This window comes from Rhipicephalus microplus, chromosome 5, assembly GCF_043290135.1.
Source record: "Rhipicephalus microplus isolate Deutch F79 chromosome 5, USDA_Rmic, whole genome shotgun sequence".
NCBI lineage: Eukaryota > Metazoa > Arthropoda > Arachnida > Ixodida > Ixodidae > Rhipicephalus > Rhipicephalus microplus.
In genome coordinates this window covers 219272838-219344926 of record NC_134704.1, presented here as the reverse complement: position 1 = coordinate 219344926, position 72089 = coordinate 219272838, and the positions used below count along the sequence as shown (strand labels likewise).

The window sequence follows — 72089 nt, the reverse complement described above, 5'->3', positions numbered from 1 at the left end:
CATACACTGAATGTTCGGAAACACGCACTTCGTGTTTTTTTTAATATCCCATTGATGTGCTATACTATCGATCTTTACCTCAACGAACCCTAAATATAGTTTCACGGGGTCATGAATGTGCCTTCCATAAGAATGCTCTCTTTTTACGCGCACCCTATTTTATTTTTACGTGGCACTGCAGGGTACACCATCTCAACGCTAGATGGAGCTACGAGGGCTTGACGACCTCTCAGTTGAGGCTGTCAAGGTGGATGGACGTGTTTTTTGAGCGCTCCGGATCGACTGCGCAGATAAGTGTTTTTGCATGTTTTGAGCTTGTCTCTATAATTATAAGGCAGCGGTTGAAATCTTCGTAGCACTTATTTTATGGTACGGCTTTTTCGGGGGCCAGTCACCAGGTATTTATTAGTTAGTGCGGGTGTGTGTGTTTGAATTTTTTTTTGCCACCCCGTTGGGGAGGTGCGCGTACATTGAACACGCAAATTTTTGTAGTAGAGCTTGGACTTTCTTTTTTTTTTCGTAGTGCAGGGCTCGAGTTTAGTAATTATCGAGTATAGGGACAATTGGTGTCAGAAAGGCATGGTTAAAAAGACGGTAAAGTGTTCAGGATGTGGAGTGGGTTTGAAAGTGGACCCAAGCGTAGAAGCGGATGGAGAAGAGGCTGACGCCAAGTGTAGACAATGTGAGGTCGAGGAAAAAATGGAGAAAATGATGGTTGCCCAGAGTGAACTGCTGATGAGAATCGCCAAACTCGAGACTGCGTTGGCGACAGAGCAAGAAAAAACGAGGGCAATGGGAGAAAGACTGAAGTCCGCCGAGGAAGTGCTAGCGAAGCTGAACAAAGAAGCGACCTACCGAGAGAACAGTAGGGAACCGGCAACCAGAACGGTGGAGAAGGAAAAGCAAGCAAGCTTGGAAAAAACAGGTTTAGCCGGTTCAACTGTCCCAAGGCTCAGCTTCAGCGAGGTAGTGGTGGGGCAGGAAGGGTACAAAGCAGCCAGCGTCACAGGTGCAAGTAGCCCCCAGGTGCAGAACGCTCCAGCGGAAAAGTCACAGCATGTGATAATCGCCGGGGACTCAAATTTAAATCGATGCACAGAAGCCATCAAAGAGAGGGTAAGAGGTGACAAGAGGGTTGCAGTAGGGGCGTTCCCAGGACGCAAGCTGGAAGCAGTCATGAAGCAAGCGAGCGCAAAGCTCAAAACGACAGCTGATAGACGCAACCTCGTGATAATTTCAGGCGGTTTAAACGATGTCCTAAATGAAGATGTTGCAGGACTAGCAGTCACACTGGCGAAAGGCGTCGATGACATGCGCGCCACTTCTCCTAAGGTGCAGGTAGTGATATGCACGATACCGGAGGTACCGGTGTGTGATAGCAACCTGCAAAGAGCGGTGGTCAACGCAAACCAAGAGATATGGCGGATGAGTCGAGAGAAAGGCTTTGAGGTGGTAGAAATAAACAGAGAGGTGCATAGGTGGGGGGGGGGGGGTTTCAACGAGACAGAATTCACTTCGATGGGCGGCTAGGTCATGAGGTGGGTTGGCGACTTGCAGGACGCGCAGTAGCTTTTTTGGGGGGCAAGCGAGCCCTTCGGGGTGCAGGATAGCTAGTAACGAGGAAAACAACCAGGGAGACTCTTCGACAGGTGGTATGGACAGATACGATTCCAAAGTGGCACCAATATCTAAGATACGTAGAGTCCGGGGCATAAATAGACGTAGCCACGAGTGCCGAGCCAATTCAGACATAGGGTATATTAACATGCAGGGTGGTAGGAACCGGCTGAAGTGGGAAGAGATAGAAGAACAGCTAAGGGAAGAGAGGCCGATGGTATACGGTTTTGTAGAAACACATCTCAGGGACATGGAACAACCTCCGAACAATCCGGACTACGCGTGGGAGTATTGTAATAGAACAGAAGGCAGCAGAAAGGGGGGTGGTATTGGGGCATTCATTCATAAAAGTACAGACTGGCAAAGGGTCAAGCAGGAGTGCAGGGAACATTTATGGCTAAAAGGGAAAGTGGCAGGTCAAATGACACTCCTTGGTTTCGTGTACTTGTGGACGGGAGCAAAGGCCAGAGAGGAAAACCAGGCAATGGTAGAGTGTATATCAAAGGACATTCAGGAGTTAGGAAGAGAGTGCAAGATAATTATACTAGGAGACATGAATGCGCACATAGAAGATATAGATGGGTATACCGACCCGACAAGCAAAATTATCATGGATACGTGTGAAAGGCTTGATTTGATCATTTGCAACAGTACCGAGAAGTGTGAAGGGCAAATAACATGGGAGGTAGGAAGACTTCAGTCGACGATAGATTATGCACTGATGTCACATAGGATGTATGATAAGCTCAGGGAAATGCACATAGATGAAGGTGGCTCCAGAAGTCTGGGTAGCGATCACAAACGTATCAAGCTAAGTTTTGGAAGAGCAGTGAAAGTGGGAAGGAGACAAGATGAGCAACAACAGGAAAATTTTTATCCAGAAAGGCAAATTGAAATAGCCACTAAACAAATTGAGAAAGTAATCACGGAGGATAATAAGACAGTGTGGACATACATGAATCTAATTAGACTCTTTGAGATAGAGCTTGCTAAGACGCGTGACAAGTCACCCCGGAAAAAAAGACACAAACCCAAAAGTTGGTGGGATGAGGAAGTTAAGAGAGCCATAGCAAAACGCCAGGAAGCCTCTAGGGAACACAGACATGCTAAGCAGCGGGGTGAACCGACAGATGATGTGGAAAGAAAATGGGCAACCTTTCTAAGCTGTAGAAGGGATGCATCCCTTCTGATCAATGAAAAGATTTGAAGGAAGGGAGCTCAGTGGCTGGCAGAAGTACATAAAAAAGATAGAAAGGCAGCTGCGAAATTTTGGAACCATCTAAACTCCCTAATAAATGAGACGAGCCTAGAACAGAACTTTATAACTACAGCCCAAGGTGCTAGGCTAGAAGGGGACGAAGCTATTGAATATATAAGAACAAGGGTGACAGAAAAATTTCAACGAAGAAGTACTTTATGCACCACAATAGACAAAGACGAATCAAGTGGTGCAATGGCTCTATTTTCACAACAAGAGTGGGAAAGAGCTGAGAAAAGGGTTCCTAGTACTACATCAACATGCCCAGATGGCATTCCAATTAGGCTGATAAAAACATTAGGTCCGAAGTCTAAGCAGGATTTGAGAGAGGCAGTGAGTACAATAATAATCGATGGTGAAGTTCCCGATGGATGGAAACTTAGAAGGATGAGCATGATCTATAAAGGAAAGGGGGACAAAGCTGACATAAACAACTACCGCCCTATAACAGTGACATCAGTGGTCTACAGGCTGGCGATGCAGATTATAAAGGAAAGACTGCAGGCGTGGATAGAGGATGAGGGGGTGCTGGGGGAACTGCAGAATGGGTTTCGGAAACACAGGAGGTTGGAAGACAATCTGTTCTCACTGACGCAGTGCATCGAAATAGCAGAAAAAGAACACAGGCCCCTGTGGCTAGCATTTTTGGATATCAAGGGAGCGTACGATAGCGTGGTTCAAGAGGAATTGTGGGGAATACTGGACACACTAGGCGTGGAACATGTAGTCACTAATCTTTTAATGGGTGTCTATAAAGGTAACAAGGTAGTTATAAAGTGGGAAAAACAGGTATCCAAGCCTGCAGAGGTAAAACGGGGGCTTAGGCAGGGGTGCCCCCTGTCACCCTTATTATTCATGATGTACCTACAAGGATTAGAGGCAAAATTAGAGGGAAGTGGACTGGGCTTCAACCTCTCTTTAGTCAAACAAGGAAAACTTATTGATCAGGCACTACCAGCATTAATGTACGCAGATGATATAGTGCTAATGGCCAACAACAAGGAAGATTTGCAGAGATTGATGGACATCTGCGGAAATGAGGGAGATAGGTTAGATTTTAGATTCAGTAGGGAAAAATCAGCAATCATGATTTTCAATGACAACGAAGGTAGTGAGCTTAGAATACAGGAGGTCACGCTAGAGATAACAGATAAATACAAATATCTGGGCGTATGGATAAGCAATGGGACCGAGTATCTGAGGGAACACGAAATATACGTGACGACTAAAGGTAACAGGAATGCAGCAGTCATGAAAAATAGGGCACTGTGGAATTACAATAGGTATGATGTTGTGAGAGGAATATGGAAAGGGGTCATGGTTCCTGGGCTGACGTTCAGCAATGCGGTCTTGTGCATGAGATCAGAGGTTCAAGCAAGATTAGAATTTAAGCAACGTGGAATTGGTAGGCTTGCTTTAGGAGCTCACGGGAATACACCAAATCAGGGAGTACAAGGTGATATGGGATGGACATCATTTGAGTGCAGGGAAGCCAGCAGCAAGATAAAATTTGAGAAGCGATTGAGAGAAATGGGGGAAGAGCGTTGGGCTAGGAAGGTTTTCAGCTACTTGTACATGAAGAATATCGATACAAAATGGAGGAAGCGAACCAGGAAGTTGACTGGTAAATACTTAGAAAACAGCAGGTGGCCAAACCAAAAAGAACTATCGGTTAAGAAAAAAGTGAAGGAAACGGAGACAGACATGTGGAGGATGGGCATGATTAAGAAGTCCGCACTAGAGATCTATCGAACTTTTAAGCAGGAAATTGCCAAGGAAAGGATCTATGATAATACTCGGGGTAGTTCTCTACTGTTTGAGGCCAGGACGGGAGTACTGCGAACCAAGACATATCGGGCCAAATACGAAGGGGTCGACACAGTATGCAGTGCGTGTGGAGAGGAAGAAGAAACTGCCGAACACTTGATAATGTTCTGTAAAGGGCTTCACCCTATAGTTCAGGATGATGGCGCAGAGTTTTTCAAAGCACTGGGATTTAGGGACAGCGAGGGTAAAATAGACTTTAAGCGGGTAGACTTAACTAGAAGGAGGTTATCTGATTGGTGGCTAAAGTCAAGGCACGAGTGAAAATTAAACCCTTCACTGCGAAGTACGAATCCTCAACTTCATTATTTAAAGGAAAAAAAAAGATAAATGTAATGGTTAGTTCACTAAGTATTATGGCTAGGTGGCGTTAGCCGCCGCCCGATCTAAAGGGTACAGCCACATCCATCCATCCATCGACTGTCGCATCCTGAACAAAACTGGCCAGGGAACTTTTTTTTTACCACGCGATTCAAACACGCTCTATACCATCATAAACTAGACATATGCCAGTACCTAAATCTCAGAAAGAAATTGGATATCTTCAAGCCCGTCTCCGGGGCAGCGATTCAAACGCGGTAAAACAGCCGATATTTCCGAGAGCGCCCATAGCTAGGCGCTGTGCATTATCTTTTAATAAGCTAGGGAACTCGCACTATTGCAACTATGATACTGCAACTCCAGCCGAAGAAAGGTTCATACAGTTGCTACTTTAAACCGTGAAAGCAATGAGAAAATCAGAAAGGGAGAGGAGTTATCATCGTTTTGCTCTCCGGTCCCATAGAGTGACGCGGGGCCCCGCCCCCACCGTGCGGGAAAGCGCGCCTCCTGCTCGTTCATTTAGTTCATTTAGTTCACTTAGTAGTGATTTTTATTGCATAGTATGCAATGAAAATCACTACTAAATGAACTGTTCACTATATTTTTACCCAGATGAGTAAAACAAAAGCTTTTTTAGCAAATTTTGTCGCTAGTTGTCCACACTATTTTGCATTACCTACGTTTGAATTATTTTTCGCCTACAGGAACACTACTTGACAATTCGTTATACAATCTATTTCATTTCACTATTATCTGTCTATGGAAAATATCTCTAATTTGAGCCATATTTCTCTTGCTTAAGGCAGCAATAAACACTTATGAAAGGTTTCGTAAAAATTATTTACGTTAGTAAAATTTAGTAGGAGTGAGTTAGTAGGAGTGAGTTAGTAAAAATTTTATTCAGAATGTAGAACGAATTTTCTGGCATAACATTTCACGAGTCAAGCTTTCCGAAAACAATTCGCATGCGTCTTACGGTACTGAAAATTGTATGTCAAGAAACATTTCAGGGGAAAACCCCTTGCTCTATAAATAAATGATCCTCATTTTTAAAAGCTAATATCTAATGGTCGAGTGCCAAGGTTTGGAGAGATGGCGCGGAATAGCCCAGTGATAACACTTGCCACATAAAGCTGCTTGTTTGCTCTAGATTGAGGTATAAAGTTAATTTTTACTTGGAGCCCCCCGTGGTGTAAATTACGTCTCAATGTTGACCCAAATTACGATTTTCTTAAGCCCGTGTTTTTTTCTCACAAAATTGAAAAAAATAACATTAGTTCTTTAAAAATATAGGCATAATATACCCTCCCAAGAGCAAGCATTTTCTTACTCAGGTATTTATGCATAGCGCAACAGCACAAAGAAATGAATCAGGGGCAGCGTCAGGATTATTTTACTCGGGGGGCACCCATGATAAGTCAGTTCCTTAATGTTGGGCAGGGAGGCAGGAAACTTAGTCATTGTGTTGTAACTATGTTCACTGTTGAGGGGGGCAATGGGGGGCGAGTGAAAATTGAGGGGGAGGGGGTGGGAGCTCCAGCTCCCCTGTGCCTACCCCTTGCACCGCTACCTGGAAGAAATGCAAACAGAACATTTCGGCAAAATTTCTTGATGCTTGTATGACAGAAAAATAGCAGCAATATTGTTCAGCTTTAACACCTGGAACAAACGATTTTGCTTAACATGAAAACTGAATTCGCCATTCAAACAAGCAAGATTATAGTAAATTTCGCAAACAACACTCAGACTACACTCTGCGGAGTACGGAAAGAGTGCACGTACGTCATAGGTTGGCAAAATAAATGGAACTCACTCAGACTAACTCAATAACCACACATAAAAATATTTTGCTTTGGACTCACACGGACTGAGACTAACAAAATTTCTCTCTACTTAAACTCACTCAGACTCACCGATGTTTTTTGTCAGCCGGATCCACTAATACTTTCCTCAAATATACACACTGATACTCAGACTCATCAAAACGTTCCTCCAGCGAACTCACTCGGACCTAAGCTCACCAAAATAAAACGAAAATATAACTCTGACAGACTCATACTCACCAAAATTTCCCAGAAAAGGACTTGCTCGGACTCATAGACTTGCCAAATGTTTCTAAAACAGATGCACTCAGACTAAAAATGAGCGATATTCGACTTGGTCCGGCTCATACAATAAACGTTGAAGGAGTACCATTCAAAAACACATCTGAAGGAATTGCAATTGCCTAGCAACCTAAAAAGTATATATAAAAGCTTTCAACATACAAAAACAAGCTATTTCCCGTGCCTCTACATAATAATATTAAGAGATGCTATTTGAAGGCATTTTTTTTAATATTCACCCAAGAGCAATGAAACTTGAGCTGTTTATGGAACTTTTCATGCTGATTTCAAATATATAATTAGTTTTCTTGCAAGTTGCTCACCTTTAGCTCTGCAACATGATTGATATGTGGGGTTTAACGTCCCAAAACCACCATTTGATTATGAGAGACGCCGTAGTGGAGGGCTCCGGAAATTTCGACCACCTGGGGTTCTTTAACGTGCACCCAAATCTGAGCACACGGGCCTACAACATTTCCGCCTCCATCGGAAATGCAGCCGCCGCAGCCGGGATTCGAACCCGCGACCTGCGGGTCAGCAGCCGAGTACCTTAGCCAATTAGCTCTGCAACATGACAAAGTGAAAACCTTAACCCTTTTGCCCCCCCCCCCCCTCTGTTTAACCCTAAGCTTCTGCAATTTTTTACCATTCATAGTTCATAATGATTCAAATAATGCGTAGAGTGCAAATAACTAGTTAGGAAGCACATATAAAATAAGTTATACGCGTGTAAAATAATAGACTTAAAAAACTCCATATTTCACCTACCCGAGTAAAGGTATACATACAGTTTTTTATTATACAATATAATATTGATTGATTGATATGTGGGGTTTAACGTCCCAAAACCACTATATGATTATGAGAGACGCCGTAGTGGAGGGCTCCGGAAATTTAGACCACCTGGGGATCTTTAACGTGCACCCAAATCTGAGCACACGGGCCTCGAACCCGCGCCCTGCGGGTCAGCAGCCGAGTACCTTAGCCACTAGACCACCGCGGCGGGGCTACAATATAATATTGAAGTTTAAACTAGATAATTGCATTTGCCATACTTTGGAAAAAGTTTGGGCAAAATTTCATGCAGATCCGAGCACTAGAAGTGCCCGGAAAAGGAGGGGCACTTTGAAAAAAATGGCGAAAATTGTGTTTCGAGAAAAAACCAGTTTTAAAGATAAAATAGAGTTTTTATTTATGTAGGATATCATTAAATCAGATGAAATTGGTACACCAAAAAGAATAATCCTTCTTGTAGTGGCCACTGCGACTAAAATACGCCAGCACCATGAGTTTGTCCCTTTCGGGTTTTTCAAGCCGACTCCTCACAGAAAGAGCCATGAAACGCTTGCCAAACTTCCACTCCATCTGGCAGAGTCTTGTGCCAACAGCAAGCTAGGAAGAAGTTCGACAGGACTGCGAAATACAAACTAAGTCCAGTGTCATGCCATTTTGCAGCCATGTTTGTGCCACATACCCTCGTATATAATGGCAATGTCGTCCCTGCTAAGCTCTCTCACAGCGAGCTCTTTCGACCTCTCAAGATTGGCGCTGACGTCATCCATTGCCGCATCACGAACTTTCCGGCTGACTGGTGTGAATGGCTGGATGCGTTGGCTTTTGCAAGCCAACAACTGCCGCAAATCGGACCAGGTGCTCATAGCCTATTCGTATACAGAGCACGCCGCACAACGGCTTTCACTTGCGAGCAATGCCTTTTTTCATTCATAACGGATATAATTACACGAGAGAAGCATTCTTCAGCTACGCTGCTCGACAAGACATGGACCCCGCAAATAAGTTTCACAGCACATACAGGCACGCAGTGGCCAATGGCGGTCCCTCGATTCTTACCACGTGATAAGGCAGTCGCGGCGCTGGAAAAACGCGTAGAGGAGTGCTTCTCTTTATTATTTCTTGCGCTGCATCAGCGAGAGAAACTGTTGTTATTTGAAGAGTGAGGCTTGACTCTTCGACTCATGTGATCAACAATGGCGAGCGGAGACGCATTATCGGCGGCAAGGTGCTCGAAGACTGTACACTTTCAACCTTGTAGCAGGCACTTTGTGCTTTTTAGATGCAATTTTAAAGCATTTCCAGTTAAGCCTCGACCTGCATTATTTTTTTCATAACAGTAGACGTACTAATCTTATCAAAAGGGGCAACAATAAAAAATCGGTAATTTTGAAGAAAAAAAAACTCGCGTTTTTCGACCCGCATGTCCCTTTAAAGAGAAACTTAACATGCAATTTCCGTGACAGGCATATGCGCGCTGATAGCACTAAATACAATAAGTACCACATGAATTGGCTGCGGTAAATACCTGAGCTATTTGAAATTTGGTGACACTATGCTAGTCAATACATACCCCCGCGCTTGTAATTTGGTCATTGTGCGGAAGGCTGTAATATAAATTTTTGTCAGCAGAAAATCTGAGAACCATGACTTGACAGCGTCGTGTTCTTTAAAAAGTCTGTTACCTGTCCCGAGTTTCGAACCAGGTAAGGTGCATTCATGGTTCATCATTCATCAAGACTTCCTGCAAAACACTGCAAGAAAAGCTTGTCTTCATTGTATGCTCTGGTGTTAGTGCACATGTACGTGTTATCCTACATAAGCTGTGTCTTTCGACAATACATCATCAGGTGCAATACAGCGCCTGTGTTTGCGTCTTTTTAGGTGGGCATGATTGTGTTGTATTGTATGCTGCTTCCTCAAAAAGAAAATAATGACTAGGTCATTAGCTACCTGCTGCAAGAACAACAACAAAAAACACAAGATGCAACATTTTTTCCTTCAGTACTCCTCTCTCACCCCCCCCCCCCCCCGCACACAGACACACACGAAAGCTATAAGCGTCCAAGAAGGAAGAGGAGCTGTTCACGGTTGCGCACCTGTTATTCCTTCTCTAAATGTCTCGGGTGAGGGGGTTTGTCGGAAGAGCGAGGACATAATATACGACAGGAATCAAAGGTGAAAATTCGACATAAGTCTGCCTGTTTTGGATAGAAACTGAAGGAATGAGAACTTGAACCAAAATATATTAAAGAAAAAAAAACCGATGTTTCGAAATTGGTCGGGCTTCTTTCTCAGGGGTGAGAGACTGGCTTCAAAACGTCGTTTTTTTTTTAATGTTTTGGTTGGCGTTTTCTAATTACTTCAATGTATGGCTAGAAGTGGGGATGGTGGCAAAGAAAAGAGTTGCTCCAATGGCTTTCGCAATACTCCATTAGGCAAAATATCTTCTCTTTTCATCTTGCCGAGTAATCTCCTTGCCTTCTCATGACTATCGGCTAAGCTTTGTTTTGTGCTCGGCAACTCAGGGTGAGGTGAGTTTCCGCGAACCTTACTTGCTTTCCAAACCAGTTACTGCATGCAAGCTTTCCCTGAATGGATAAATCTGTGGTTGAAGAAAAGGAAAAAAAAGACACTATCTTTTCTTGCGAGACCACGGCTCAGTCGCTTGAAGAGAGAGGGGGGGGGGGAGTGGAGAAAAGAGTTTAGAAGTAGGTAGGAGGAGAATGTTTGGAAGAACGTTGTGACGGCCATGGCTGCTAGAGCAGAAAGAAAATAGGGGCCGTCGGCAGGGCAGTGCGAGTCGTACGACTTTGAAATGTGGAGCTGCAACCACATAGGCACATATGGTCATCCCCACGAGAAAAAACATGTTCTGAATCACCTTTCTTGGGCAAGAATACAGAAAACTAGCTAAACAAGAAAACTAAAATAAATAAAGAAATAACCGATAATCTAACCACCAATTGTCACCACAGCTGCGGAAGGAAAGAAGAAAAAACGTAATCTGTGACCTTGGCACCAGCGGCTAAACAGAGGCATTTATTCGCAGAACACTGTGTATAAGAAAAGACACGGAAACACGACACCAATGGCGCCGGAATGACGCCGCGTGTCGACCCAACTTGAGCTCTGGGAACAGCGAATGGAGTGCAATGGCAGAACACTGCGAGACCACTCGCAACATGTTTGCGCCATGTATACCAGTCCCGACGGCACGGTGTAGAGCTCGTTGCGTTGTTTTGTAGTCTTTCTGCATTCCTTGAAGTGCACAAAGAGCGCGAAAAGAAGGGTACGAGAAACTTGAGCGTGGAAAACGACCTTGCCATCAAGCCCTTTGCAGTGTGGACTGGAAAAACGCGATGATGGGTGAGGGACGACAGGAACTTCTTACGCAATTCAAAGATGACTATGAATGGAAAAGTGTTTAAATGGGAATGAAAAAAAAATCTTCCAAAAAACACGGGTGTTGCTATGTTGTGTCGGTACAACAGAAGTGCAGGCCTGTTAAAAAAAGATGGCAGGAATATCTTATAAAGAGACTCGAGAATTAAAAGCCTCTCTGATTGCCGAGAGGTAAAAGAATTATTCGACCATGTTTCAGCTTGAATAAATTTATTTCCGCGAGTGATGAAGGATAACGTACGGCATGAACGGTGCGTTTCTGCCTCCTTCCTTCTTGAAATATGGCCGCGAGAATTTTCATAGTACCCTAAATTACGCAGCCGCTGTTTAATTGGTAGCAAATGACATGACAAAAGCCCGTGGTCTGTGTCATCGTACATTTTAACAAAACTTGAAATCCAGCCAGATGGCGCATTGCTATCGAGAAATTTTGAGCGCAAACTAATGCTTCCACATGACGTTCACAAGCACCCGTCCTGTCTCTATCGTTCTTGTTAACGTGTTGTTTGGCGTTTACAACTTTCCCAATCGCCACAATTATTCAAGAACAAACTGAAGTGGCATATGAGGGCACAAGCAGTTCAACGCAATAGAGAGAGAGAAGGGGTGCTTGCGAATCGTGATGCTTTCTCGTCTTTGAAGCCACATTAATAATGAATCTGGAGCTTAGCACTTATTCTCCGTTGATTAGGTACATAATCATAGATCAAGCTCAGTGTGGATTCCAATGTCACGTAATAAAGGTGACCTGGAGTGGCACATGCGTCATAACATGCTGCAGAAACCAATTACATGACTTCTTAACATCATGCTCGTTTAATACGAACGTTTGTAGATTGGACTACAGAAACATTTTTAAAAGACCGAAAAATATTTAATTCTTTCTTTCGTTAGCAACGCACTTCGTCATGCATTCTTCTGTTCTCTGGGAGCAGGTCACGTGAGTTTTGTAGCATGAATTAACATAATTTGCTGTTTTATTTCACCACAGTCACCAAACGGTGTACTCTATAAACACATCTTCTACATTAAACTTCGTGCCAGCACAATGCATACAACCGTCAATTACATCACCAAAAAAATACGGGTTTCACAGAAAGAATTCTCTAATGCTTCGTTAGATATTCAAACGTTAAATTTAAAAATAGCACCGCCATGAACGGGATTAACTCCGTGACCAAATTTCATTGCAAAGAGCGCTCAAATAACTGCACCTTGCAGGTATGCAATATACATTGCACGATATGTGTGGTGACATCATTAGTTCAGGTTACATTGTTTTTTGTTAAGGCGTTTATTAGCCGGCACACAGCGAGCATGCAGAATGGCGACAGTAACGGCCAAGCACGGACTCTCAGCGCGAGCGGCATCCTTTTTGGGTAGATACACTAGAAGGCACCTGAGAGTTCGACCAATTTCAGTGTTCGGAAGCTTCTCTACAATTACCCTAGGGTCGAAGAGGGAGCCGCCTGGCGACCTAACAGCTTGTCACTATGAGCGGGTCATAAGAAGCCTTCAGGCGCTCCACGTTGACTATGTCGCGCACGCGACGGCGCATGTCCGAAGTTTGTTCAATTGGTTCAATCAGATAGTTGACCGGAGATGTGCGCTCGATGACATGGTAGGGGCCTTCGTATTTCGGGAGTAGTTTGTAAGAAAGGCCAGCTACAGAGGTCGGGATTGAGAGCCATACAAGAGAACCAGGAAGGAACGTGGGCTCAGAAGTGGCGGAGCCATCACGAATACTCTTCTGCCGTTTTTGCTCATGCGTCGTAAAAGTCTTGGCCAGCTCGCGACACTCTTCAGCAAGCCTGGCTGTCTCAGAAATAGGTGCACACTCAGATGGATTCGTAGTTTACGGGAGTATCGTGCCGATAGTGTGTGACGGGTGCCTTCTGTACAGCAAGAAGAAAGGTGAAAACCCGGTTGTGCTCTGAGGGGCGGTGTTGTAGGCGTATGTGACGATGGGCAGTATAGCATTCCAATTCATGTGGTTGGCGGCGACGTACATCGAAAGCATGTCGCCGAGGGTACAGTTAAAGCGTTCGGTGAGACCATTCGTCTGCGGGTGGTAAGCAGTAGTTTTGCGGTGGACAGAATGGCACTCCGTGAGAATGGCTTCGACGACTTCTGACAAGAAGACACGGCCTCGATCGCTGAGAAGCTCCTGAGGTGGACCGTAGCACAGTATGAATCGATGCAGTAGGAAGAACGCAATATCACGCGCAGTAGCCGCAGGGATAGGGGCGGTTTCGGCGTATCGCGTTAAATGATCTACGGCGACGATGGCCTAACGGTTACCAGCCGACCTCAGTGGAAGTGGTTCATACAAGTCGATACCTATGCACCCAAACGGACGCTCAGGGCAAGGTAACGGTTGCAGACTGGCTGGCGACACGTGTGCTGACGGTTTGCGGCGTTGGCAAGCGAGGCAGGAGCGAACGAACTGCTCCACGTAGCGGTACATCCCGCGCCAGAAGTAGCGTTGTCGAATGCGATAGTAGGTTTTGAATACCGCAGAGTGCGCGCATTGCGGATCAGAATGGAAGGATTCACGTATCTCTGACCGCAGACTGCAGGGTATCACGAGTAACCACTGCCGGCCATCGGCGTCGTAATTGCGTCGATGTAGAAGGTCGTCACAGATGGTGAAATGGCGAGCTTGACGACGCAAGGCACGCGTGGATGGCGTTGCGGATGGATCAGAGAGCAAGTCGATCAGCGGGCCGATCCAATTATCCTTTCGCTGTTGAAACAGTACTGATGGTACGCGAATCGGGACAACGTGAGTCATCAGGTACGTCCAGGACTTGCACGTTATTCACTGGTTCCACTCTGCCGAGACATTCCCCTCGAACCAAGGTAACAGTGTACGGGGATGGGTTGGTCACAAAAATAGCGGCGTTGCCCTGGGTGATTTGCATGGTCGAGAAAGGTACTAGCAACCCTTTCCTTCGGCAAGCACGGTTGGATGGCGAAACGAGTGCAATTGTGTCGAAGAGTCCAGAGCAGTAGACAGATACACTCATCGTCGAGCTGGGAGGCACTATGGTATCGTCTTTCACGAGAATCTTGCTCAGTTTCGAGGGACTGTCTTCCGGCGTCAAATGCGAAAAGGGTGAGAGTTCAATTTCGGCGGCGGCACAATGAATGTTGGCGTTGTTGCGGGAGAGAAAATCCCACCCCAGGATGACGTCATGAGAGCATGCAGAAATGATGATGAATTGGCCGACATACAGAACGTCCTGAACGACAACGCGAGCTGTGCACCCTTGCTGTAGGATGGATACGATGCAAACCGGCAGTACGAAGGGACAACCCAGAAATTGGCATCGTCGCTTTTCGAAGCAAGTGGCAAAAGTTTTCGTCCATAACAGATACTGCAGCTCCAATGTCAATAAAAGCAGATACATGAACACCATCCACAAGCACGTCAATGGCATTATATGGGCGGCTCTGAGGCATTTCACAATGCGATAGCGTCGCAGCCCTTGCCTGAGGGACTGCGACGACTAGTTTTCCCGCTCGTGAGCAGCTGTACTTGGCCGCATGGGGGACGGGGAACGACGTCGTGGAGACGGTGACCTACGAGAAGATGAAGCTAGGCGAGTTGGTGGTGGCATAGACGGCGTTTCGTCGTGATAGGTACGCCTGATCTGGCCAGCAACAGGCGACGAGATATGGGGCGTCTGTACGCGAGTGCAATAACGTGCTACGTGGCCGGCGTAACCACAGGCAAAGCAAATGGGCTGGTTGTCGGGTGTGCGCCATCAGTTCGCCGGGGTAGTTCTTGTCCCTGACGCAAGAGCCGATGGACGGGACGGCGGCTGGAAAGGCTGCAGGGGGTGCTGGAGCTGAGTCTGAGAGGTCACGTCAACATACGTAGCCGGCATACCCGCTGCAAAGGACGGAGGTCGTGCGGCAGCTTCGGCGTAAGTGGGGCGGGCGCTTAAACGACTGGAGGTGGCCTGGCGACCACTTGGGCGTAACTTGGGGGCGCTGGGGCCAGAAGCTGTTGTGGGTGGTACGCAGGCATGACCTCCGCTATTTCCTGCTCAATCACTCGGCGGATGGGTGGAAGAATGGTAGTGGCCGATTGTTGAGCAGCCGGTGGGTGGGCAAAGGGCAGGAGAGAGAACTGCCGCGCGATTTCCTCACGTATGAAGGACTTGAGGTGTGTCAGCAGTGCCACCTGCATTTGATGATTGAAATGCAGGTGGCAATTATATATCTATAGTGTACTCTATGTAAATTACAAAGTTATATTAATCTGTATGCATGTATTATGAAGGTAATCTATATGTACTGAGCTATTTATATTTAGTACATCCGTTGGTGTATATTTTCTTTTGTGTATGGTTTGTACGCAAGACGTGGTTATTTGTAGTGGGCTCACATTTTCCTTCGGGTCCTGTACTAAGTGATTTATCTGTTCAGCACATATATTTTTTTCCTTCTCTTATTGTTGTTATTGTTGTTGTCTGTTTATGCACTGAGAACACCGTTGTACGCTGGTGACGAAACGGGGGCCCGCAGCTTCGTCAAGCTATCCTTGCGATGGCTTTTTCTGCCGGCCTCCGGCATTGTGTACTATATACATGATGCCAATAAAGTTCACTGTTTACTGTTCACTGTTGACTGATCACAGCTCGCCTCCAAGCCAGCAAGCCCTGCATCTAGTGGTGTGGAGCGACGGGTCATTGAACGCTGCCGGCTGAGCTCCTCGTAGCTCTGGCACAGCGTGATGACCTCAGCCACTGTGCCTGGATTTTTGGCAAGCAGCATCGTGAAGGCATCATCGTCAATATATAGGTCACCAAAAATATTTTTCTCTACAAACCATTTTTGCAATAGACTGCTTTCAATGGAGTAAATCAGCCCGACGTTTTTCGAACACACCTGAGATAGTCACCAAAATGCCTTGGACGTTTGGCGTGAAATGACCGATCAAACTTTACGTCGATACCTATCACTTTTCGTCTCCACTGTCTCTTTCCAAGTTCGCGTTCTTCCTTTCTTGACATTCGACTTCACAGTAATTTAACAAATCCGCATCATATTAGTTCTACAGAAGAAAAAAGCTTGTGGTAGAAGAAAAAAGCTTGTGGTATACGCATCTCTAATAAAACTTGGGCGTGCGCTTACGCCCCATCTCACTGTTTTGAATCAATCATTTCAGCGTTCTCATTTCACTTACGGTATTACCACGTGGTTGCGACGTCAAAGAAGGTGGTACGTGGGTTGCTCAAGACGACACTTTTTCTTGAGTGAACATGTGCCTAGGAAAGTGCAAAGTACTAGAAAATCATGATTTACGTAGATAGCGGTAATCAGAGCATTGGTCATCGGTAATATGATCTGCGTGAAGGTACGTCGCCATTTATGCACGTGGTATCGAACATCATCCATATCGTAGGTGTCTCAAGGTTATCAGAAGATTCTAAAATAATCTAGAGTTTTCGCAGACAGCCAAGCGTGCTTTGCGCAAGGCAATTGATTAATATGTGGTATTTAACGTTTCAAAACCACCGCATGATTATGAGAGATGCCGTAGTTGAGGACTCCAGAAATTTTGACAACCTGGGGTTCTTTAACATGCACCCAAATCTCAGTCAGCACATGGGTCTACAGCATTTTTGCCTCTATCGAAAATAAAGCCGCCGCAAGCGGGATTTGATCCCGCGACCTGAGGGTCAGCAGCCGAGTACCTTAGCTACTGAACCAGTTCGATGGTGCCTTTGCGCAAGACACTGACATAAAAAATACAAGCGAGCGTGGCAGTATAATGATGCTGCGATGAAATTTCAGCAGATGCAACATGTTTCACTGTGGATGCCACTTTCATACAAAACCGTCAGCGGGTAGCCATGCGTTGCAAGGTAGATTGACGTCTTTGGGTATTTTGAGCAGGCTAAATTTTTACCTAAAACATACGGCGTGACGACAGCACTCACGTTGACTGTTAATTTTACCGAAATGAAGTGCACGCTACGGTTGCATGATATGCATATCATTAAGAAGCTGTAGTGTATTCCTCAATGGTCTAGATCCTCAATGGTCAAGCAACCCTTCCCTATCACGTGCTGGGTGAAAGGAATAAATACATGTAATGTTTACAGCCAGCCTATAGACCACAACAACTGACGGTGTGGGCCGACATCACTCCTGCAAGTCTATTTAGTGTTGTATCCGTTACAGTAAAAAGTAATTAAACACCTCACTCGTTACTCTAAAAAAAGGAACGTTTTACGGCTCCACGTTATATATATACATAAAAAGGTAATGCATTACCATTACCCGAACCGCAAAAAAACATAAAGAATGTTACCTCTGCCATAACTCCGGAATCATCAGTGTTAATCAATGTGTCTTTGCTGCAGAAACCTACAGTGAGAATTTTTAAATATCAAACTTATGTTTCACACACACTAACCCAAACAAGGATTATACTCAAAATGTTCAATTAACGAGAATTAATTGTACAAATGTACTGAACCTTAGCAATGTTATATAAAAGCTTAATGATGCCTGCACATGTGATGGCTTTGGACTCTGCAGTGACACAGGATGAAAAATTTTTTTTTCATTGAAGCATTATACACAAACTCAAGTTCAATAATCCACGGTATTCACAAAGAAATTATCACTGAACTCTCAAGAAATTTACAACAATCGGCCTTTGATTCTTCAGCACCTTCAATAAAGCTTGTCGAAATCAGCACTGTTGGTCCTAGCCACCGAAATGGCCCACCGCGTGCCACTAGGCAATCGCGGAGGCCTACATTGGTGAATATTTATTAGGGAGAGGGGGGATTAGGGATGTCGTGGGGAAAAGGGGGGACACTTGCATATTTGTGACACCAGATTTGCCTTGCAGAGGCGTCAGTCTAGAAAAATCACGTTTTGCAACACACATCTTGCAACAGCAGCCTTTTTTTAATATGTTGCAGGTTTTATTTTTGTTTATATAAGAATTTAAATAATGCCTAGACATCAAGTATACAAACGAACATAGGTTCCCAGCACTCGTATTTGCATTCTTCTATTGAGTCTTTTCCGGAACCAGTCGAGAGAGGCAGTTGCTATTTCAATTGTCTCACACATCTTATGGGTATTGAGCACGTGTACACGCTACAAAAAAGCATTGAAAAGTTGAATGTTTTATGCGTACTTATCAAACATTTTCATTTGTGACGTTTTTTAATAGAAATTTTAATGGGGCCCACTTGCAAGGGGTGTCCCCCTCTCCTGACCAAACACAAAGGGGTCGGGGAGTCAACGTTCTCTGCAGGCGTGGTCAACGGGCGTCGAGCTCATGACCAGTATGGGCTGTGTATCTGAGCAAATATTGCATTAGCTCTCATCTGCACATATGACCATCGACAGTTTTTGTCTTGGGGGGATGCAAACCCTTCTTTCAACTTGCATCATGACTGAGGGAGCGGGTCGTGTTGGTGTCGCTAGAGTGGGTAGTAAGTGCTGGTGCAGGTTGATGGGGTCAAGTGTCCTTTTTGCACCACCCGCCTCGCCCACGCCCATGTCTACACTTCATTCATTGAACACCGCGCTGAGAACTAGTTGAATAAATGCGCAGATTTGTTTCCTTCCGCATTCTATACCGCTGCATAAAAGATTCTCACATTGTGAAAAGTAGGTATTTTGATTCTTTTGAAGGAAAGTTACATTCAAGGCATGACAGATACTCAAAAAAGCGGTTTCATGCAATCGCAATAATAAAACTCAAAGCAGAGGTGCTTCTTTTTTTGTGCAGCGTACAATGTAAAAGTAAGATCCGATTAGGAAAAAGCGAACTGAGTGACATGCGTCACTCCTTGCTCATTATTCAATGAAAGAAGGTTTCATGAAGTATGACGTAGCTAATAACAGCAACAAACTGCTACATCTTAAATTAAAAAACAAACAAAGCAAAGTGCTGCGCATTCACGAAAGAACATGGACATTGATTGAAATACGCTTCTTTTATGAAAGCGAAAAATAAAAACTATTTTACAAAACGCTTTGCATTCATCGTGATGTCGACACATTTGTGTAGTGGCATTTATGCTATCTGGATGAAAATCCCTGACCTTTAATTATTTCAGTAACCCGTGGCAGAAGAGCGTTTTGAATTTTCAGTTTAGGTTTCTGCGCCGCCGGTGCTGCCACCGCCTACGAAAATTCGCCGCACACCGTGCGCCGCCGCCGACAACGCCGACAGCGGCGTGCGCCGACAACGCCACTGCCGCCGACTCTGGACGACCCCCACGGCGCTGCTGGTCGAAACAATGTTTCTGGACTAGGTAAGCTGCAAAAATGAGCGATGTTGCGCGGCGCCGCCACTGCCAGCTGCATACTCGCTCACAGAACACCTAGCTTGCTCGTGTCACTCCCGTAACCTCCATCGCTGTGCATGTTGCAGTGTGTCGATATCTGTGGAGGCTTCTTTCTGCGTTAAAACTTTTGTGCTTCAGAGCACCCTGTTCTGCTTTGTATGTGTTGCGTGTTTTCATCATGCCCGGATGTGGCGTTCTCGGCTGTAGAGTAGCTGCAGGAAATAAGAGACACCACGACATTTCTTTTGTGTCCACGTGTACCTGAGCAGCGAGAGGTATGAGACCACGCTATTCCTCGTGCAGATAAGAAACTGCCTCAGCACTTCACGTGTGTGTGATATGCACTTTCATGAGAAGGACATCCTGAAGACTTTCACTCACGTCATATGGTAAGAAGGTACAAATCGCAAGAGAAAAGTGGGACCACGTCGGAGGATGCGTTCCACGAATATTCCCGAATGCGCCCGGTTACCTTTGTCGCGGGGCCCGCGACAAAGAAGCGAAAGCTGCCCGATAGGAGTGGGGTATTTTCCAGAATATCATCGCCGAAAAAGAATAGACTATCTTCGAGCACTGAGCTCGAATACAGTGAAACAAGTCTCGACATGCCGTCAACTAGTGGCGTCATTTCGCTTCAAGACATAGAAAACGTTATTTTGCATGCTGGCGGAAAGTTGTTGAGAACGGCGAGACAAGACGTCTTGTGGTGTTTCTACGGCTCAAAGAAAAAAAGAGCGCTATTTGTGGAGAAATGCGTTGTCGTCGCAGAAGACATGACAGTCACCATTAGCAGCCGTCACCATCACTTAGCCAAGTCGCCTGGTAATGCAGATACCATCACCCAATGGGCCGAACTTCTGGAGGACATAGAAAAGCTGCAAGTGTGTTCATGTTGTCCCAATTGATTGACATGTGGGGTTTAACGCCCCAAAACCACCATATGATTATGAGAGACGCCGTAGTGGAGAGCTCCGGAAATTTTGACCACCTGGGGTTCTTCAACGTGCACCCAAATCTGAGCACACGGGCCTACAGCATTTCCACCTCCATCGGAAATGCAGCCGCTGCAGACGGGATACGATCCCACGACCTGCGGGTCAGCAGCCGAGTACCTTAGCCACTAGACCACCGAGGTGGGGCATGTTGTCCCAATGCGCCAGCAGGCAGACTCGTGAGTACTTACTACGAAGTGCTCACCGATACCCCGAAATGCGGTCTCTGCTCGAAGCTTTGGCTGCAGCTGTGTTAACAGGTTTCATTAGAGGAACTCCCGAAGAAGCAGAGGGAAGACATGCTCAAGAAAATGGCCGCACGCGTAGCTTTTTGACGGTCTAAGTTGCTAAAGAATGTGACTGACATGAAAAAAAAAAGCTGACTACATAACCAGACAAAAGCCACAAGATGGCGCCACATTGTTGTACGTTATTTTCAAACCCGAAAAACACAACTACAAAAGAGGATGCCAGACATTGTAATTGGGTTTTTCGCGTCTAAAGATCTATGGCAATGGCTGCTGCGCCGCGCAGCGCTCCAGCCATCCCCACACAGAACTGGCTGCTGCGCCGCACGAAAGTGACGTGACAAAAATTGTCCTGACATACGTCGTTTCCGATTTAGCGCGTTGTTCGAATTTACCGAATCGGAACGTGGCTCAGCTGGCCAGCAGACGCTCACTTGCTGCTGCTGCTGCTGGAGTACGGCTGGTTGCTGCTTCTGCGAGCTGTCTACAGGCCTTGTTCTGCTACATATTCGCAAGCCTCGAACATCATCTTCATCTAAGCTCAACCGCTTATTTTCACTGCTATTTTATATTTACTAACGTTGTTTATATCCATCCCAATACGTATTTTTGTGATTTTTCGCGTATAGGCTGATTTAGCAGTATCTGTGCGTGGCCCTTTCTTTGGTCATCCGTGTTAACGTGCTTCGTATCTGTGTCGTAGTGCATTTGCGTAGTTGACAGCCGTGTTTTAGACTAAATATTCACTTTCTTGTTTCTTTTTTTTTCATGGTGTAATTCTGAATTGAAAGTGTGCGCAACATGACGCGTGTGTTAGTAGCGGGCGATTCAATGGTGAAATACGTCGACCAGTATTTCCCATCGCGCCGTGGCTTGTCTGTTAGCGTTGCCGCACACAGAGGAATAAGGATTGAGCACTTGCTCTCAATGATTGCTGACAAGCTGGCCAGTTTTGATGTTGTCATTGTACATGTTGGCACGAACAACACTGTTGACAGTGTCAACATGTGCATGGACAAATATCGCCAGCTCGCTCAGGGAATCATCGAAAGCAATCCCACGTTGCATGTAGCTTTTTCTGCCATTCTTCCTCGGGGGCAGAATCGGTACCGCCAAGGGGAAGAACAGTTGTGTGATGTTTGTCATTTGAATGACCACTACAGGAATGTGAATGCCGCACTCGCACAGCTTTGCCTGGAGAGGGGCTTCACTATCCTGGATAGTCTTGTGGACAGCTGGCCTGGATTCCTGAGCAGGGATGGTGTCCACCCCAGCCGGCTTGGCAACAAGGTGCTGGCAGACTTCCTGTACCGTGAGGCCTGTGCCTTGTCCACCCAACTAGAGAGGAGACACATCCAACAGTCCTACAAGGAGTCCAAGGCATCTGCATGGAGTGGGTGGGCTCGGCAGGAGCACTTTTCCATCAACTTGGAAGTCGATTTTCCAGCACTTGGTATGCATGCAGTTCAATATTCTCCAGCAGTAGGTGGACCTTCCGCTGCACCAGCTCCTGTCTGGAAAACCAGCAGTGCTCTCATGCAGAGACACGACACTGACCAACTGGCCAGTACCATTCATGGTATTGGCTTTACGCTCGTTGGCGGTGTCCGCGTTCGCTGCAAGGGAAGCAAGCCTTGGTGGACCTGGGACAGCCTGCCTTCCCCCATTTTCCATGGCACAAGTGTACCATGCAAGGGAAACACTGGGGAGAGGCCTATTCAGCCAATGATCCCTAGTCGAGGTGCAAGCACCACTTGTGACAGGAAAATAAGGAGAGCCTCACAGGAGCATGAGAGTGCTCTTGTGCGCTCTTCTGTGGGGGAAGAGGAGGCCAGTGCTGGAAAAGCAGCTGTGCCACAGGCTGTCGGCCAGTGTGGCGACAGTGAGTGGAAACTGGTGCAGTCAAAGAAGAGCCGGCGGAAGGCTGCGGCACTGCACAAGCAAGAACAGAGCTCTAAACTGTGTGCAGACAGTGAAGGCAAAGTTCTTGCTGTGACAGCTGCCAAGTCCATCAGGTCCACTTCACCTATGACAGCAGTTGTGAGCCAGAAACAGATTCAGTCTGCTTCTTCCGCTGTCTGTGGTAGAAAGCCTGAAGGACGAGCCAGTGTCTCGCACAACGTCATTCGTGATAGTTTTAAAAAGGTGCAGCGTGTTCCTAGCAAGCAGTTGAAAGACTGCTCAGTTAGTTCCGCGACTCACTGTGAATCTGTCACGAATGACGCTGTGAACGAGGTTTCTGTCTGCAAAAGCCATCTACCAGCACTGACTCGGGATTGCATGCGAATTGAGCGCGATCCTGGCACAGAGGCTGGTGACCCTATGGAAGCTGGGTGCACTGCAGCTGTGCAGTACAAGTATTGTGAGGCTGCTTTGACATCCAGAAGCAGGCCTGTCAGCCTTGGTGCCCAGGCTATTTGTGTAAACACTGGTGCCAACCCAACCGTCCTCAATAACCCAGTAAATACACTATATGGTGGGGGTAGCAAAGTTTATTTAAATGCAACATTTGATAACTTTCCTTCTTTTAAGAAAAGCTTTGATGAGTGGTGCAGGGAGGGCAGGCATGTAGTCATGATAAATAAGAGTAATAAAAGTCCATTCACATCAGAAGATAAGGACTTCGAGTATATTAGGATTAAATATAGCTGCATTCACGGTCGCACAATAAAGCCCAGGGGGATAGGAAAGCGACCAAAGCAAGCTTACAATGGTACTGGCTGTGAAATGACAGTATCGGTAAGCCTATGTAAATCGCCTACTCTGCACTACAAGATAACTAAACTACAAGCTAAGCATAACCATCCCACAGAATATTATGATTTGTATCCTCAGAAGAGGCTCCTGAGTTGTGGAGAAAAAGAAGAATTCTTTGACTTAGCTAAATGTAATATTGGCGCAAAGGATTTTAAAAACTTGGTCGAGCAAAAAACTGGTAAGAAGTTAACTACAAAGGACATTAATAATTACAAGCAACGATTTTCTATTCCTATCCGCAATGAGCAGGCTCATGGTGAAATGGTTTTAGAGAAGGTAGAGACCTTGCTAAAAAATAATCCAAACTGGGTTATTCACTACGAAATGAATCAAAATAATAACCTGCAATTCATACTTCTTCAAACAACGCACATGCGTGAGATTTTGGAAAAGTATCCAGAGATTCTATTTATTGATGGAACGTATAAAGTGAATATTGAGGGTTATATTCTTTACTCTATATTAGTTCAAGATGGTCGTGGTCGTGGGAGACCTGTGTGTTATGCCTTCTTACGAAATGAGACGACTGAAATTGTTGAGCCCATGTTCACAAAGTTTGTAGATTTCAACCCATTTGTTGTGTCTGCTTGCAAAGTAGTGATGATTGATAAAGATCTCAATGAACTGCGCATTTTAACCAATATTCTTCCTAATTCTAACATACTTTTGTGTACGTGGCTTGTGTTGCATTGTTTCCAGCAAAAGGTTAATGAAAAAGCTAGACAGCAACGTGATCAGTTGGTTCCTCTCTTAAAAAGCTTAGTTTATTCCCCCACTGAGCAAGACTACTTCGATAAGCTTGCTAACCTCCAAGCTATGACTTGCACAGATTTCATTTCTTACTATATGCATAACTGGCACTTGTGTAAGGAAATGTGGGTACATGCATATCGGCAAGCCCTTCCTACATTTGGTAATAACACTAATAATCGCATTGAGTGCCACAATCAAAAGATTAAAAATTATCTCTCTTCAAGCATGCATTTGGTTCAAGCAATAGAAGCATTGGTAGGTTACATTGATAATGATTCTTTATCTCTACAGTTCTCTAAGCTTAAAGAAATGAAGCTGAACCTAAACATAAATGATTTCAATGACCCATTTCAGCTAGAATTGTCCCGTAATTGCACTTCTGAGGCTACAAGTAAAGTACTAGAGCAGTATGAGAAGTTTAAAAATGTAAGTTATCAAGTCACTTCCACTCCTAATTCTTATGTTGTAGTTTCACCAAGATCACAGTACAGTGTTTCATTGTGCTTGGCTTCTTGCACATGTGCTTTTTATAACCAGTACACTCTGCCTTGTGCACATATTTTAGCAGTGCGTGACTTAACTAAGCAAGATCTTTTCGACAAGGCTTGCATACCAGACAGGTGGTGCAAGGATCATTTCCTGAGTGACAGCTGCACAACCACTAGTGCCACACCAGTGGTAACAAGCAGCATTCAGTCACCACCCTGTGTGAAGCTTGACACTGCACAAGAGAAGTATACTTATGCTTATAAGAGTCTTTGCGAAATGTCAAAAACCGTGGCTAACGTATTATCTAATTGTGGTGAGAAGGAGTTAATGGAAAAACTTTCGTCCTGCGAGGCTTTCTTCAGAAATTTAACCACATTTCCTCGTAACCAAACTTCAGCAGCCATAAAGGCTGCACCAGCTCAGTTAGCACAAACTACTGCCACAAGTTATCTTGGGCATTCTAACAGTACAAAACTTGTGGTACCTTTGGTTAAAGCAAGAAGGGGGCGGCCAAAAAAAGTGAGAGCTGTCAAGCGTAAATTTTTCCCAAATCAAGTAAAAAAGGTAGGCCTTGCAACTGTTAAAGTAGACATGCTAAATGTCTACAAACGGTATTCTCTTTCAGATGCAGATTTAAATGTTCTGGTACAGGGCACCTCCATATCAGATAGCGTAATCAATGTCGCACAGTATTTAATTCAGAAAAAGTATCCTACTTGTGTCGGCTTTCAAGATGTCTTACTGGGCCGATGTTTACAATTCACTCAAATCAAAGGCCCTTTCGTTCAAATCTTGCATGTTCAGAACCCCAATCATTGGCTTACAGTAACAAATGTTGGTGCGGACAAAAACACAGTCTTCATATATGATTCAATTGATCAAGATACCCCTCCTGACGCTGTTAGGCAAATCTGTCATATTCTAAAATTACAATCGCCAACATTAACCATTCAAACAATGAAGGCACAAAACCAGTGCAACACACTTGACTGTGGCTTGTTTGCAATTGCCAACATGTATTATATAGCGTCAGGCAGAAAACCAGAAACTTTGAACGTTAACCAAGTTATGCTACGCAAACATTTGCTGCAATGCATACAGAATGGTATGATCGAAGACTTTCCCCTCATAAACTCCATGGCTGCTCGCGTACAGCCAAGAGATAGTATTTACAAGTTACATTGTGTCTGCCAGCAACCACAATATAGTGGGGTAGTATTGGACATTACTTGTGCAGGTTGTTCAAGAGGATTTCACGGAGCTTGTCTCGGCTCTTTAGCAGCTAACTTGGACAAAAAAGTATTCGTCTGTTCTCAGTCATGTTTGCTGGTTGCCAAGGAAAAGATACATTCTTCTAAATAATAATAGCATTCCATTTTGGTGTAGACATATGGCAAAATTTCTAAGCATTCTTCATGTCTCCTCGTCTAATTTTTGCTTTTCTTTAAAGGGCCACTCACCGGGTTTGGCGATTTTGAGCTGACAAGTGCAATGCGTACATCGGGAGTTTATGGTCACGTCTGCCAAACATTGCAACTCTATGCGACGTGGAAATGGGTCAAATTTCAAAACGAACGCTTCTCCCCCTTTTTTTTTTGGGTCGCGCCCCCAGAGAAGGAGGTTATGATGTGCAAGTATGAATCGCCCTACATACACAGCAGTGCAGTGACGTTGGTCCTATATGTATACGACTGTGCTCTGACGCTGCCAACAGTGGCACGTGACATGACGGAAATTATTTAACGTGACATGCGTAGTTAATGTAATTTGTTGCTTGAAGAGATTAATAAAACTTGGGATACATATTGAGACGCAATAGAAGAATGCGTTTGTCTTTTGCATTTTTTCCCCGTGAATTCCAACGAGATGCCGAGCTAATGTGCTGGCGTTTCGCATGCGTTTGTGTCTCCGCGGTTACTGCATCAAGCAGACTCCTGTCCTGGAAAAGAAATTAATGGTCCTGCGCATTCGAGCACTCATTATGCTCATCTTTTCAACCGCATCAAAGCCAGCGTTTCCAAACAATGTCGCAAAAACAGGCAGTAGACACAAAACAATGCTGGTCAACAAAAAACACCGCTCGCGCGCTCGAGGGTTGGGCTTGTTTGAGCACGTCATGTGCACGTGACCTCTTGGTTGGATGCTGGAGAGGGTAGGAAAGAGATTTGGCTTGTGAAGGCTACACGGGGGAGTGGCAAGGGTTTTGAGCTTGCCTCCTTTCATCCTTGTTTCCTGCTGTTAAAAAAAGAAGAAACTGTTTTCTCAGCTCGTAATGAACCGATTGAAAAACTGTTTATGGTATAATGCTCTCCGTTAGATACACAACTTCCACAGTTTGTTATGGGACCTGGTGAGTGGCCCTTTAGGGACTGACTTCAGGGATCGAAAGTATGAAGTTAGGCATGTTGGTAATGCATAACGGATCACATAGCACGAAAATTTGACCCAGGACAAGAGAAGGAACAAACACGAGTGCTCACTTCCAAGAAGATTTATTTTGAAGAGCAAACACATATATACTCCTGAAATGTGAAAATCAGGCAAATCAATCAAGACGCCCACAACTGCCATGCGCAAATAAATATCTTGCATTTTCAAAAAAGACAATTTGACAAAGCCCGAGACATAGTGCTGATGCAGTTCAGCTCTAGTCTACAAATCCTCTTTGCCTCGATAATTTCTCTTGTCATTTTATTTGTTGTTTTTTCTTCCAGCAATAATGATGTCCCGCAAAATCATTTTGCAGCCACACGTGCTGCAATAAACACCCTTGTAACCTCAAGAATGGTCGCAATCGTTTCTTGGCCTTGCACTGTAGCAGGTGTGGCTCCAAACCACTTTTGTGTGACACCATTATCATTGGGAAAAAAAAAACTACAAGAGAAATTGTCGTGGCGAAAAAGATTTGTAGACTAGAGCTGAACTGCATCAGTACTTTCTCTCACTCTGTCTCTAGGGATTTGTCAAAACGAATTGTCTTTGCTGAGGATGTAAGGTTTTCGTGCATGGCAGTTGTGGGCTTTTTGAATGATTTGTCTATTTTTCGCATTTCAAGAGTATATATGTTTGCTCTTCAAGATAAATCTTGTTGGAGGTGAGCACTCGTCTTTGTTCCTTCTCTTGTTCTGGGTCAAATTTTCACATTATGTGATGAGTTAACTTTCTGCATGCACCACCTTATTTTTTTTCCTTGTTGTAAGCTAGTGGTGGAGCGTTAACTAGAAGTACATAAAAACATTGCCAAATGTATGTTACCCCAACGAACCAAATTCCTTTGTTGAGGCAATCCTTTCTGTGGCATTCCTTCTTTATTGACTTCTCATCACGTCAAACCTCACACCTGTCTCTTTCATAAAAGTTCTAGAACTAGTTCTTGCTTTGTTTTGTTTTTTTTTGCCAAAAGTAGAAAACTTCCCTTTGTTGTTGAGCAAATTTTCCTGAACTAAAATATATTCATATCTAATGCACAGAATAAAAAATAAAAAACAAGAAAATTTATAGGCTGATCACTAAATGTCAATTGAATAAGGATTTCGGAAATACTACCATGAATGGCACACAGCAAATACTCATGCATGCAGCCTTTTACCATGTGCAGCTGTAAACTGCAAACAAAAAGTATCAGATATTGTATATGATTTGCTTTTTTTTCTCTTCAGCAACAGTAACTTGCCCTTTAAGAGAAAAATATGAATATAAAATTTTCAAAAATAGTCATTTTTGAAAACCTGTCAATATATCAAAATGGTTTAGTTGATTCATGATTATGCAAGCAGTTCTTGCATGCCTGTGGCACTGGGATTGTTAATGTAGGCAGGCTGAGTTTGTAATGCTCTAAAGCCTCAGCATTTTAGTGTTATATTACAATATAACATTCAAATATTTTATGAATGCAACTATGAAATTTGCTCACAATGAGTTTGCTACAAATTAAGCAACCAAAGTCTGTGTATATATTGCCCACATTAAGGTCACACTGCCACAAGTCTCTAGGCGGAGCCTGACCGCTACAGAGCGCGTTCTCGGGTGGCGGATAGAGAAAAGTCTTGCAATGAAGTGATGCTAAGCAGCTTCTAATAATAAACAAGACTGGCACTTGTGCCCGCGGACCAACAGGCAGAAAATACATATGACAACAGGAGTCTTTTCACTGCTGTGGTGGGCAAGTTGAAAGTTTCAGGTGCCATTTTTTAAACTCTTTGATTTATCTGTTGTTTTTTTCGTCTGTTTTCTTCATCTTGTACAGGTCCAGTACATTGTGGACTCACCCTGTTGTCAAGTCATCAGGAAGTTGGATGATGCTGTCTTCTTCTAGCTAAATTATGCAACTACTAAGAAGGGGATCAGAATTCTATTTTGTAGCAGTTATTTTACAAATAAATGTTGGTAAAATTTTTCTTGGTTGTAGTAGTGTCATTGTGTACTCACGGACCATAACATTACATAAAACAGGAATTCAAGTGCACAGCAAAAAAGTGCTGCTATGAGCACCTGTTATCAACATCAGCTGGTCATTCTTAATTTTGGTCTTTTATTTATCGCACATCGAGTAGCCGCAATTGCTTGGTTTACAGGCTGAGAAAAAAATTAGCTCCCTTTCTTACACGCCAAAGGTTGCTGGCAGTGAAACAGCGTTGTCAGCATTTTGATAGATACTTTGAAAATGAACGTGAAAACGACGGAGGGACAAGACAAAGGCGAAGTACTGAGTCTTTCTAATCTCGTGTCTCCGTCGTGTTCGTGGGCGTTTTCCAAAAATGCATAGTTTCCAACTCGACCTTACTGATATATTGTGAAAACTTTATGAAAACATGAATCCCCGAAGTTAAGTATAAAACTTTCACATAGAATGCATCACTTCTAGCGTCAACAGTTGAGCTATTACAAAACTTTGATAAGTCGCAAGGCACGTAAAAGCAAGTATGGTCAAGCTTCACTGCCTTGTGAAAGCACTGCGGTAAAGCCAGCGTGAGCAGAAGAGCATTACATCATACGAAATAAACGCATGCACAGGCCACTTGTGCATCAAACAAATATAAGCATTTGCGACTGCTCAGGCCAAGTATGCATCTTGGCACGTCCGTTTCAGGCAAACAAAAGGACAAATACCAAACTATGATCAAGCTTCACCGCATAGAAAAAGCACTGCGGTGAAGCCAGCGTGAGCAGAAGAGCATTACATGATACGAAATGAACGCATGCACAGGCCACTTGTGCATCAAACAAAAATAAGCATTTGCGACTGCTCAGGCCAAGTATGCATCTTGGCGAGTCCTTTTCAAACAGACAAAAAGACAATTACGAAAAGATGATTAAGCTTCACTGCATGGAAAAAGCAGTGTGGTAAAGCCAGCGTGAGCAGAAGAGCATTACATGATACGAAATGAACGCACGCACAGGCCACTTGTGCATCAAACAAATATAAGCATTTGCGACTGCTCAGGCCAAATATGCATCTTGGCACGTCCGTTTCAGGCAAACAAAAGGACAAATACCAAACTATGATCAAGCTTCACTGCATGGAAAAAGCACTGCGGTAAAGCCAGCGTGAGCAGAAGAGCATTACATGATACGAAATGAACGCATGCACAGGCCACTTGTGCATCAAACAAATATAAGCATTTGCGACTGCTCAGGCCAAGTATGCATCTTGGCACGTCCGTTTCAGGCAAACAAAAGGACAAATACTAAACTATGATCAAGCTTCACCGCATAGAAAAAGCACTGCGGTGAAGCCAGCGTGAGCAGAAGAGCATTACATGATACGAAATGAACGCATGCACAGGCCACTTGTGCATCAAACAAATATAAGCATTTGCGACTGCTCAGGCCAAATATGCATCTTGGCACGTCCGTTTCAGGCAAACAAAAGGACAAATACCAAACTATGATCAAGCTTCACCGCATGGAAAAAGCACTGCGGTAAAGCCAGCGTGAGCAGAAGAGCATTACATGATACGAAATGAACGCATGCACAGGCCACTTGTGCATCAAACAAAAATAAGCATTTGCGACTGCTCAGGCCAAGTATGCATCTTGGCGAGTCCTTTTCAAACAGACAAAAAGACAATTACCAAAAGCTTCACTGCATTGCGAAAGCGTTGCGGTAAAGCCTATAAGTAAATGATGTGCAGCAAAGGATATATGCCTTATTCGTCGTACGCACCTGTTGGTGTATTAAAGCTGCTCACATTTGACAGGCTATTATGTGAGTGAGAGGCAATACCTGATGTGATAATAGCTGTTACATTTCTTTAATTGCTCACTTTGGGAACTATAGCTGGTTGATCGCAAGTTGAATTTGCTTGAGTCCTTGAGTAACTTAGCCACGTGCCATCTTCGCACATGATGTCTTAGCTGTCACCGAGTTATATAGATACATTGACGTGGCGTGGCTTTGATTGCGCGCGCAGGGCTGTTTAGGTTAACTGCTGCAGATGGGGAATAAATATTTAAAATCTCGTGGTACGCGATGCATTTGGTAAGGCATGCAGGGCTTATTCCTAATGTACGGCTCCTGCTTACGAGCTGCGCAGTCTGCGATCTGCGCCGATAGACAAACTGATGGTGGAAGAAAAATTGCTCTCTCCCACTAAAGGGAACCATGCATACGTGTGAAGCAGCGGGCGCTAACGCTTACACAGGCGGCGCCGTGGACGCTGGCTCTCATCGTGGCGTTGCGCAGGAGATCAACCTGGGGACGAGGCGCTAAGCACGCAGTGATGGACCGGTGTTTCTTTCTGTAACATGCCAATCACTGCTAATGGGTGAGAGACACAAGACTCTTATTAAATGCAGAGACCCTCAGTACATTTTTAACTAAGTATAACGCGCACTCTGCTCATTTTCATTGTTCAACAACGCACAAGAGAAATCTATCACTAGCACTACCTTGGAGGTCAATATCCAGTGCCTAATACGGGGTGGCCAGTGAACGGTTGGGCAGTGCTAGCAGTCATTTTTTTTTTATCAAGGAACTCGCTATCAGATGCTGCTTGCGTCGATGGTGCGAGTCGAGAGAAGTGGGAGTGTAGGCGAAAAGAGAGACGGGGAGGGGACGCGCATGCGCAGCAAGGGTGGTCACGCCGCACACAGCATTGAACTCGACCATAACACGCTTGGCATCTAAAGTGGCCCCAGTGTACGAGAGAAAATTGCTGGATCTGCAGTCGAAGATTTTCCGCCAAGGAAATGTAGGCTGCAGACTCTAGATCACATTACCGGCTGCCATTTGGTTCAGCACATTAAAAGTATCAGTTAATTTACATGGAGCATACTACGAACTATAGCTACATGTACTTTATAAATGTACCCGCAAAATCACCTGTAAATTTACACGGTGGACACTAATCCAGAGTTCCCGCCTGTTTCTGAAGCATTGTTACAGCAGAACACTGAAAAACATTGCTGCAGGTGCATATATATATGTAACGTAAGAAGGTAGCGATAGTTAGGAGTTAGTAGTAGAGGTCGAGAAGGAAGAAGTGAAAATGGAATAAACACGGAGTATGAGCCAGGCCACGTCTCCGATTCATCATAGCGTCACACAAGTCGACAGGATGGAGACCTGCCTGCCCCTTCATCAGTCGCTCAGCATCGACGCAGTTCTACAGAAGACACCCTGCCCATACATTGACTACCGAATCATCGCCTAGAAGGACAACGACCAGCACCATGACAGAACCATCGGCTGACCTCGACATCCCCAAGTACACCGGATCAGCGGACGACGGACCCGTACAGGACTGGTTCAACCTATTCGAGGTCCACGCCGCCGCTGCATCCTGGTCGGAACGGGAGATGGTTACGAACTTCAGCGACTACGTCACTGGTGAGGCATTCAAATTTTACCTGATTCACATTTTCGAGAACGACGAGTCATGGCAAAAAATCAAAGAGGAGATGATTACCCGTTTTAATGATTATGACCAAGACTTACTCATTGGCAACCATCTAGAGACAACTGCACACTATCGTCAATTTCCTAAGCAGTCCTCATGCATTCGAAAGTCCAGCGCGAATCGACAAGTGCCTCAAAACGAAGTGGCACATGCGTTTACTTACAGAAGGCCATGCGTATATTCGGAAAAACCTAACCGTCAAGCGCGCATCCCTTCTGCGCGAAAGTCAGCATTTCCGAAGTCATCGCTTCAACATACGACACGAGACGTCGCTCACCCTACTGATGCCTTTCATGCTTCGTCTGGCATACATGGTCCACCACCTGGTTTTCTACGACGCAGCTCTTCAAAGGCTCCTAACGGTCACTATTCGTGTCATAAGGACGCCTTGTTCATGGTAGACCAGCTGACACATGAGGAAAATGCCGAACAACGCCATGACGACTCAAAGAGTGAAAATCAGTCTTCACACATTGGATCAGCTTATTTTCCATCCAGCACAATTGGGCTACCTCCTGGTTTTCCGCCACTTGGCTCTTTCGTCGCTCACAACGCCCACCTCACATCTAGCACGCTCACAATGGTCGGGATAGAGCTGTGGAGCTCGGAGAATACTCAGCCAAGCCCTGAACCTACCATCCAGATTCAGACGCAAGAACCACTCGCAGCGAACAGTGAAGAAGCCCCTGATGATGTATCTATCAACTCTGAAGCATTACCTTCATTACCCGAAATGCAGCACAACAGCCTAGAGACTACTACCTGCCCACTCGACACCACATTCAATTGCCCAGAAAGTCAGTGTCATGGTAAAAAAGGGCTGTCACCTCAAGTCTTTTCGCAGCAACATCATCAATTCCAGCAAGTCCAAGAACAACAGAGATTCCAAGGGCTATACCAACAAGGACGACGACGAATGGAATCATCTTCGGAAGAACACACGCGGTTTATGGAAAGCCGTTTACAAACGTGTCAACCAAGCCAACGACATATTCAAGATTTCTCACTCGAAACAAAGAAAGCATCAAATCCAAGATATTTTCCCAAGGAACGTCGAGTAAGCTTTCTTCAGTCGAGATCAAGACTCAGGCAACACGACATACAACGTCGAGAAAGGCGCCGAACCCTACCCTGTATTCCGCAAGGACGCAGAAATCACCGCACTAGCCTCGGTCAACAAGCACGCAAACGGGTGGCGATGCATGGGTTCCAATCAAGACAAATAGCACGACACCTGCGCAAATCATCCAGCCAATGCTTCAAAGCCATCACACCACGTTCATTCATCGCAAGAATACCGGCTGTATTTCCATCTGATTTCACGCTCAAAGCATGCTTATGTTGTCCAGAGCGCAACAGCCAGCCTCGCCCTCCAGAGCTGTACTTGATACCCAGGATTGCTGTCCTCTCCTGTGAAGCTATAGTGTGTTAACGGAAACTTCCTCGGACTTGGAATGATCTTCTCTTTTTGACAGTGTTCAGTTCTAAGCCGTGCATGTTCAGTTTTCATTCGTGTTCATCTGACGCGACTTCTTTCGGGGGGAGGGGGAATCCTGTAACGTAAGAAGGTAGCGATAGTTAGGAGTTAGTAGTAGAGGTCGAGAAGGAAGAAGTGAAAATGGAATAAACACGGAGTATGAGCCAGGCCACGTCTCCGATTCATCATAGCGTCCTGTCGACTTGTGTGACGCTTTGATGAATCGGAGACGTGGCCTGGCTCATACTCCGTGTTTATTCCATTTTCACTTCTTCCTTCTCGACCTCTACTACTAACTCCTAACTATCGCTACCTTCTTACGTTACATATATATATATATATATATATATATATATATATATATATATATATATATATATATATATATATATATATATATATTCACACAGCAATTCATACACGCCATTCTAACAACCTGACATATACACATGGCCCCACTCATGGGTTGGCTGCTGTGAGGAGCATGCACAGTAGCTTTCCTTGACACTCGCAGTGCATCTTGTTACTGTAATATAAACAGCGTCATAAGGCTAGACTATATTTTAGTTTTATGACATTCTTTGGCTCCCAAGGAGCAGGATGCTTTTCTTGAAAAGAAAAAGAAAAGGCAGATCCCATGCACAGTATACAGGAATCGATGCATAATGCGAAGCAACCAGGAAGGAGGAAACTATGCTGTACAATTAAGACGTGGATATTATGATTTGCATGTTAGGAAATGTCATTTATGGTCATCATACAGTGGTATGCAATGCAAATTTCACTGTATATTAAGTTAGCGAAATTGCCGCAAGCACACCAAGAGCCCGGCATGTAAATCACGTGGTGCATGATTGTATGTCATAATTTACATGTTACCATTTCCTCTTTATGTTCATCATGCAGTCACGTCCATAGGTTGACGAACTCACCCACGAGTCGACTCAATCAAACTCAGATCAAGCTGTGAGCCTCAGTCTGAATGAGCTGCATAAGTTTTGCTGACCTATGGTCACGTCATATTAATTTTGGTATAAACCAAGCTATAGCAAAATAACCGCAAGCACACCATGAACGTGACATGCATGTGAGCCCATTCGTGACATGCATGTCATGGTTTTTCCATTACCACACCATTAATTTATGTTATTTGCACAAAAATATCTCGTCATATCATATTTGGCATATATCTATGTAATGAAACGGCTGCGAGTGTACCAATCAATGTATAACGGTATGTATACCAATTTTGTTGTGTAAATTCTTTTAATGATATGCTAAGGAGTGCACAAGGTCGTAGGCGGCTAGATAGATAGGTATATATATATATATATATATATATATATTGAGAGAGAGAGAGAGAGATCGTTTGATTGTATGATTGATTGATTCAAAGTCACAGAAGTTCACTAAGAAACGCATTGCACTTGAAGGTAAACAATTGTAAAAGGTCAGCTTTTATTAGTATATTGCGTGAATGGCACCAGTGCTCTATCTGGCTTATTAAATGCATATTATTTAATTTATTGTTATATAAATATAAAAAACACACCTATTTAATTTGCAGAACCCTCTGAAGAAAGTAGCATGTTATGATCGTAAATCTGTAATGGCTGGATGGCTCATTGAGATGTTGTCACTCTCTTACCACATTGCTTGTATTGCCTCTGTTGGCAATAAAACGCCAATGACAACCCCATTTCGTTCATAGACATGCCAAGCTTACTGCCTACATCCGAGATCAGTGGGCTGGGGCTGAAGGCTGCTGTTGCGAACGCGTGTTGCCACTTGCATTACATCGTCAAAAAGTTTACAGTGTTACAAAATTGAAAAAAAATAAAGTATTTCTCGAGTTCAAAAAACAATACTTCCCTGTAACTTCACATATTTTTAGGTAATATATATAACTTTATGAATACTTTTAGTCCACTAAGTGACACTGAGCTTTCTTCTAAAAAAAAGCGAAATTGTAATTTATTTTTCAGTCGATATATCTTGAGCACCTTAATCGTTTTTACTTCATAGCATGTTGAACAGGCTGCTATGACATATTATTTGTGCCGTTTTATTTTGACATGCTTCTACAGTGAATATCGAATTTCACAAATTTATTCAATTTGGCTCGTGCCAAAATCCCTTAATGAGTTTATATACATAAAAAAGTAATTTATTTACAGTTACATTATCTCATTAGCTTGCCATAAACACCATTTTATCGAGTGCATCCTATAGACATCCTTTGAATGAAAATTGTTGTTTGATACTCTCTAGCTGAGTCGGCGAAAAGCTATAAACTAGCACGAACAGGCAAGAAAATTTTCGTCTACAGAAATTAGCAAGCAGAGCAAGTTTTAAACACAAAGAAAAATTTGGTGATTTTTTAGCCAGATTTTGCAAAAAGCTGTTGAAGAGTGAGTATCATTTTAGTGGAGAGTTGTAGATGTTTGTCTGGCTTTTCGCCTGACATGTTACTCCAGATACTGGGTGATAACTATGATATATGCAGTGATAAACACATAACACATACACTCACACGTGTGCACTACACTATTTACAATGTTTCGTTCAGATTTGGGGCCCAAAAGAATGTCAGTAGCACTTTTGTGGCATGTAACGCACTGGAGCTACTTTGCCATGGGCCTAAAATATCTGGTGACTCTCCTTAAAAAGTATAAGTGATTGCTGTCTATATCTAACAAATTCTGGCCTTTTGGATTATATTTATCATACCTTTATCTCGTGTTTGTTTGATACTATTGAGATTTTGCTGTAATTTTAAACAATCAAAAAATATTCCCCTAGAGTTATTCAAACAAAAGACCAAATTGAATGGTACTGCACAATATTACTTGCACTTTTCAAATACTTTCACACCATTAATTCTGACACGTCAACTCTACCATGCTGTGTCCAAACTTTTATTGCATGACTTCATCAGTGTACTGTTATCATTTACGTTAGAGTTTTGCCTCTAAATTTAGGTTACAGACTTTAACAAAGTAGTACGACCTTTTCGAGACAGTGTATTGGAAGGCTCCAGACAATTTGAACCCCATTGGGTTCTTTATTGTGCCCTAGTATTCCACCTGACGTGGTTCTCTAGAATTTCACTTCTACAGAAATGCAACCATGGTGCCTGGATTAATCAAAGCTGCATCTATTGGGTGAGTAGGCGAGTACTGTATGAGCCACTGAAGCGGCACCACCTCTGAAAATATAAGTGCATACATGTGCACCAGCCTATACATGCAAATGCTTCTCTTGAATAAAAAATGATTTTTTTTGTGGCTAAAGTATTTTCTTGCTATTTTTTTCTTCAGGCTTAGAAATGGCTTCAGAAGAATGGTAAAGTTATTAGTCTGCGCTTGTCTGTCCTTTTTCTCTCCTTCTTGTTTCCGTCAGTTTTTTGCGCAGTTACATACCTTATGGATTAGAAATGGCATAAAAAAGACATTCACAAACTTTATTGATAATGACTAACTAGCCTAAAAATTCATAAAGCAGTTTCATTTAAACGGGAAGGAGACTTTGGTACATTAGAATTGTCATTTACTGATTTTCTTGCAAGAAATGCCTCAAGGCCCTTACTTGTATGGATATATTACATAAAGAGGAGGGAAAAACAGATAGGCTGTAGCATCAATAAACAGCAGAACAACAATACTCATCAAACAAACACCTAAAAAAGTGTGACATAACAAACAAAATATACAAAAATGCAATTCTGAAAATAGAAAAGCTCTAGTGAGACAGCCTACAAATGGGTAATACTTTTAATAAGTTTATTAAATTTAAGTGTATTAATTTTAGTTGTAATATAAGGAGGCAGCCAGTTCAACTCGATAATGGTTTTAGGGATGAATGATTTAGCAAAGATGGAAGTACAGCAAGCTATGTGTTTAATTTTGAAAGGACGATGCTGATGTGGAAATATGATTGGAAAAAAAATGAAGTAATGAGTGGCAGTATATTTTATAAAAAAGAGGTAAAGAAACTAGTGTACAATGATGGTAAAGTTTATCAAGACCAGCACAAGCCTTTAGGACTGACACACCAATGAAATGGTAGTAATCAGAAAAAAAAAATCTGTTGCATTTTTTTGGAGAGATCGATGTTGCCTATGATGTAGGCCTAATTCAGGTGCCACATCTATGAAGTATACTCTATATTTTAGGATGAATTGAAGTAAATTGGGTGAGATTAAGCACCTGCGCAGGAGCATGTTGTAGATTACAATTTGAGAGGCAGAGAGGTAGTGGCAACTACAAAGCGAAATTGGTATGACGGCTCCATGTCAGGTCAAACATAGAATGAACATTTAAATAGTTGTCAGTGCAAGCTGAATCAACATTTATGTATTTGGAGTATGTGAAGTTCAGAAAGCAGCATAAAACTTTTTGTAAACGTGACAAGTTGAGCCTTACACTTATTTAGAAATGTAGCCATGATGAGCACCAAGTTGTAATTGAACAGAGGTTGCTTTATAATAACTGATAGCCAGAGTTACTTTTCATGGCTCAGTACACTACAAATGAGGTCATCAGTGAAAAAGTCTAGTTTGAGAAAAAATACATTCAGGCAAATCATTAACAAATATTAGAAAAGAACAGGGGACCAAGGAAACTTCCCTGCGGAGTGCCGAATGTTACTTGAGCTGTCGAAGAGTAAGAGCCATTAACAGAGGTGAATTGACTGCGATATCAGAGGAACCCTTGTATACTAAGATGTGTGTGTGAATGTTCAGTTGTGTTAACTACAGAGTCTATGGCCCGTATTCACAAACCAACCTTGGCCTTTCCTCGAGTTCTCCTCAAGCTTTTGTACCCTCTACTTGTGTTATAAAGGCACAAAAATGGTAAGGAGGTAAAAAACTACAACAAGACTGGTTCACGAATACTGGCCAACTTTGTACATCAAGCGCTATAAAGGCTTACAACCGATAACAAAAACTTGAGGTAACACCGAGGATGGTTAGTGAATACAGGCCTATGGTCGGAGACCCAATTAGTGCACCGAAAAAACTGGGAAACAAGGTTTCAACTTGAAAGCCAGTGTCTATTAATAAGCCATGAGTAAATTATGTCAGCTGATGATCACAAGGAAATTCCTTACAGAAACTGTGCTATTTAAACATGATGTAATCTTTGAAATAATTATTTATTTGAGTTTGAATGATGCCTTCGAGGAGCTTGGAAAAAGTGTAAGTGAAAGGAATGAGTCTGTAGTTTAGAGAATCAGGGCAGGTGCCTGATTAGAACATTGCATAACTTGGCTTCACACCAGTGATGAGGAATGCAGCAAAAGGATAATGATCCATAAAAAAAGTGCAGTAAAGGCTTCAAAAATGCTCCCAAATATATTTTAATATATCGTGGCTAAAAACAAGGAGATCTATACTTGCAGCATTTTTATTGTTTCTAAATAAAGAAAAAATACCATCTTTACTGACGACTACAAATTTATTGCATAGAATAGAGAAATCATGAAATGAACTAAAGATTCGAAAAGGAGTAACCATTTCAAGAGTGAAAACAGATGAGAACGCTTTTATAATAAGATAGGCAGAATAGACGCCATTCAGCTAGTCAATGTTCAGATATAAATGCGGCTTATATTACATTCCAAAATCTCCAGGGTTTATTACATAGCACAGTGGACACGCAGGGGTGTCTGCATAAGCAGGCGTTTAGTGTGTAGTGACACCACGGACCCGAGCTAAGGGGGGGGGGGGGTTCTCACCAGAGATGGATTGGCCACCCGGGTGCAGTATCTGGCCACTACCTCCCACATGCATACGTGAAATAACTCACGGCCCTTAGTCCCCAGCAGCTGCGAAGCAACTGACCCCGGCGGCGGTCAGATCTGCAATACAGCAGAGGGTGCTAAGAATCTCTGGATCCAGACAGGCCACCATTGGAACCTGAACTTGGCAACGTTTAACACTAGAACCTTATCTAGTGAGGGAAGCCTAGCTGTACTACTCGAGGAGCTAGAGGGTGTTAAATGGGATATAATAAAACTCAGTGAGGTTAGGAGGACAGATGAGGCCTATACGGTGCTACAGAATGGGCACCTCCTTTGCTATCGAGGCTTGGTTGACAGAAGAGAACTGGGAGTGGGGTTCCTGATTCACAGAAACATAGCTGGCAACATATAGGAATACTATAGCATTAATGAAAGGGTGGTAGGTATGGTAATTAAACTCAATAAGAGATACAAGATGAAGGATACAACCTTACGCGCCTACATCCAGCCACGATGACGCATCAGTTGAAAGCTTCTATGAAGACGGACGTGGAATCAGCAATGAGTAAGGTAAAACCACACTATACTATACTGATGGCAGACTTTAATGCAAAGATAGGCTGGAGACCAGGCAGTAGGAGATTATGGCATCGGTACTAGAAATGCCGAAGGAGAGCTACTAGTAGAATTTGCAGAACGCAATAATTTACGTATTTTGAATACCTTCTACCAAAAACGAGGAAACCGTAAGTGGACATGGAGGAGCCCTAATGGGGAAAGTAAAAACGGAATAGACTTTATAATCAGTGCACACCCAGGCATCGTGCAGGATCTGGAAGTGGTTGGCAGGGTGTGATGCAGTTACCAATAGAATGGTACGGTCTCGATTTCACCTAGACTTGAAGAAGAAACGACAGAAACTGATACGCAAGAAGCCAATCAATTAGCTAGCACTGTGAGGGAAAGTAGAGGAATTGAGAGTCTCCCTTCAGAACAGGTGCTCGGCTCTTATCGAGGAAACCAGCCTTAGCGTTGACGCAATGAATAATAATCTGAAGAGTATCATTATGGAGTGTGCAGTGGAAGTTGGAGGTACGGTACTTAGACAGGACACTGCCAAGCTGTCCCAGGAGACGAATAACCTCATTAAAGAGCGTCAAAGCATGAAAGTCTCAAGTACAACAGACAAAATAGAACTGGCAGAACTTTCGAAGTTGATTAATAGGCGTAAGGTATTCGATGTAAGAAGGTATAACATGGAGGGAATTGAACATGTTCTGAAAAATGGAGGAAGCGTCAAAACAGTGAAGAGGAAACTTGGAATAGGGAGAAATTGGATATATGCACTAAGGGACAAAGAAGGCAAAATAACTACCAATATGGATAGGATAGTTAAAATAGCGGAGGAGTTTTACAGAGATCTGTACAGTAGCCAGGACAACCTCGACCTTAATACTATAAGAACTTGCAGTAACCCAGATGACACCCCACTAGTAATGATAGAAGGAGTCAGAAAAGCTTTGGAGAGCATGCAAAGAGGCAAAGCTGCTGGTGAGGATTAGGTAACATCAGATCTGCTGAAAGATGGAGAACAAATTGTGTTAGAAAAACTAGCCATCCTATTTACGAGGTGTCTCCTGACGGGAAGGGTATCAGAGTCTTGGAAGAATGCTAACATCATCTTAATACATAAGAAAGGAGATGACAAGGACTGAAAGAATTACAGGCCGACCAGGTTGCTGTCCGTAGTATACAAGTTATTTACAAAGGTACTTGCTAACAGAGTTATTAAAACATTAGAATTCGATCAACCAAAGGAACAAGCAGGATTTCGAACAGGATACTCAACAATCGACCACATTCATACTATCAATCAAATAATAGAGAAATGCTCAGAATATAACCAACCACTATTCATACCCTTCATAGATTACGAGAAGGCGTTTTATTCAGTAGAAATATCATCAGTCATGTAGACACTGCGGAATCAGAGCGTCGATGAAGCATATACAAAGATCCTGGAGTACATCTACAGGGGATCAACTGCTGTCCTAATGCTTCATAAAGAAAGCAACAGAATACAAATCAAGAAGGGTGTAAGGCAGGGGGATAAAATCTCCCCAATGCTATTTACCACGTGCTTACAGGAGGTTTTCAGAGGCCTAGAATGGGAACAGTTAGGGATAAGAGTTAATAGAGAATACCTTAGTAACCTGCGCTTCGCCGATGACATTTCATTGCTGAGTAACTCAGGGGACTAATTCCAACTCATGATTAAAGAATTAGACAAGGAGAGCAGAAAGGTGGGTCTTAGAATTGATCTGCAGAAAACGAAAGTAATGTACAACAACCTCGGAAGAGAGCAGTGCTTCAAGATAGTTAATAGTGCACTTCAAGTTGTTTATTTATTTTTATTTCATAATACCCCTAAAGGCCCCCGAAGGGGTATTACATAGGGGAACAAACACATGAAACAAATTTTTGTACGCTTATACAGTCTAAAAACAAGATTAAACAAAATAATGAAAGCGAGCTAAATACAAAAAGCAACAACAACAACCAAAATCAGATACTATGAAAAAAAGAAAAATTAAGTAGAGATGAAATATTGAATACTGGAAACATAAATTAAGGGCACTAACAAATACAGTATACAAGGAAAAAAAACTAAAATGATGGCATGATCTTAAGATACAAAAGTTCGTAATTAACACATAAATAATACAAATCAAGCGTGTACAATGGTCGTGAAAAACATTAACACATGATAACAAGAAAAATAAACACTGATGTACATATGAAGAAGCTTAATGAGAGTACGCGCGGTGGATATCTAATCGGAAATGTTGAGTAAAAGTTCGTTAAATGTTGGGAAATCTGCTTGAGTGGCAATGTGGGATGGCAAGCTATTCCATGCAACTATTGTTCGGGGAATGAAGGAATTAGCGTAATGAGCTGAGTGACAAGTTATACATTTTATCTTGAAGATATGGTCTGTGCGTGGAAAGATGACTGTTGGTGCTTCGAAAATGCGGTGAAGGTATGGGTGATGATAGAGCTTGTGGAGAAGCGAAAGGCGGGCAGTTCTGCGGCGATGAGTTAAGTCGTCAAGCTGAGCGCGAGTTTTTAGTAAAAGACTATGTCTACTTAGTGCAGGTAATAACCACGGAGCCGAACCAAGAGATTGAAGTAACTAGAAGAATAAGAATGGGGTGGAGCACATTTGGCAAGCACTCTCATGTTATGACAGGTAGATTGCCACTATCCCTCAAGAAGAAGATATATAACAGCTGTAACTTGCTGGTACTTAGCTACGGAGCGGAAACCTGGAGACTTACAAAGAGGGTTCAGCTTGAATAGAGGATGATGCAGCGAGCAATGGAAAGAAAAATGGTAGGTGTAACTTTAAGAGACAAAAAGAGAGCAGAGTGGATCAGGGAACAAAACGGGGTTAAGCATATCATAGTTGAAATCAAGAAGAGGAAATGGACATGGGCTGGGCATGTAGTGCATAGACAGGACAATTGCTGGTCGTTAAGGGTAACTAACTGGATTCCCAGAGAAGGCATGAGAGTTAGGGGGAGACAGAAGGTTAGGTGGGCAGATGAGATCAAGAAGTTTGTGGGTGTAAAGTGGCAGCAGCAAGCACAGGATCGAGTTAACTGGCGAAACATGGGAGAGGCCTTTGTCCTGCAGTGGACGTAGTCAGGCTGATGATGATAGTGCACAGCACCTCAACTGACGGCTTGAGGCTTCGAGCATTTTTCTGTAATCCATATCACTTGCTGTTGAATTCCCAAGGATTAATAGGGTACAGTGTAGACCTACACAGACATTTTTGTTTCTTCTTTTTATTGGCTCTTTGAGGCAAAAATGCACATTTACTACACCGTACTTTTGTAACAGGTATGTGTCATATCATGAGTTCGGGTAGTTTTGAACGGCGTCTAATTTTGTTTAAAAAAATGGGGAGAACATAGAGCTAAAAGGCTCTCAGAAAAAGAAGTTTCAAGGTTTATCTCATCAAAATCAGAACCTACAATTTGTATAGGCTTCGTGATAAACTGAGTTAGGCGAAAGTCTTAACAAGCTTTTATAGTAAGGCATGGGCTACCTTATCACTAGCCAAGATAGATAAAGTGACAAAACTGAAGCCTGGAAGTTTAAAATCGCCGAACGTTTATAACTAACACTAAATTTGGCGTAGGTGAGGAGGCGACAAAATTTGTCAGTAGACCATCATATAAGGTCAGGAGGATTTTGCCCGGTCCTTTAGACCCACATGTTTTTGTCCTGCCACTGTTGAGCTTCAGTTATGAACTAAGTAGCCAAGAAGGGCATCTCTTAATCTGTCTATGTTATGAGAGATTAAAATGCATGTGTCGTATCAGTTTAGGTCATCGTGCACAATGAATGCATGGATCCGATGCAAGCAAATCAACGCAATACAGGCATCACACATGAAGCAAGCACTTCAGCTCCTTAGTCAGACATATGATCGCAGCACTTCCAACCATGCCCTGGTCACCTCAATAGCGAGACGTGAAGACTTCGTAGATCATGTGAGTTTTTCGACAAAATTGTAGTGCTTTTGTAATCTAGCTGCTATAGGCAACATTAAAAGAGGCTCTCGTGCAGTGCCACGATTGCCGGCCTAATGCTGACTGTACTAACATTGTCGTCACAGGTGAAATTAATGAATTAGTGTGGTTTTAATGTTGGGTGTTGCATTAATTAAATTGATGGCAACCTGTACAGTACGGCTGGTAATTCAAGTAGTAATGGGTTAGTCATCTTTATCTCATTTGTGAAGAAAGGTTGGATGAAAACAGCTTGTATACCTTTCTCTTATGTTGATGATAATAACCTTTCTACTTGGAAAAGGTTTCTACATGCATACGAAGCTACAATAGTCAGCCCTGTCCATAGCTGTACAAGGTTTGCAAGTCCTACCTGCGAACCAATCGCTGCACTATAACACGCTAAAAAAGAAAACCGAAGAGCACCTGCAAGTGCTTTATATGGCAGTCTATTTGCGAACATATTCAACTCATACTTAGTGGAAGTGCAGCAGCACATCGTAGCCGCATGAATTAAGAGGTGTAACCCTGGGCATGAGGAAGGTCAAGCTGGTTTGCTTGGTGGTCCAGACACGACTACCTGGTCTAGAGGCACAAGGGACAACATGGCCAACATTCCAGATTTGTTTAAAAGAAATAAGCGGACCATCTCTTCCTCAGAGTGTAAGCATGTAAACATTTTAATATCCAGTGCAAGGGTATAGTTAGCACAGAAGCTTAACGTGGCATGCATAGCACGTACATAAATGACTTTTTGTTAACTTTTTCATATAAGGCGATCAATAATGTGCTGCATGAAAACTGAAAATTGCATACGCAAGTTGGATCGCATTCTTGATTTTAGCAGCGCACCGAAAGATCCTCGTCCCTCAGAGCACTGCTGAAATCAATAACAACAATGTACTGTCTGCGACACAAGTTAACAAGTTTCTCCTAAGCACATATTGGACTGATCTTCCTGAATGCCGCCTCCTTTGATTTCGAATGTTTGATTATCCTCGCAGAATAGGACATTTATACGCTTGTTCAACAATCGATGCACTTTCTTGCCGAGACGTACAAGGACACACAATACTCCAGGCCCGTAAGCGAAAACGATGCAACTGACTGCATCGTTTCCTCCGCCACTGGGTAAGCAATGCTGTTCACGCTATTTATTGAGGCTCTGATGACAGAAAAACGCGCCGCAGTAGACGTGGTACCAGAACAGCGTCACTGGACGCATAGATTTCGCGAACGAAAGGCAAGCATGCCCATTGATTTGACACCAGACCACCGATTTCCTCTCTGTCTACAAAAGAAACACTCTGTCGACAGGCAAGGATGCACATTAATTTGACGCCAGACCACCGATTTCCTCTCGGTCTATCAAAGAAACACTCTGTTGACGTTGCAATGCAGATTTATCACACCCTGTTCGGCGAATGCTGTTGACATGGCACATTGCGATGTAGAACGTACACATGTACTGTACAATATTGTGTGCGATACTGTACGTATGTGTACTGTATGTGTACAATACTGTACACATGTACTGTATTAGGGTAGTCGTAGGATCAAAATACGCTCCAAACCGAAACCAGGGGCAAACCCGCTGCACCCTCGAGCACAGAACAAACAATCAACTTATTTTCCTTTTAATAATACTTATAAACCAACAAATAATTTATTAGGTTGTTAAATTGAGCAATATATACTAATATTACAAAAACAGTATACAAAAACAAATATTTTTATTCAATGCGTTAATAATTAATTTATGCACTATAAAAAACACGTTACACACTTGTTTAATGATAATTTTGTAAGTTTATTGCATTATAAAGTAATTATTTGCACATTTAAATAGCTTTACGTTAATTTTTTTAAAGTGACGTCACTTCCGTGCGGCGCAGCAGCCAGTTCTGTGTGGGGATGGCTGGAGCGCCGCGCGGCGCACGAGACGCTGCCAAGATCTATTGCGAACGTACACCAACTAGCAACTAACCGACAGACTCGTATGTTATGCTATATATATCAAGCATTGTTTATTGTGGGCAGTTCAGAAAACCATAATTATACTGTATTTGCCTTACACCACTAAATATTACTCATTATTAAGTTTCTGCGGCAGCACAGCAAATCTCGATAATATACTGTTGGTAAGCTCTTTCAGAACGGCCGCCACGGCGTCTTGCCATGACGGCTACGTGTTTTCGTCTGCTAGCTGAAGCTTGTTGCGCCGCCAGCGCCACCAAACCAGAAGCTGTCCCGGCGCCGTGTGCCGAGAAGTCTGACACGGCGAGTTTTGCAACTTACCCAGTCTAGAAACGTTGGGTCGAAATGTGTACACACCATAAACTCCTTCCTCCGTGATAAACTCTATGGTTAGGGTGGCTAGAATGAGGAGGTGTGAAAAGCGGCCGCTGATATTGGTCCGCAAAGCGCGCCGATGCCGCTTGGAGCGCTGCACGCATAGGCACGGGTACCCTTGCGCAGGCGACTTACGAATGAGCATGCGCTGCTCTCAGCAGAAATCTCTCTCACGCAGTTAGACGCAGGCCCGTAGCCGGGGGGGGGGGGGGGAGCTAGGGGCCCCTTCGCCCCTAGTTTTTAGCAAGTGCCCCTCCCCCCGAAAAGAATTTCTGGCTACGGGCCTGCTCTCACGCTATAAGGCGGTCACCTATTTTCAGTGAAAACCTTTTTTATTGAGTCAATGTACGACAATACTTAAGATGCGTAAGCCCCGTAATGTGTTACGTGGCTTAAGTATCTCTATATTTTCTCGCCTCTGAAAACAATTCTCGAAAAGGCATATGAGCGAGACCCGACACCAACTTTTGTGGATTTCGTAATATTGCGGCTACTGACGGCAGAACGCAGGTGTGTTACGAGACGTTGCGAATACTGGAAGGCTTCATATTACTTAGAGCATGTTAAGTTCCTTCATCCACGAGCACAAACGTCGGTACAAGAGCCACGTCTTGCTGCTCCGCCGCGAACGCACAATCTTGTGCGAGTCGCAGCTTAAATTCTCCCTTGGCATTCAATTATCGGTTTCCGAACGTAGAAGTTTTAACAGCCTAATATTGCTCATTAATTTAGACGAGTAACGAATTAAGAGTGCTAAAACTTACGTATGTCGCGAAGCCTCTGACTCGAGAATCGTCCCCAGCAGCAGAAATAGAGAAGACACTTTTTTAACAAAAACATAAATTTATTTCCATGCATGCTGAGGTACTCGTGCTCTGCCACTAGAGTACACATAGCTTAACTCTCCGCCCTTTCTTTTCGTCTTCTTTTTGGTTCATGCCTTTCAAAAAAAAAGTGGACACGAGTGAGGCAATAAAATCGCACCCCACTTTTGGTCAAGCGAGCACCATGCTTTGGGCAGCCAATTTTTCCTGTCTCGCCAATTCCCTTCAGCATCTCTATGGCTGACTTGGCGTGAAAACGTACTGAGCTCAATAAACGAGTGATTTTGTCCTCAAGGTTCAGGATGAGGGTATAAAGGAAATTCGACGGATGCAAAAGTCCGCCCAGATCCCACAGCTTGCTTGCCTGGGCTGGGAGATTTCCTGGCACATTTTCTTTCGAGACAAGACAGGCGTTGTTGCACTCATCAAAATTATTGCTAAGTATATGCTTTCTCACATCGTAGCCTGCGACATAATATACAAGGCGGGAGTCACTTCGCTCAGCAGTGTACGATGCATGATCTATCGACACTATCGGCACCCAGGCACAAAGCACCAACGCTGGTTTTTTTTTTACCATTGACATCCTTGGGCATTCCAGAGGGACCTAGCGCAAACACTGACTAATGGCATACTTGCAATGTAGCGACTGATTGCGAAGAAAATCCCAGCGCACCTGCAGCAAACACAGGGAAGTGCACCGCTCCCTACCCCGATGGGTCGATGGATGGATATGGCGGTACCCTTTAGATCGGGCGGTGGCTAGCGCCACCAAGCCGTAATATTAATGAACCAAGAACTAGATTTATTTTTTTCCCTAAAATAGTGAGGTTGAGGATTCGTACTTTGCAGCGAAGGGTTCGATTTTCACTCGTGCCTTGACTTTAGCCACCAATCAGATAACCTCTTTCTAGTTAATTCTACCCGCTTAAAGTCTATTTAGCCCTCACAGCCCCTAAACCCCAGTGCTTTGAAAAACTCTGTGCCATCAACCTGAACTACAGGGTGAAGCCCTTTACAGAACATTATCAAGTGTTCGGCAGTTTCTTCTTCCTCTCCACGCGCACTGCATACCGTGTCTACCCCTTCGTATTTGGCCCGATATGTCTTTGTTCTCAATACTCTTGTCCTGGCCTCAAACAGTAGAGAACTACCCCGAGTATTATCATAGATCCTTTCCTTGGCATTTCCTGCTTAAAAGTTCGATAGATCTCTAGTGCGGACTTCTTAATCATGCCAATTCTCCACATCTCGGTCTCAGCTTCCTTCACCTTTTTCTTAACCGATAATTTTTTTCGTTTGGCCCCCTGCTGTTTTCCAAGTATTTACCAGTGAATTTTCTGGTTCGCTTCCGCCATTTTGTATCGACATTCTTCATGTGCAAGTAGCTGAATACCTTCCTAGTCCAACGCTCCTCCTCCATTTCTCTCAATTGCTTCTCAAATTTTATCTTGCTGCTAGCTTCCCTGCCCTCAAATGATGTCCATCCAATATCACCTTGTACTCCCTGATTTGTTGATTTGGTGTATTCCCGTGAGCTCCTAAGGCAAGCCTACGTATTCCACGTTGCTTAATTTCTAATCTTGCTTGAACTTCTGATCTCATGCACAAGACCGCATTGTCGAACGTCAAAACAGGTGCCACAAAACGAGCGCTCAAAAAGGGCGCGCCGCCGAATTCTCGCGACGAAGCGCCAGAGGGACGCCGCGAGGTCAACGATAAAAAAAAAGAAAACAAACATCCAAAGACTTCCCGGGCGCGCGCCTCTCCCCTCGGAAGCGTGGGTTCACCGACGAACCTCCTCACCCTACATCGGCGGCCCAGCAAGCCCTCAAAATTTCTAGATGGAAAGAGGCGTGGTGATGTCGGGTTGAGTCATCCATCGTGGACGGTTCTCGTACCGTCTCGCGCTTTCCCCCAGCCTTCGCTGCGCATGGCGCCGACGAAATGATGAGAACTTTCTGGAATTTCGCGCGGAAGGTATTTAATCGAGCAGCCGAGATTAGAGATCAGGAGAAGACGGAAGTTAGCGTCAGAGCGCGTAGGGATTCCGCTGTGTAGTCGGCGAAGGTTATGTCCGTAGCGACAAAGCAGAGAGAAGAAGAGGATTTCCACCTGAGGGGTGAAGGCTCCAGCTACAGGCAAGAGCGTGTGTCTACCGCTATCGAGCGAAGACGCGTGGCAACAGCTGCGTGTGTGAAGCCGACGTGTTTCCGGCGAAGAAGTTTGAAGCTTGGAGAGAGGCCAGTTGAAGACGTGGGGTTTCTTGGAAGAGAAACTTCGGCGAGGTTTCCTGGAAGAGAAACTTCAGGGTTAGCGGAACGACAACAACGCTGGACTTTGAGTGAGTGATTCTCGGAAGAGTATCATCCAGACTTTTGTTCCAAGAACTTTGGACTGAATAGGTTTTCTATCTTTTTAGTCTTTAAGTGTCTTGGTTGTTCAATGCATGCGACCACATTGTAGTGCGTATTGTTGTCTGTGTCCGTTGTTTCGAGTGTGGCTGATTGTACTGTGTAGTACGTTGTTTGATTGGAGACATATTGTATGCAACTATTGTGGAGTGTGCATTCTTGTGTGTTGTTTTCGATCTGCCATTATTGAGAATATAATTTTGTTTGTTTATCAACTCTCGGCTCTGACTTGTTCTTTGGGCCACAGCCGACGTCCGCTGGCGCGCCAAAAAGGACCACTTCTAAATTGTCCACGCTTTCGTGGTGCGGTTTGGGGGGCCGATACTTCGGCCCTTGGAATTAGCCCGGCGATCGCCTCCCTAATTAACGGGACCTGTGACAATTAATCTGGCGTCCGCGACGAGGACTTTTTGGTGCACAGTGTGTCCAAAGTAGTGAGAAAGAGCCTCTAGTTGTTGATAGTGCTATCGGAACGATTTTGTGTGTTGTTCAGTGCTCTTGTTAACGAGTGCAGGGGAGTGTTCCGATAGAATGATTTAGGCAGATACTTTTCACACGCGGCAAGACTTCATTTGCGAGACACAATGGATCTCGAAAAGTTCGTAGCTCTTGGTGAGAAGATGGGTCTTTCTAGCGCCGAACTGCGGAAGTGGGTAAGCCAGAAGGAGAAAGAGGCGGTGGAGAGAGAGAGGTTGGCAGCTGAGAGGGCCAAAGGAGAAAAAGCAGCTGAGTTGGAATGAGAGAGGTCGGCAGCTGAGATAGCGAAGGAAGAAAGAGAGCAACAATTGAAGTTGGAGTTGGAGAGAGAGGAGTTGGCAGCCGAAAGGGCGAGAGAAGAAAGAGAAGCGGAGATGGCTGAAAGGGAACGGCAGCACGAGATGGAACTCGAGCGGCTCCGTTTGCAACAGCGAAGTGAAACTCCCGTCCAAGCTAGAGTTGAAAGCAGCGAACGGGAAGATCATGGCTTCCGCTTGAACCCAAGCAAGCTGATCGTCGCGTTTGATGAAAGGAAGGACGACCTTGACGCGTACCTTCACAGATTTGAGACGATTGCAAGGAGCCAGAATTGGCCGGAACATCAATGGGCAACTGCTTTGAGTACTTGCTTGAGTGGTGAAGCGCTCAGTGTGTACGGCAGGCTGACGACGACCGATGCAGCCAACTATGCAAAGGAGAAAGCTGCTTTGCTGAAGCGATTTAGATTTACTGTGGAAGGTTTCCGGTACAGGTTTCGGACAGGAAAGCCAGTTGATGGTGAGACGGCTACGCAGTACGCCGCCCGACTCAGCCATTATTTCGACAGATGGATTGAACTTTCAGGGACAGCGCAGGAGTACGATGAGCTTAGAGAGCTCCTAATTAGAGAACAATTTCTTACTAGTTGCCACCCAAGCCTGTCGCTGTACTTGAAAGAGAGGAAGGCTGAGTCACTTGAAGGAATGCTTGAATTGGCTGATCAATTCTTGGAAGCACAAGGTGGAACTAATTTGGCCAAGGTCAAGAAGGAGTGTCCCGAAGATTCGAAAAATTCGGCACCTGAACAAAAGAAGCGTGCACGGGAGAGTGTTCCGTGATGTTTTCTGTGTAACCGAGTGGGTCATCGCGCGAGCAACTGTCGTACTAACTTTACGAGCCCTACGGTAGTAAAATGTTTCAAGTGTGATCACACTGGGCACAAAGCAGACGCATGTCGAAACGGAGCGAGTAATACTCACCAGGTATCCTGTGTGCAAGCGGCACCGAAATTCGGTAATAATGCCGTCACCGATGGATTCGTAGAGTTGAAAAATGGGGAGAAAATTCCTATTGTGGGTGCTGTAATGACAAAACAGCCAACCGGTGTCACGAAGAGAATGCCAACGCTGCCTGGAAAAGTTGCGGGCAAGAAGGTTACGGTGTTCAGAGATACCGGCAGCTCCACTGTTATCGTGCGGAGAAATTTGGTACGAGAAAGTGAGTTAACAGGCAAAACGAAACCAGTTTGCCTAATTGACAGTACGGTTCGGATGCTTCCCGAAGTAGATATTAAGGTTGAAACCCCGTACTTCAGCGGGAAGGTTAACGCTCTATGCATGACGACCCCACTGTACGACCTCGTCATCGGAAACATCGACGGGGCGCGAGGGCTGAACGAACTAGAACGTTTGGGGGAAGACCCGAAGATGGAGCCCCCTTCGACACAGGGACCGCGAGATACAGCGGAGAAAAATTCCGTGAAGGATCTCACTCGAGCCCAAGGTGAAGCCTGGGCGCAAGAGACAGCGAATGAGAAGATGATCGTGTTGAATGCGTTCACGTGCTGGGCAGCTGGACTTGCGTCGGCACGACCTCAACCGACCGACAGTGTAAAGGTGACAGAGTCGGCCAGCCAGGCCCCGTGTCGTGACATGAACAAGCGGGTGAATAACCGGCCAGGATTGGTTGAGCGTCATGACCCGTTAGCAGTGTCGGAAGTGACAACGATGGCTGAGACGCCGCCTCAGATACCGTCATTGGAAGGGGCTCGCAGGAACAAAATGAGCAAAAACCATAAGAAGAGATCGAGAGAGCACCGCAAGGAAGGGCGCAAGCGCTGCTCGAAATGCACCGGATAAGGGCTCAGGTCGAATCAGGATGTGTTTGGCAGTGCTGAGTGCCATATGTTGTGTTAATGTTGTGTTATCTTGTGTGACAAGTGTCGAAGTGTTTGTGCTGTGACGTGATGTATAGTATTGCATAATTGTTGCAATGACAGATCTTTTGTACGTTTGTATTGCTTGAAGTATGTGATGGAGTATTGTATTCATGTACCTAGCTGTGTCTATATTCTATGTGTTGTGAGATTGAATTGTAATGTACAATTGTATTGAGTGATCTACTGTGAATGTGACGTGTTTTGAGCAATGGACTATGTTCCAGTCTTTAAGTGTGTGGGGACTGTTCGCGCTCATTTGTGTGGTTTTGAATATAATGAGATAATGTTCTTAAAGTGGGGGGCAGTGTCACAAAACGAGCGCTCAAAAAGGGCGCGCCGCCGAATTCTCGCGACGAAGCGCCAGAGTGACGCCACGAGGTCAACGATAAAAAAAAGAAAACAAAGATCCAAAGACTCCCCGGGCGCACGCCTCTCCCCTCGGAAGCGTGGGTTCGCCGACGAACCTCCTCACCCCATATCGGTGGCCGAGGAAGCCCTCGAAATTTCTAGATGGAAAGAGGCGTGGTGATGCCGGGTTAAGTCATCCGTCGCGGACGGCTCTCGTACCGTCTCGCGCTTTCCCCCAGCCTTCGCTGCGTATCGCGCCGACGAAATGATGAGAACTTTGTGGAATCTCGCGCGGAAGGTATTTAATCGAGCAGCCGAGATGAGAGATCAGGAGAAGACGGAAGTTAGCGCCAGAGCGCGTAGGGATTCCGCCGTGTAGTCGGCGAAGGTTTTGTCCGTAGCGACAAAGCAGGAGAAGAAGAGGATTTCCACCTGAGGGGTGAAGGCTCGAGCTACAGGAAAGAGCGCGTGTCTACCGCTATCGAGCGAAGACGCGTGGCTACGGCTGCGTGTGTGAAGCCGACGTGTTTCCGGCGAAGAAGTTTGAAGCTTGGAGAGAGGCCAGTTGAAGACGCGGGGTTTCCTGGAAGAGAAACTTCAGGGGCAGCGGAACGACAACAACGCTGGACTTTGAGTGAGTGATTCTCGGAAGAGTATCATCCAGACTTTTTTTCCAAGAACTTTGGACTGAATAGGTTTTCTATCTCTTTAGTCTTTAAGTGTCTTGGTTGTTCAATGCATGCGACCGCATTGTAGTGCGTATTGTTGTCTGTGTCCGTTGTTTCGAGTGTGGCTGATTGTACTGTGTAGTACGTTGTTTGAGTGGTGACATATTGTATGCAACTATTGTGGAGTGTGCATTCTTGTGTGTTGTTTTCGATCTGCCATTATTAAGAATATAATTTTGTTTGTTTATCAACTCTCGGCTCTGACTTGTTCTTTGGGCCACAGCCGGCGTCCGCTGGCGCGCCAAAAAGGACTACTTCTAAATTGTTCACGCTTTCGTGGTGCGGTTCGGGGGGCCGATACTTCGGCCCTTGGAATTAGCCCGGCGATCGCCTCCCTAATTAACGGGACCTGTGACACCAGGAACAATGACCCCTTTTCATATTCCTCTCACTACATCATACCTATTGTAAATACACAGTGCCCTCTTCTTCATTACCGCTGCATTCCTGTTACCTTTGGTCGACACGTATATTTCGTGTTCCCTTAGGTACTCGGTCCCATTGTTTATCCATACGCCCAGATATTTGTATTTATCTGTTATCTCTAGCGTGACCTCCTGTATTCTAAGCTTACTACCTTCATTGTCATTAAAAATCATGACTGCTGATTTTTCCTAACTGAATCTGAAATCTAACCTATCTCCCTCATTACAGCAGATGTCCACCGATCTCTGCAAATCTGCCGTGTTGTCGGCCATTAGCATTATATCATCTGCGTACATCAATGCTGGTAGTACCTGTTCAATGAGCTTTTCTGGTTTGACGAAAGAGAGGTTGAAGCCCAGCCCACTTCCCTCTAATTTGGTCTCTAATCCTTGTAAGTACATCATGAATAACAAGGTTGACAGAGGACAACCCTGCTTAAGCCCCCTTTTCACCTCTGTGGGCTGAGATACCTGTTTTTCCCACTTTGTTACCACCTTGTTACTTTTATAGATATTCTTTAAAAAATTAGTGACTACATCTTCCATGCCTACTGTTTCCAGTATTCCCCACAATTCCTCTTGGACCATGCTTTCGTACGCTCCCTTGATATCCAAGAATGCCAGCCATAGGGGCCTGTGTTCCTTTTCTGCTATTTCGATGCACTGCGTCTGTGAGAACAGACTGTCTTCCAACCTCCTGTGTTTCCGAAACCCATTCTGCAGTTCCCCCCGCACCCACTCAAATTATATCCATGCCTGCAGTCTTTCCTTTATAATCTGCATCGCCAGCCTGTAGACCACTGATGTCACTGTTATAGGACGGTAGTTGTTTATGTCAGCTTTGTCCCCCTTTTTTTATAGATCATGCTCATCCTGCTAAGTTTCCATCCATCGGGAACTTCTCCATCAATTATTATTTTTCTCACTGCCTGTCTCAAAGCCTGCTTAGACTTCGGGCGTAATGACTTTATCAGCATAATTGGAATGCCATCTGGGCCTGTTGATGTACTACTAGGAACCATTTTCTCAGCCCTTTCCCACTCTTGTTGTGAAAATGAAGCCATTGCGCCACTTGATTCATTCCTGTCTATAGTGGTGCATAAAGCACTTCTGTGTTGAACTTTTTCTGTCACCCTTGTTCTTATATATTCAATAGCTTCGTCCCCTTCTAGCTTAGCACCTTGAGCTGTAGTTATAAACCTCTGCTTTTGGCTCGTATCATTTCTTAGGGAGTTTAGACGGTTCCAAAATTTTGCAGCTGCCTTTCTATCTTTTTTATGTACTTCTGCCAGCCACTGGGCTCCCTTCTAATCTTTTCATTGATCAGAAGACATGCAGCCCTTCTACAGCTTAAAAAAATTTCCCATTTTCTTTCAACATCATCTGTCGGTTCACACCGCTGCTTAGCATGTCTGTGTTCCCTAGAGGCTTCCTGACGTTTTGCTATGGCTCTCTTAACTTCCGCATTCCACCAAGTTTTGGGTTTGTGTCTTCTTTTCCGGGGTGACTTGTCACGTGCCTTAGTAAGTTCTAGCTCAAACAGTCTAATTATATTCGTGTATGTCCACACTGTTTTATTATCCTCAGTGGTTACTTTCTCAATTTGTGTAGTGGCTATTTCAATTTACCTTTCCGAAGAAAAATTTTCCTTTAGTTGCTCATCTTGTCTCCTTCCCACTTTCACTGCTCTTCCAAAACTTAGCTTGATACGTTTGTGATCACTACCCAGACCTCTGGAACCACCTTCATCTATGTGCATTCCTCTGAGCTTATCATACATCATATGTGACATCAGTGCGTAATCTATCGCCGACTGCAGCCTTCCTACCTCCTATGCTATTTGCCCTTCACACTTCTCGTTACTGTCGCATATGATGAAATCGAGCCTTTCACACATATACATGATCATTTTGCCTGTCGTGTTGGTATACCCATCTATATACTCTATGTGTGCATTCATATCTTATAGTATAATCATCTCGCACTCTCCTCTTAACTCCTGAATGCCCTCTGATATACACTCTACCATTGCCTGGTTTTCCTCTCTGGCCTTTGCTCCGTCCACAAGCACACGAAACCAAGGAGTGTCATTTGCCCCGCCACTTCCCCTTTTAGCCATAAATGTTCCTTGCACTCCTTCTTGACCCTTTGCTAGTCTCTACTTTTATGAATGAATGCCACAATATTACCCCCCTTTCTGCTGCCTTCTGTTCTATTAAAATGTTCCCACGCGTTGTCCGCATTGTTAGAAGGTTGTTCCATGTCCCTGAGATGTGTTTCTACAAAACCGTATACCATCGGCCTCTCCTCTTTTAGCTATTCTTCTATCTCTTCCCACTTCACCCTGTTCCTACCGCCATGCATGTTAACATACTCTATGTCTGAAATGGCTCGGCGCTCGTGGCTATGTTTATTTCTGCCCTGGACTCTACCTATCTTAGATACTGACGCCACTTTGGAATCGTATCTGTCCATACCACCTGTCAAAGAGTCTCCCTGGTTGTTTTCCTCATTACTAGCTATTCTGCACCCCGAAGGGCCCGCTTGACCCCCAGAAAAGCTACTGCGCGTCCTGCAAGTCGCCAACCCACCTCATGAACTAGCCGCCCATCGACGTGAATTCTGTCTCGTTGAAAACCACCCTACCTATGCACTTCTCTGTTTATTTCCACCACCTCAAAGCATTTCTCTCTACTCATCTGCCATATCTCTTGGTTTGCGTGGACAACCGCTCTTTGCAGGTGCTATCACGCACCGGTACCTCCGGCATTGTGCATATCACTACCTGTACCTCAGAAGAAGTGGCGCGCATGTCATCTACGCCTTTCGCCAGTGTAGTTTCTAGTCCTGCTGTATCTTCTTTTCAGACTTCGTTTAAACCAACTGAAATTATCACGAGGTTTTGTCTATCAGCTGTAGTTTTGGGTTTTGCACTCGCTTGCTTGATGACTGCTTCCAGCTTGCGTCCTGGTTACGCCCCTACTGCAACCCTCTTGTCACCTCTTACTCTCTCTTTGATGGCTTCTGTGCATCGATTTAAATTCAAGTCCCCGGCGATTATCATATGCTTAGACTTTTCAGCTGGAGCGTGCTGCACCTGGGGGCTACTTGCACCTGTGACGCCGGCTGCTTTCTCCCCTCCCAGCCCCACCACTATTTCGCTGAAGCTGGGCCTTGCAAGAAATGAACCGGTGAACCTGTTTTTTTTTTCAAACTTGCTTGCTCTTTTTTTCTCCGCAGTTCTGGTTCCCGGTTCCCGACTGTTCTCTTCGTAGGCCGCTCCTCTGTTCATCTTGGCTAGTGCTTCATCGGCGGACTTCAGCTTTTCTTTCATAGCCCTCGTTTTTTCTTGCTCTGTCGCCAACGCTGTCCCGAGCTCGGTGATTGTCATCAAGATGTCACTCTGGGTAACCATCATTTTCTCCTTTTTTTCCCCTCGACCTCGCATTGCCTACACTTCGCGTCAGCCTCTTTTCCTTCCGCTTCTACACTTGGGTCCACTTTAAAACCAACCGCACATCCTGAACACTTCACAGTCCTTTTAACCATGTCTTTCCTACACCAATTGTTCTATGACTTGTCTCACTCGATAATTACAAACTTGAAACCCTGCCCTACGAAAAAGAGAAAGTCTAAGCTCTACTACAAAAATTGCGTGTTCAATGTGCGTGCACTTCCCCCACGGGGTGGCAAAAGAAAAAAAAAAGGGCGCCGCTGCCATCAGCGCCCCTGGCGGCATCGGCGTGCCGAGTGACCCTCTCCGAAAAGCGAAGTGCGCCCCGCTGATCACAGCTTCCCATTCCAGCCACCTTACTATGGTAGACACATTCGTCTAATATTCTTACTTCTGGCCTGCTTTTTGGCTGCGTGTGTGTTTGTGTGGCTTCGAGCTGTTTTCTTGCGAAACAAATATTAGCAAACGTTCAGCGGTTGCGCTTCACCATCTAATTCTTTTAGACTTACCTTTCCAAATCGGGTCACGAAGTTCAAAAGGGTTGAACTTTTCTTTCAAAACAAAATCAAAACATAGCAATAAACGAAGTCGCAAGTACGATTCACCGACCGCAAGTACGAAGATTTGGCGAATGTGTGTACTACGGTAGAGTGTACTGGAAGTTTTTGAGTGGCGTGAGCGGCTGCCTGGGAGCGGCCGTTTCGGCGTGGAATGATGCGGTGGCACTGGCGTCGACCAATCTTCCCGTGCGGATGGCTGGCAGGCGTTTGGCGTACGTGTTGGTACCTCTCCGTCACGCGTAGTGTGAAGATGATCTCCCTCTTTTTTTTCTTATTCACATACCTCCCCTTTTTCGCGAAAATAAAGGTTATTTGACATTACTGTTATTGAAGTTGCTGCTGACCGCACTGCAGCCCGAAGTAGCATAGCACATTGTACAATATAACGAGCGCGTTTTTTTTATTTTTAAAGTGTACACATTTTAGACGAGAAACCAGCTAGCCGGTACACACCGGAAGCGCCCCCTCCCCCCCCAAAAGAAAGGAATATGGTGCACACAAAACGAAGAACTCTTGGTCCATTCCACGTAAAACACCAAAGCTGGACTCAAATAAAAGGCTCGTTGCTTGTGGCTGCGTGCACACATGGCAAAAAAGTAGGCTTTATTGATATTATTTGAAGAACAGCAGAGTTTTTCCAAACCTCCCCTTGGTTTTGAAATATGGGAATAGATTCATTGTTGTAGGACCCACAGAAATGCAAATACGTAATACTGCAGAAGAATGTCTTAAGTGAAACACAGTAGTGGAAGATTTAGAGAGTTTAAAAAACGCAACAACACTGCAAAGCAGAGTCGTAACTAATGATAATCATAATTGATAACATAAAAATGCAAGGTTTACATATTTATAAAACAATACATTTGCGATTCGGTAAAATGTAAAAAAAAACGTAAAATATAGAGCCAGGATACAAAAGATAACATAAAACAAAGCAAACAGAACGTCAGAGTTTAGGTTGTCTTTCCAAAATGCATTTAAATAAAAAAAAGATGTTCTGGTCGAAAGATTGTTTTGTAGGGACACTGAAGTGCAGCAATGAATTGGCTTATGTCGATGAATTATGCAACGAGATCCCTAATGCTGCTAAATTTACCATCACAGGTTTAATACAAAAAGATTCAAAATCAAAGATTTATTTCAAGATTTCGCGTCATTATTTGCACGTTCTATCGCTTACACGCCTCTTCTAGAAAAAATTGTTTTTCTTCTTGGTGTACCGTCGAAAAATTAAGAGTGTAAGAAAATATGCACGAAAAATGACATTATTTTTACGCCACTGTAGCAATGTATAGCTTACTCAATTTTAGGTGCTGCTGTGCGCTTCTTCCTTTCTCATCCTGCGACATGTGCAAACCCTTAACATAAAAATGCATACGTGTGACCACATAAAAGCTGATCAGCTTAGCAGTTAATGGCTTGCAATGTTCGTTGCAGCCAATACCCCCAATGCTTCTCCTGTTGATTACTGCCAAGACATCCAAGATGCTGTCTTCGTGCAAGTCACTTTTACTTAAACAACCAGTGAAAATGTCTTCAAGTTCACTAATAAAGAAAAAAAAATTCAGTGAAGGGTACAGAAGACCACCGAAATCACAAGATTTTGTGAAAGTAGTAGCATAGAGGGACCGGCCATCTGATGCAGGCAGCAGAAGCTCATTAATGCATGCACTGCACTTTGTTTGGAGCACACATTTCTTAGCAACATAACCTGCCACATAGTACGTAAGTCTCGAGTCGCTATTCTGGCTGACGTACGGGTGATCTGGTGCAGTCAAAGAGCTGCCATGAAGCGAACCTTCAGCACCTTCCAAGTCTCCTTCATCAAGCAACAAGTCAATCAGTTGCTGCTGCTTATACGCATTAGCAGGCTTGTCTGCGACAGTCAAAAGCGAGCTTACAACCCCCTCTGGAACGTTTGATCCAGGAACACTTTTGTCAAGATTATAATAGCTCAGACAATTAATAGTCGTGAGAAATGAGCATTGCATCCAGATGAGAGCCTGACAATACCGAAGAGGTTTTCAATTTTATCTTGGCTTAAGCGGCTTGTCATCAGGTATGCATAGCCAAGCTCTTCATGTAAGTAGCTTAGAAGATCCAAGGTACTCCTAATAATGACCCTCAGTCCTTCTGTCGTAGATTCACCTAGGAAGTTCTTTTTATCAGCAGTCTGTTCCCATCTTGCGAGGAATTCCAAGAATTCTTCGAGGTCTTGTACTGCCGGAGTGTTGGGCCTCAAAGCTTCCGCCGGATAACGCGTCGTCATAGTTGTGATGAGAGAATTGATCCTCCTGCAGATGCACGAGTGAGAAGGTTACCCTAGCCGCCAAACAGTTACACAGCAAGATAGTCTAATATGTGGTCTTAGTGCAGTCTCTGAATTATGAACGTCATAATGCTCAAGACTTGTCCGAAATATAAAAAAACACTCCACAATACTCAGCAATAGGTGGACTGGAAGTATTGTTGGCATTATGAACTATAGTCACTGCATTACAGTCTGCATCATGTTATATGTACTTCACTTTAAATATGCATTGAAGAATTGCTGTAACAATTTACTGTGAAAATGGGCCACATCAATATTTTAATGCAGCTTCAAAATATATGCTTCGCCACAGTTAAAGTCATGCTTGAGTAAAATGAGTTCTAAAAAATAACACTGACCTGAAAAATTTCGGCGTTGGCTCAATGTTTACACAAGATTTCTCAATCTGTGGTTTGTAAAGCTGAAGGCCTCTCAAAGAATCAGAGCCGAAAATCTGGAAGGCGAGGGACACACGCACTTTTTCAAAATTATTTGGCTCTAAGTGGGTCTTCGTAAGCCGAGGCATGGCTTTCAAGGTGAGGTTATTCTCGTCAAGCTTCAAAGCTTCTCGCAGTGGCCCCATAGAAACCTGGAGTAAGAGAAAAAAAAATGTGGCATGGAGTGCGATTATCCAATGGAAGATACATGAAAAATGTAGCATAAAATGACATTTGGTACCTGGCATTTACTTTGCTTTGAACGCTAAGTCCTGTTACCTTACTATATTTATGCAATGGTTGCCAAATTTTCAGGCAAGAGTTCTGTAGCTCTTCCATACTGCATGCTCGACATTGTTTTCAGAAACCTGTCAAGGTGCAAGCGAGATCGGAAGGGCGTCTCAAGTAACTTTGCAGACTTCTAAAAAAGTAACATATTCACCTTTCCATCTGGTGTGTGGAAGCTTGTTTAAAGAAGTCTGTTGCGAATGTTCTTCACAAGGTGCGGAAAATCCGACAGGAAGTACAGAGACCTCTTGTCGTCAGAAGGATGCACTCTCTTAGCAATAACTTCTTTTGAATTTGCCTGCACACCCATCATGCGCCATATTTTTCTGTTCCATGTCGCGGCACCGCACATGACATAGTTGACGAAAAGCCCTGCTTTCTCTGCCACAATTGTGGGCTCCAGCACTATCTTTGCAAGTAACTCCCCCTTGATGTTGGTGCGTGTGGCAAATGTTTCGAGTATTTGGCTCCAGCTACCGATGAGGGGCACAAAAATTACCACAAGACCGTGGTCACAAGGCAGTTGCTTTTGTTCTTCAGGTGTGTAGGCACCCAAGACGACGAAACGACTGACCTTGCCAGCCGTGTTGACAGACAAGTGCTCAGACAGTTTCATTTCATCTATCACGATACCTCCCTGACACTTGAATCTGTCCATTGTGGCAGTCTTCTTTTTTAGTGTTTGCAGCATGTTTTCATTAAAACCAAAATTAGCCATGTAGCTTGATATATACTTTCTGATAGTTGTTTTTCCTGGAAGCACTAGGATATTTTGTCTCCGGATGTAGTCGTACAGTTTGGGACTGCGCATTTTAAGAAGTATGCACTCCAGCATCCATTCCTTGTTGTACTTCATGCCCCGTGTTCTTTTTCTTTTTGCAGCTTCAAAACACTATCTCACAACTAGCTGTTGCTTCTGCGGCAGACTTTGCAACTTCTGCAGTAAAATGTCCTCAGCTGTTGCTGCTGTTGCATCTTTCATTCTGGAGATGGTGTCACTCAAACAATGCACCTTTGAGGCCAGTCTCTTGACACTCTTGGTAACAGTTTGGAGCCTGTTGACCCTCTTGGAAGTCCTCTTTGCTGCTTTTCTCTTCAGCCGCGATTTCCTCGTCTGCAGAGCTTTACGGAGGTATTCACATGACACGCATGGGGATCCTGAAAGAAACACTTAAAGAGGAATGTAGTCCCATTCTTAGCCACACTGCACACAGCTAAAGATGCCAAGAAAAAAAACACGAAGAGCATTTCGGCAAACATACACAAAATGCATCTCAGCTAGAACACACGGGTTGATTTTCCTCAGTAACTATCACTAAGCTAGGCTAAAGCAATTGAAACTTGTCCCAATAGCAAAAAAACCAGAAATGCTTGTTCACTTAGGACTGTCACGCTTAGTGCTAGGGCTTTATGCTAGACAATTTTCATGTCATACACTCACCTTCCTTTGCTGATTTTCCCATGCATTTGACACTGTAGAAGATTTCTCCTCTTGACTTCATTTGTGCGTGTAGACCGTGGGTAAGGTCCAATGGTGGCAAAAATGAAGTTTCTGCTGCTCCACAACAGAGTGGGACGCTTGCAACAAACTGCAGAGCATCCGAGGCTTCTCGAACAGTTACTATACTGGACTTGCTGATTAGTTTCTCTAGCACGAACGCTTCACATTGTACGCTTCCATTGTCTGCACAGGTGAAGTATACGGCTCGTTGAATGCAAAGTTCACGAGTGCTAGGATTCATTGAGCACGCTACGTACGACACGCCGTCAAATCCAGGAAACTCGTGCAGCGCCCATGACTTTGGTGGTAGGAGAAGACCACGAAGGTCACCGAGAGTGACAACCGCGTCAGACGAGGGACTTGAGCTTGCCTCGTCAGCTTAGTCACCATCTGCAGAAGTTGCAACGTTGGCATTCACAAGGAGCTGTGCAGGAGTGCTAATGCGTCACCGTTTTCTGTTGTCATTCTCAGCCGGCACACACTGATGCCGCCACTTTGTTTGGGTCCGCGGAGCTGGAGTTTTGAGCGTCAAATATGCAGGCAGGTTGGGCAAGATCATCGGGACTGCATCAGGGGCAAGTGTCGGCGTTCCCCTAGGAATTCGAACTTGAACACCATTGATAACATGTACGTAGTCTCTCACAATGAAATGCGGTTCGTAATGTAACTCGCACACAGCACAATCGGCTTCAAGCGGCTTGTCAAGCCGATGGAGGTTCCGCTCCCAAAGAAGTCGTCGTTCTTTGTCTTTCGGGGCCTTAAAAAGTGATAACTTCCGACTTTGTTGCACACGCGGATATCCAGTTGTGCAACCTGGCGAGTAACAATGGTTTAGACGCTGCTTCTTCGTCATTTCGCAACTAAAACCGAGATGCCGGCCATGCCGCCGAGCCAGCCGAGTAAACCAAGTGGGAAGATTCATAGAGTTTCCCACAATACTTACTAGAAGGAACTCTGGCGCAAAAGTCTATGGGAGCTGCAACGCACGGCTAGAGTGTACTAGAATGGTGCTTCAGCGAGCATGGGAATGATGGGTAGTATGGTGGCTAGAGGGGGAGGTGGCGTGAGCGGCATCGCGGTGGCAGAGAGAGAGCGCTGCATTGCTTCATGAAACGGCCGCGAACACACGGCGGCGCTGCTGCAGGCAGTTCGGCGTGTGAAAAATGAAAAATATGATGGCGGTCCAGAGTGGGCTCATGGAGAAAATCGCAGAGCTGGAGAATGCATTGGCGAAGGAGCGAGAGAAAACGTCAGCCATGGAAGAAAGGCTCCGGGCAGCCGAGAAGGGCCTATCGAAGGTCGTGAAAGGGAACGAAGACGCAGGTGACGGCGGAAGCATTATGGCGACGACCCCCCGTGCGGGAGAGATGAAGGAAACAGGCATGACAAAGGCCACAGGGCCCAGCTACCGGGAAGTAGTTTTGAGGGAGAGAGGGAGCAAACAAGCAGCCGTGACTCACGCTAGTCACCTAGTCAGCAGCCAGGTGCAGGTTTCAGAAGGAATGTCTGAACAGGTCATCATCGCCGGTGACTCAAATTTAGTCCGATGCGCAGCGGCAATCAAAGAAAGGGTGAAAGGCGACAAGAGAGTTGCGATAGGGACGTTCCCAGGACAAACGCTGGGGACAGTAATGAGTCAAGCGGGTGAACGACTCGCAGCTAAAGCTAACAATCGTAACCTCGTTGTAATTGCGGGAGGGTTAAATGACGTCCTGAAAAAAGAATCGTCAGGACTAGCGACGACCTTGGCGAAAGGGGTGGATGACATACGCACCGTGTCCCCCCAGGTGCAAATTGTAGTATGCACAGTACCGGAAGTACCAGTACGCAACGTCAACCTGCAAAGAGCGGTTGTCGACGCAAACAAAGAGATATGGCGAATTAGTCGAGAGAATGGTTTCGAGGTAGTGGATTTAAACAGGGAAGTGCACAGGTGGGGTGGATTCCAAAGAGACAAGATTCATTTCGATAAGAGGCTTGGACACGAGGTGGGCTGGCGACTGGCAGGACGCGCAGTACCTTTTTTGGGGGGCTCACGGGCCCTTCGGAGTCTGGGGTAGCTCGTAACAGGGAAAACAACCAGGAGGACGCTTTGACAGGTAGAATTGCGAAAAACCAGAAAAAAGGTAAAAGAAAAAGGAAAAAGGCGCGGGTTGCAATTAATTACATAAACATGCAGGGTGGCAGAAAGAAGGCAAAATGGTTAGAGATTGAGGAGCAGTTAAACAAAGAACAGATAGGCGTGTATGCGGTTACAGAAACACACCTTAGAGACTTGGAAGAGCCACCACATATTAAAAATTATGTTTGGGAAGGGTGTAACAGGACCATATCGGAAAGGAAAGGTGGGGGTGTAGGAATGCTAATTCACCGCGTAGCCAAATGGGTTAGAGTGAAACAGACGTGTTCAGAGCACCTCTGGGTTCTGGGCACAGTAGGTGGAAAGGAAACGTGGGTAGGGGTAGCCTACTTGTGGACGGGGAATAACTGCAGAGAAAAGAATCAGGAGATAGTGGATTGCATGAGAGCGGATATTAAGGAATTTGGTAATGGGGCCGAAATCATCCTTCTAGGGGACATGAATGCCCACATACATGACCTTGACTGATATTCAGACACCAATGGGAAGTTATTACTAGATCTTTGCGAGCAACATAGTCTGGAGATAGTTAACACGGGGCCTAAATGTGACGGCCAGATCACATGGGAAGTCGGAAACAAGCAATCAAGTATTGATTATTGTCTCATGACTGAAGGAATTTACCACAAACTGACAGAAATGAGGATAGACGAGGAAGGCATTAACAGCTTGGGTAGTGATCATAAACGAATAACATTACAAATGGGATACGAAACTGAAAATATGAGCATGGAATCAAAGTCTGGCAGCTCGTATTTAAATGACAAACAAATAATAAATATAGCCGCAAGAGTCGAGGAAGAAGTAGGCGAAATACCAGGCAAGGACTGGGAGTATAGTGAGCTGTTACATCTAATGACGAAGGAGAGAGGGAAAGAGAAGAAAACTGTTTGCTGGAAAGGAAAAAGGAAGCCAAAAAGTTGGTGGAACAAGGAAATCCGGGAGGCGATCGAGAAGCGACGCGAAGCATCACGGGAGCATAGAAAGGCAAAAAAGGAGAAGCGGCCGCAGGACGAAGTCAAAAAAATATGGGAAATATATTTAGAGAAAAAATCCCTTGTACAGAAATTGGTAGAGGCAAAAATTAAAGGTGAAAGTGAACGCTGGATGACAGAGATACACGAAATAAAGGAGGCCGTGCCTAGGATTTTTTGGAGCCACATAAAGGCGCTAGGTAGGAAGTCTGTCACAACGCAACAACATATTCTAGATGAAGGAGGAAATCAATTGGAAGGGTACGAAGCGCTAGGTTACATCCAAAAGGTAACAGCCGATTCGTTTCAAAAGAGCGTCCAGGGGATCTCCCCGGTGAGTAAAAGTGTGGCGGAGAAAGCAACAGAGGAAGAGCTAGTACTAGATAATTTCAACTGGAAAAAGGCCGAAGGAAAAATTCCAAAGCGCACTGCTGCGGGTTTAGATGGGATTCCCGTTAGCCTCATTAACGAACTAGGACATAACACTAAAGAAGCATTGTTAAAAGCAGTAAAAAAAGCTTAAAGGACGGACAAATACCGGACAGTTGGCGACAAAGTAGAATGAACTTAATCTATAAAGGCAAGGGAGAAAAGGACAAGATTCGCTCGTATAGACCACTAACCATTACATCGGTACTATACAGGTTGGCGATGCAAGCAGTAAAAATGAAAATAGAAACATGGGCCGAACATAACGATATTTTGGGAGAACTTCAGAACGGATTTCGAGTCGACAGGCGGTTAGACGATAACCTGTTTCTTCTCACTCAGTGTATAGAAATATCTAAAATAGAGAATAGGCCCTTGTACGTGGCTTTTCTAGACATCACTGGGGCATACGACAACGTTAATCAGGAAATTTTGTGGGATATATTGAAAAAAAATGGGCATGGGCGACGACTGTATACAGCTTTTGAGGGAGATATACCGAGAAAATACAGTTTGCATAGAGTGGGAAGGAATGCGTAGCAAAGAGAACGTTGAGGTTAGCAGGGGTCTGAGACAGGGATGTCCTTTGTCCCCGCTGTTATTCATGCTGTACATGGTGGGTATGGAAAAAGCGCTAGAAGGTAGCAACATTGGTTTTAATCTGTCACACAAACAGGGCGGCATGATGATTGAGCAGAAGCTTCCAGGTTTATTTTATGCGGACGATATCGTCTTATTTGCGGACAGTCGAGATGATATACAGCAGCTGGCGAATATATGCGGAAGGGAAGGTGAAGCTCTTGGACTAGGATTCAGTGTAACTAAGTGTGGATTGATGGTATTCAATGATCCCTGTGATCAGACGGTGTCCATACAAGGCCAAGAAATACCGAGGGTAAGTGAATACAAGTACCTTGGAGTATGGGTAAATGAGAGTGATAGATACATGGAGGTACAGGAAAAAGCCTCGGCAGCAAAAGGAAAGAGGAATGCGGCAATAATGAAGCACAGAGCGTTGTGGGGATACAATAGGTATGAGGTGCTTCGAGGTCTGTGGAAGGGTGTAATGGTTCCAGGGCTTACTTTTGGGAACTCAGTGGTGTGCATGAGGGCAGAGGTGCAATCGGGAATGGATGTAAATCAAAGGACTGTGGGACGCCTCGCGTTGGGTGCTCACGGGAAGACGACAAACGAGGCTGTAAAGGGCGATATGGGGTGGGCAGGTTTTGAGGCGAGGGAAGCGCAGAGCAAAATAAGGTTCGAAGAAAGGCTAAGAAATATGAAGGAGAGTAGATGGGCAGAGAAGGTGTTCCGTTATTTGTATAGGAAGAGCGTGGACACACAGTGGAGAAAAAGAACTAGAAGACTCACTAGTAAATATACGGCTGGTATTGTAAGCCATATGTCAACAAAGAGCGTTAAGGGAAAAGTCAGGGAGGCGGAGAGGATTTACTGGATGGCAGCTATGGAGAAAAAACCGGCTTTGAGTAACTACCGAAAGGGCAAAAATGAAATAAGGAGGGAGGCATTTTACGATAATTCAAGGAGAAGCGCTTTACTGTTTGAAGCGAGATCGGGTTGCCTTAGAACGCGTAGGTATAAAGCAAGATTCAGTAAAGAAGAAGAACAATGCACATGCTGCGGGAAAGATAAGGAAACGGCGGAGCATGTTCTGATTGAATGCGGAGATATCCACCCAGGTGTACGTTTGGGCACGAGCCTACAGGAAGCCTTGGGTTTTAGGGACAACAATGGAAAGCTGAACACACCCGCGATTGAAATAAGTAAGAGACGGTTAGAGTATTGGTGGCAGAAAATTAGAGAGAAAGGACAAAAATAAATATTGGAAAAATAAAATATGGACAGTGTGCCATAAATGGCAGAGAACTTAAGCTGAAAATTTACCTTTTTTTTATTAAGATAGAATTTATCGAAGTAGAGGCATTAGGCCCACATAAAAAAAAAGAAAAAAGGTTTTTTTTTTGTCGAGCCTGGTGGCATACTTGCCACCACCCCGTTATAAAGGGGACGCTCATAGCATCCATCCATCCATGTAGCCACCTCTAGTTTAGTTCTTGCAGTGTTCACTATATGGCGCTACCGTCTCCTGTATGTAGCCACCTCTCGTTTAGTTCTTGTAGTGTTTACTAGATGGTGGTACTTGTAGCTGATGATGAAAAGATGCAAGATGTTATAAACTAGAAAGCGGTACTTGTAGTTGATGAAAGACGCGAGATCTTATAAAATAGGAATGATGTCACATATGGCGCGTGTCATTGGTTGAAGGCAATCGTTCGATTTAGTGCGGCGACTTACGCTAGGGGGAGCGATGTAATAAAATCGAGTGGGCAAAATGTACAGAGGATTCATGGTTTACCAGGTTTACCTCCGGAGCTTCGCCCACTCATCATCATTCACTTCGTGGATATGGCGGCACTTTTTTTTAAAGAATGTTCGTTGAAGCTGAATTGTTCTTTTTGATGCCATTTTTTGTACTGTTTGTGTGTTCCATAGCACTAATCTTTGTAAGAGCATCTTGCTGTGTTGGCTGCAGCCACAACAAAAAAGTATATCGAAGTGGTTGTTGTAGATGGCCACAGTGTCCCGGAAAGCTATCTTCTTTGGTCTTACAGCTTGAATACTGCTTTGCAGCAGTCATTAGTTTGTCTTTGACTGCTTGGTGAATGGAAGCCTTTAGGGGGGGGGGACAAAAAACGAAGCATTCAAAAAGCTTTTTACGCAGCAATTTGTGTGTTAGACGCAAGGCTAAACATGCACACTGTATGCACTTTTCTATAACCTCTTTTGTATATGATATATTTGCGGCAGTTGTATGTTTCACTACTGAAGTGTTACCACTGACATGTTGGCTGCGATTTCTCTAGTTTGTTTCAGTTATTATTCTGAGCCTGTTCTAGTCCAGTGCTTAGACAAAGGTGGTTTCCAAGGATCTTCAGTTCACCCTATCCTGTGTAAGCTGATTCCATTTTATCCCTGCAAAATTCCTAATTTACTTACTCCAAATAACTCTCTACCTTCCCTGACAGCATTTGCCAACCCTTGGTACCAATTCTTCAGCAGAAAACATTACCGGTACAGTATGTCATCACCTTAGGCCAACCAAAAATAGCACTTTAATTGCTTCAGCTATTCGGTGGTGTTTGTAATGAGCAAACCTGCAGCACACAAGCTATTCAAACATTTGATGTACTGTAATCTAGGTGTTTTATAAGAAAAATAAAAAAGCCAAACTTTTCCAAAGGAGTGTAGACTACGCTAACTGATTCTAGATGTCCGATTCTAGGCATTATGCTACCATAGAAGCACTATTGTTTTGGCTGCTGATATGAGTTGCACTCCCTTTTTGTTTTGCTTACATACATTGTCTTCAAGGGCACGGCTCAGTTAATTAAATGTATTCATTACCAACAATTGTAAAAATGTTCGAACAGCAACATTTGCAGTTGTAAACTGTTACAAAGACATGGCTACTGCCGTTATGATATGTTATACCTCCACATAATTGACACATTGAAATGTATATGTGCTCTTAGTGACTGGAAGCCAAAGAATTGGTGAAATAGACATATAAAATATAATTTATTTACTTGTGCTTCAACTTTTAAGTCGGTTGAAACAATGTTGTCTGCAGGCCTCGGGAAATCTTTGCTGCATATTGCTTCCAGCCTTCTAAACCTGGAACAAAAAAAGATTTACAGCCTTTGCAGCCAGTTGGAATAAAAACAAAAATCACAGAAAGCCAGAACATGCGGGCTTCCAAACCTTGCTATACAAGAGCTAATAGCTGAATTATGCCCGAGATTGACCAAATTTTGCCAAAATAATAGAGCACACACCACACACAACTTAATGAACATAACAATAATGTCTCATGGAGAATTTATTAGCGAATATGTACATACAACCACCCAGTTGACCTGTCTCTTCCAAACTTAGAATTGTGCAGCACACTACTTCCACATATTGTCCAGCGTGTGAGCTTGACAACCCCATAGTCCCAATGTTGTGACACACAATCATCATTTGAGCTATTCCTGCATTGTGATGACCCCCAAATGTAAGTTACCAGCATGTTGATGTTTGGTGTTTTGTGGTGCAATGGCACTTTGATGGCCGAAGAGTGCCAGGTCATGAGACAAGAGAGAGAGAGAGAAATAGAGAGGAAAGGCAGGGAGCAGACAAGAAGAACAATGATTATGATAATGCATGGCAAAAGGTCGTGATAATAAAACCATGGTTGAGATATATGGCATTAGTGCCAGGGCTTTATGAACGCCCTTGCGTCCAAGGGCTTTGTTTATATAGCCACCACAGCAGTGACCTCTCAGAGTTTTTGCTGTCGAATGCCTGGGTATATGACATTAAAACTGATTCCCTACCAACGAACATTGCTGGCTGAAGTGGTATCTGTTGTCAGTAGGGTAATAAAAAGTATTCTCATCTGGGCGTGTCCGATACCTTGTATTGGACTGAAATGTGAAGCACTGTTAGTGCTTCACTATATCTCGCACAATGGTAATTGCCACCAGACAAAAGGTATGAATGTGTAGTGTGAACTTGTCCTGTTGTTAGCCTCGCAAGTCTTACTTCTGTGCGTCATGACTTTGATACTGGTGGCCAATGACCAAGTTGCGGCTTGAGGGAGGAAGCAGGTTCGGTGAGGGAGCACGATCTGTCGGTTGAAATGCCGACATCTCCGCTGCCCGTTTCTCCGGCCGCCTCGGACGACGTCAGCGATATGCAGCACGGCACAGGGATACAGGGATAGACACAACCTTTTTGATGAACGCAAATCGTGTGCAACAGCAGGAAGTGAGTGACTATAAGATCTGCATCTTATCGGCGAGCTAGTGCAAGCTGCGAAAGCTCGCGACAGTACGCAAGGACTAAGACCCGTAGGAGGCTGGATCCACGACTACTCTATGATTAATTAACAAGCTGCTTGAAAGGACTGCTAAATCCTGGACGTACAGTGGGACCTGTTGCATATCCAGACTACTCCCCTGGTGTTTTCTGAGGCACTTATATGCAAAGTGAAGCATTTTCATTTGTGTACAGTTTCTTAAATACACAGATTTCCTTTTGTCATTTTCTCAGTTTGTTTTGTGGCCACCTGTCATTCTCTGTCGAGCACTTCTCAGCATTGGTACACTAAATTTTAATAATTTTTGCCTTGTTCAAAAGCTGGATGTTCAGCGAGTGTACTGATTGACGTGCATTGTTTAAAGTCCCAAAACCACCATATTGCTGCGATATATTGATCACATTCAGATAGGCCGCCCTTCACAGTGCCGCACAGAGACCGTGGCAGCACGAGCACCTGGCCAGACCAAGCTCGCATGCGTCACGCACTCGGGGTTCTGGTGAAGGAAAAGAAGAGGTGTTCCGAGATTTTCTTGGTGTTCGACGGACTCGCAGTTTTCTCACAGTCAACTCGAGGGCACAAGTTCACCCTAATAAATTTGTTTTCATAAGCCTCTGTGCTTTAGTATCATTACAATATGATGAGAGGCGCCGTAGTGGAGGGCTCTTGAAATTTCGCCCACCAGTTCTTTGACGTGCACCCAAATCTAATCACACTGGCGTACAGCATTTCCGCCTACATCGAAAGT

The 72089-nt window shown here is 44.3% G+C and overlaps 1 protein-coding gene across 4 annotated transcripts; it reads left to right on the top strand.

Moving 5' to 3' along the window:
• The first annotated feature begins 21262 nt into the window (after positions 1–21262).
• On the top strand, positions 21263–29291 carry LOC142818133 (uncharacterized). 4 transcript variants are annotated; one of them, XR_012895605.1, is made up of 3 exons: positions 21263–22348; positions 25009–25139; positions 29141–29291. XR_012895605.1 is itself a non-coding variant. In XM_075896511.1 (2 exons), the coding sequence occupies exons 1-2, from the start codon at positions 21697–21699 to the stop codon at positions 29191–29193; spliced, it is 645 nt and encodes a 214-aa protein (XP_075752626.1). In that variant the 5' UTR covers positions 21264–21696; the 3' UTR covers positions 29194–29291. The 4 variants fall into 4 exon arrangements, 3 of the variants coding, with proteins under 3 accessions (XP_075752626.1, XP_075752624.1, XP_075752625.1); XM_075896511.1 differs by lacking the exon at positions 25009–25139 and having other exon boundaries at positions 21264–22288; XM_075896509.1 differs by lacking the exon at positions 25009–25139 and having other exon boundaries at positions 21264–22348.
• The last annotated feature ends 42798 nt before the right edge of the window (positions 29292–72089 follow it).

Excerpts from the sequence above, each read along its gene's own strand:
- LOC142818133 (XM_075896509.1), top strand. The coding sequence starts at position 21,697 with ATGACGCGTGTGTTAGTAGCGGGCGATTCAATGGTGAAATACGTCGAC. Across the intron at positions 22,349-29,140 it reads AGTCGATTTTCCAGCACTTG|GTCCAGTACATTGTGGACTC; the intron begins GTATGCATGCAG and ends CATCTTGTACAG.